Consider the following 72089-nt stretch of genomic DNA (forward strand, 5'->3'; position numbering starts at 1 on the left):
TGGGCCTAAATACATTGAATCAACATTTCAAAACTGCAGTTTGTAATTCTTTGGGTTTTCTCTGTCCATCCATTCATCCATCCAAATTTTTTCTGCTTATCCGGCGTCGGGTCGGGGGGCTGCAGCCTTGGCAGAGAAGCCCAGACCTCCCTATCCCCAGCCACTTTATCTAGCTCAGCCGACAGGATCTTCGCACTTTCACTCGCTATGTGCCCTAGTCACTCGGTTTGCGCGTTCATGTGAAAATGGGGTGTGTCCCGATACTCTCAAGACCGAGGCAGAAGTGCCCTCAAACCATGTCGTAACCACTTCAAGACCGAGGGGGCTCTCGACCTCACTTGGCAGCAAAGTGACTACCCAGAAGGCTTTACGAATTCTCAATATCAACAAACATGCCCGAAAAGGAACCGCACAAATGTAAGTAGTTTTCCACAACCACGCATGTATTTGCAACAAAATGTATTGAGATATCTTAGTTAGACGTAAATGCAATAGAAAATCGTATTTTCGCGTTAAAACACGAACATTGCAAAATCGCTACTTTACGAAGTGCACTAATCTACCAAGGGAGCTGGCAAAAAAAAATCTTCTCGCTACAAACTGTAAAGTAGGATAACTGTTCAGAAAATCACGGTTCAGCCCATCCCTGTTTTTATCTTAAACGAGTCGTCCTTTTACATCTACTGTACATGGCCAGTCGCTAAAGGAGCATAGTCAGAATACCGTTCTGGACATAAGCGCTTGTTTACTGCACACAATTTCGGGTGTCGTGTTTTATTTACAATATGATTCTTTCATGTGAGATCAGAATGCATTAGTTTTCATCATGCATTATGAGTAATGTCTCCGAATTTCACGTGGAAATACAGTTGAAACAAACTACTATCACATAGTCCACTGCCTTCTCTGTAAACACATATTAAGTAAACTAATTACCTTCTCAAAATGTTGTCCAAATGTGGAGACAATTCTAAAGCATATGTGATGCTGGCCAATAGAAGGCTCATACAGCCATAAGAATAACATGTCAATTTTGTGTATCTATTCACTATCAAATAATTATCCAGAACACATCCTATAATTTCCTGTCTCACATCAACTTGCTGAGCATCCTATACTCAGTTGTTTTTGTACAATACATCAGCATTAAGTAATTCTTGTTTTTTCCACCCAACCTAAAGGCCACTGTAGAACGTCCCGTGGAAGAGCTGGTCACCATCACAGCTACCACGCCATCCACACCACCGGGCACGTCGTTGGCACCTTCTAATCCGGCGCCAAACCCCAAATCACCCAGAAAAAAAAGGAAGCACGATACACTCCTTGACTTTTTGAAAGCGCAGTCTGCCGGAGCGAGGAAAAGGCTCGAAGAAACTGTGGCCAAAACTGAGCGGTTCCCGTCCTTTTTGGGAAGCTCGTGGACAAATTTCCAGAACAGTGACATCTCTGCAATGTTTCCCTTTGTTTTATAAAAGGATTTTATTTTTATTTTTATTAAGAACTCAATGAAGTTCCAGTTTGTGTTTCCAACTTTATGGAAGTATTGGTATATTTTTGTTAAAATTTGTGACACATTATTTATTTACTATTATGTATTTTGGCCCAATGTGAGTTTGTTTTTCTGAAAGTAAACTATTATTTAAGCTGGAGTGATTTCTAGTTGTTTTCTGTCCAACAGTCACATAGTTCACACACAGTATCTCACATCATTATGAAATAAACCACCAAGGTGTTACTCAAAATGAAGATGTTTATTGAATAGTAATGCAGAAAAGCACATAATGCAAATGTGGGTCTGACTTCCAGAGCCTAAAATATGGATTTTGGGCAATTTATTCCATATTAACTGTGGACAATTCTTTGTACGGTGGACCTGGGAACCCTGAAGACCCGTGACACCACACGGTAGGACAGAGCGTGGACCAGCCAGTACACGTAGATCAGGACCTCCAGCCATTGCCCTGTTCACTCTTTAGCAGCTCCTGCAGGGCCCACATAACCTTCTTGCTCAACCTTAAGTCCTGAATGAGTTCTGACTCCACATCCAACCATAAGCACAGGATGGGAACATTCCTGTCCAACCTGTCCACGCTTATGGGACAGCCACTCTGGAACACAATAGATAACAAACAATTTAGACATAAATGTGGGCATAGAAAAGAAAAAGACCGCTTTAACTGTGATGTAAGCATCATGAAAAAATGTTGAAATTACCTTTTTATATTCAATGACAACTCTTTTGAATTAAATTCCTTATGAACTAAGGTTTTTGGGTCGTACAGGGAAGTTTGGTGACGATATTATGTCAGCTAAAGGGTCAGGTGGACTGTTCTTGTGTTTGTTTACGTTTCGTCATGTCACAGATTCAAGACCCCTACTATATGTCATAAAATGGCATTAAAATACTAATAAGTAGATTGCCATTTATGTCTACACAAACATAGGGTATTATGTGAACGTGCATTGTATGTTAACTCTTACTGTATTTGACCGAACGGGTCATTTTTTTAATGAGTGTACGTACCTTGTAAAGATGAATCAGCACTACATAGCGCCGAAGCTGTCTTCAGTATAGCACATTTCTCCTCCATTGATTGGAGACACGGAAAAGATGATGAGCTTTCAGGCAATCGGTAATAACACAGCAGTAGCGGGCATTTTTAACGTTGCACGAACTCTCCAACTGACACACTACAGGTTGAGACTCGAGTTGTTAACATGTGACGTAGACCAATACGTCACTGAGGTCTACAGCCAATTAATATTACCGCCATCTCCTGGACAGGGGTGGAACCTTGCAAGTCTTGTCCAAACCATCTCCACTTTGCACTCAACTCGCGGAGGACACTCCTCTATCGAGGGACCTCACTGGAGGGTTCTCAGGGCCGAGTGAGAGAAATGGGATTGGGCCGTAGTCTCTCCAGCGTGTCCTGGGTTGTCCTCGGGGCATTCTGCCGGTGGGACATGCCCGGTGCCCGAGCCAGCACGACTGGCTCCTCTCAAATGCGGAGGGGCAGCAGCTATAAACGGATGACAAGAGCTTCTCACCCCATATCTAAGAAAAAACAGTCGCTTGTACACGGGATATTGTTCTTTCGGTCATGACCAGGGTTGGGTAGGGTGACTTTAACTGGATTACTATCAATTACTGTTGGATTACTCCACTACCAAATATGCTAATAAAAGACAAAAAAAAACTAAATATGAATAAAATTACTAAATTTTGTGCAGGCTTGGGGAGTAACGGAATACATGGAACGGCAAAAATGATGTTGGCAAGCTGTTTGGATTTATTTTCATTTTGTTTCTGTCGCATTTTATGTTAGTTTTGCCGGAGATCAAAGAGATCAAAGCCAGGAGAGAAAGCTTACCACGTGTTGTGAGTCATAATTTTATTCATATTTAGTTCATTTTTCTTTTATGAGCATATTAGGTATTGGAGTAATCCAAAAGTAATTGAAAGTAATCCAGTTGATGTAACCCTACCCAACCCTGGTCATGACCCACACTTCATGACCATAGTTAAGAGTAGTAACATAGATGGCGACGGACCCGCACAGGGTGCGCATGACAGCTGACGCTGCATCGACCCTTCGATCTCACGAGTCACTTTAATATGGAGAGGACCTACTTTGGCTCCAAAAATCTTCAACCAGTAGTGACAAATGCAAATGATTATTGACAGATTGGTTAGCGAAAGAAAATCCCAACATAAATATGTGCATATTAACGCTGTGTATTCAAATAAGAGTCAGAAATAAATGTGCATAATGCAACCCAGTATTGACTTTTACACGCAATGATCACACGCAAGTGATTGGCTTCTGGAAAGAGAAGTCAAACATTTATAGCTCTTTCACAATGTTTAAAAATTGGCCAAAGATAAATACACAGTTTAAGAGGTTTTAGAGCTGTAAACTGGTTGTCTCCAAATATCAACTTTTTAAAACGCCTTAACATAGCTTTAGAAATATGTGTAAAATCAAATTTTTAGTTTTTTAGATTGTGATCATATTAAAGGCTTCTTGCTATTGTCCTAGCTTTTGTCCAGCTAAGATGCTACACTCTTCTGCAGGCATGTGATTGGAAAAAAAATTAAGGCTAGAGTAAAAACTTTCCATTTAGATTACTCAATATAAGTAGCAAGTACAGTGATTGTTATAATCGGGGACAAAACTATCTTGCCTTTTAAAAGAGACCCAAACCGTATATATTTTCCAAATTGTTCAAGAACAGCATTCACTTTACTTTGGGTACGTCCTAGATTGGGATTTTAGCCAAATTTTACTTGATTGTTAAAGGATGAAAGGTAGAATGGTGGATCCTTAGACCAGTTAAGAACCACGGGTTTCCGTAATTCATACAAATTCAAAATAGTCTGCAATGGAAAATATTGTAATTATCATGTTAACTTTGGTATATTTGTGTATTTGTTACATTATTGCTTTCTTGGGTTTGACTCTCTGGAGTTTGTTCTGAATCAGTTGTATTAAAAAATATTTTATATTTGTTTTACAGTTTTAGTTTGCATTGTCGTTATTTAACAACAAATAGACCATTTTAGGCTGTTTTTATCGTAAATATAAAATAACTCAAGAGGGGAGGGGTTCAAATATTCAATGATCATGAGACTTTCATGCAAAAAGTGTCTGTATCGGCATTAAACAATACTACCATGTAATTACTTGGATGCAATCAAACAATAAATCCCAGAATCGCCACCCCCCCTAACGCACTCATAAATGTGAGCACTCGCCGGGTTATGACAGAATGAGGTGATGACTGGCACCTGATTCTGGAGGTACCGCCCCTGCAGCTGGTACATGAAGGCAGCCTGCATGCAAAGAAACGTCATTGCCATTAATAACTTTCAATTGCCGAGCACAAAAGAGTCTTTTCTGGGTGCGCTTACGGGTAAAGCTGGCATGAAGATGTTGACATAGAGCTGAGAGAGCCTGAAAGCAGAAATAAGGATTCAGCGTTGAAAAGTAAATGAAATATGAAATGGGCGTCATACCAGCCATAAATCCCAAAAAATGAGATGTCTCATAAAACTGAACCTGCAAGAACAAAATTTTTGTTGAATGGAAAAAAAAAATCACCAATTCCAATGTAAATAATTTCTGGGGAATTTTACAATGTAGCACTAAAGTACATAGCAGTACACACATAGGATAATCAGCAATCAGGAAAAAATAAATAATACAGTATATACTGGACTGTCTCAGAAAATTAGAATATTGTGATAAAGTTCTTTATTTTCTGTAATGCAATTAAAAAAACAAAAATGTCATACATTCTGGATTCATTACACATCAACTGAACTATTTCAAGCCTTTTATTATTTTAATATTGCTGAATTTGGCTTACAGCTTAAGAAAACTCAAAAATCCTATCTCAAAATATTAGAATATCATGAAAAAGTATACAAGTAGGCTATTCAACTAATCACCTGAATCATCTAATTAACTCGAAACACCTTGCGAGGGTTTCCTGAGCCTTAAAAACACTCAGCTTGGTTCAGTAAACTAAATCACTGCTGATCTGACTGCTGTCCAGAGGACCATCATTGATACCCTCCATCAGGAGGGTAAGACACAAAAATAAATTTCTCAAAGAGCAGGCTGTTCACAGAGTGCAGTTTCAAAGCATATCCACAAAAAGTCTGTTGGAAGGGAAAAATGTGGCCGGAAACGCTGCACAACCAAGAGAGATGACCGCAGCCTTAACAAAATTGTGAAGAAGAGCCGCTTCCAGAATTTGAGGGAGCTTCAAAGACAGTGGGCTGAAGCTGGAGTCCAGGTATCAAAAGCCACAGTTCACAGACGTGTCCGGGAAATGGGCTACAATAGCCGTCTTCCCATGGTCAAGCCACTTCTGAAAAGACAACGGAAGAAGCGTCTGACTTGGGCTATGGAGAAGAAGCACTGGACAGTTGCAGAGTGGTCCAAAGTCCTCTTTTCAGACGAAAGCAAGTTTTGCATTTCATTTGGAAGTCAAGGCGCCAGAGTCTGGAGAAAGGCTGGAGAGGAGCAAAATCCAAATTGCTTGAAATCCAGTGTGAAGTTCCCACAGTCAGCAATGGTTTGGGGAGCCATGTCAGCTGCTGGTGTTGGTCCACTGTGTTTCATCAAGTCCAGAGTAAATGCAACTGTGTACCAAGAGATTTTAGAGCACTACATGCTTCCATCTGCTGAAAAGCTCTATGGAGATGAGTATTTCATTTTCCAGCATGATCTGGCACCTGCCCACAGTGCCAAAACCACCAGTAACTAGTGCACTAACCATGGCATCACTGTCCTTGATTGGCCTGCTGATTCCCCTGACCTGAACCCCATTGAGAATTTGTGGGGTATAGTTAAGAAGAAGATGAAAGACACCAGACCTACAAATGCAAATGAGCTGAAGGCCGCTATCGAAGCATCCTGGGCATCAATAACACCTCAGCAATGCCACAGGCTGATTGCCTCCATGCCACGCCGGATTGATGCAGTAATCCGTGCAAAAGGATTCCCAACCAAGTACTGAGTGCATCAATGGACATTTTCAAATGTTTGATTTAGTTTTGCTGTTAAAAAAATATTTTTTTTACTTGGTCTGAGGAAGTATTCTAATATTTTGAGATAGGATTTTTGAGTTTTTTTCAGCTGCAAGCCAAAATCAGCAATATTCAAATAATAAAAGGCTTGAAATAGTTCAGTTGATGTGTAATGAATCCAGAATGTATGACATTTTTGTTTTTTTAATTGCATTACAGAAAATAAAGAACTTTATCACAATATTCTAATTTTCTGAGACAGTCCAGTATATTTTTTTGTTCTCTGGATTGGTTAAGGAATAAGGAAGTAAGGAGAAGAACTGGTGTAAGAGATCTTGCTGAAAGCGTTGATAAAAATGTTCTGAGAGTGTTAGAACACATGGTAAGAAGGGATGAAGGCCGTTTGACTATAGGAGTATGTACTGCAGAAGTTGTGGGACATAGATTGAGAGAAAGGCCTAAATATTGTTGAATGGATGGGGTGAAACGTGCTCTAGATGTGAGGTCGGTTAATTTAATTTAGGCAAGAGATGGTGCTAGGGATAGATGTGAATGGTAAAGGATAGTTAAGAATGACTGATATTGACACTGCTCAAGGTAGCAAACCTGGGCTCCCGGGTGGCCTGCTTGGGCCAGTAGGGGGCCGAGGTGGGATCAAACCATATGATGTGGAGGGGGTAAACCAGTGTATGCTGTCAGGCCTCTCTGCTGACGAATGGTTGGATGGCACAGGAACTCACCCCTTGTTGTGCTGTGGGCTGAATGTTTTGTGTCAGGTTGGGAAGAGCGGAGTGGAATGAATGTTTGGTGAATGTGAGTGTGTTCCTATTAGGGGGGTATGGCTTTGCTAGATAGATATATGGATATATAAATAGATGTAAATAGACATAAATATACAGACGGACAGAGAGACCGACAGACAGACAGACAGACAGACAGACAGACAGACAGACAGACAGACAGACTGTGTTTCCACCAATATCGAGCGATTGTTGTTTTGTCCCCACCAATACTATGTCTATCTATCTATCTACCTTGGTCATATCCCTCAAGAGGGGTGACCGACAGCAAGACACACACACACAATAAGAAAGAAAATGAAAGGGAAATAAATAGCAAAAAAAACACACAAAAAGTTTTGTACCATGGCCAAACGCCCAAACAAGTTAGGCACCTTGGCACCCAAGTTGGTCATGCTTTTGTCCCTCCAGATGAAATGGGACACCAGAAAGCGGCCATGTCACTCGGGTCAGGGTGACACAACACACTCTTTTGTTCAACAGCAGGGCCCGACAGCTTTCACTGGTTTACCCCTGCCGCGTCATACGGGTGCCCAGCCCACCCTTAAGAACGCATCCACAATCCCACTATCCTTTCACAACACCTCTCCACTCCGTTCTATCACCAACAAGAGCTCTAGCTTCCATTATATTTAGACCTCTTTCCTGCAGTGCACTCATAAAACCATCCATCCACATCAATCGCGGCCTTCCTCTTGGTCTCCTTCCATTGACTTCTGCTCTGTAGATCCTCTTCAACATTCGCTCCTCATCCATCCTCTCCATGTGTCCAAACCAACCGAGTACTCTCTTATCAGCACGCTTGCTCAGTTCCACGACTACTCCAGTTCTGTCTCTCACAATTTCATTTCTCAGTCTATCCAATCTTGTCACACCTAAAATAGTCCTCAAACACTTCATCTCAAAAACATTCAACTTCCTTCTTAAATCTGCGTTTAGGCTCCAAGTCTCTGCACCATACAACACAGTCGGCACAATCTCACTCTCATACAGTCCCCTCTTAACAGCCATACTCATACTCTTGTTGTTCATCACTCTCCTCAGAGCACCCAAAACCTTGCTTCCTTGATTCACTCTGTGCAATACCTCACACTCCATTCCACCAACTGCAGTCACATCACAACCCAAGTACCTAAAGCTTTCAACTTCTTCCAGCACCTGTCCATGCAACCCGATTTCTAACGTCATGCCCACTCCATCACGTGAACACTTCATCACCTTACTCTTCCCAACATTGACACATAACTTACGCCTATCACATACTCTTCCAAACTCCGTTACCAACCTTCTCAATGTTTCCTCAGAATCAGCCACAAGCGCTGGGTCATCTGCAAACAACAACTGACTTATCTGCCACACTGTTACACTGTTGTCCATCATGTCTACACCTCTGACAAATACTCTTGCATTCACCTCTCTCGCCACACCATCCATGTACACATTAAACAGCCATGGTGACATCACACACCCCTGTCTCACACCAGTCAACACAGGGAACCACTCACTTGTCTCACTCCCTACTCTTACACATGCTCTGCTGTTCATATAAAAACTCTTCAATGCTTCCAACAACTTTCCACCCACTCCATACATCACCATCACTTGCCACAACGCCTCTCTATCAACTGTGTCATACGCCTTTTCCAAGTCCATGAAAGCCAAATAAACATCCTTACCTTTTTCAAAATATTTCTCACACACCTGTCGCACTGCAAACACCTGATTCACACATCCTCTTCCTTTCCTGAAACCACTCTGCTCCTCCATCACCACCTCATTCGTTCTTTCTCTCACTTTCTTAATCAAGACTCTTCCATACAGTTTACCCGGCACAGACAACAAACTGATACCTCTCGAATTGCTATAATCATACTTATCACCTTTACCCTTATTCAATGGCACCACACATGCACTACACCAATCAACAGGAACCACACCACTTAAAAAGCATACATTCAACAAGCGTACTAACCAGTCAATCATAGCTGTGCCACCTTTTTTCAGGCATTCAGCAATACAACCATCCAACCCAGGTGCCTTCCCCCCTTTCATTCTTTCACTGCCTCTTGCACCTCCCATGTTTCCAGAGGCTTTACATTTAAATCACCCGACACGGCCATTCTCTCCATACCATTGATCGCCTCGACTCTCACTTCTCTCCCATTCTCCACATTTGGCAACTCCTCAAAATACTCTGCCCATCTCGTCCTTACTGCACTACCGCTAACCAGCAATCTACCATCCTTATCTTTCACTTTCTCTTCCTTTCCAGACTCACTGTTTCTTACTCTTTTCACTTCTTTCCAGAACACTTTTCTCCTTTCCTCAAAGTTCACTCCTATCTTTCGACACCATTCATCATTTGCTTTCCTTTTTGCTGCTTTCACTTCCGCTTTTACCAAACTTTTCTTCACTTTATATCTTTCATACGCTTCGCCACTCTTATCTTGCAGCCACTCCTCAAAGGCACGTCTCTTTTCTGTCACAGCCTCTGATGCCTCATCATCCCACCATTCACTTCCTTTCCTAATACCTCGACCAACTTTTCTCATTCCACACACTTCTTTTGCACTCCTCAACACTGCCTCTTTAAACCACTTCCATTTAAATTCCACACTCTCCATTTCTCTTCTACTAACCCGTTCATACTCTTCCCTTAGCCTCTCTATAAACTCTCTTTCCTTTTCTGCTTTATTCAACTCTGACATTTTCACCTCTTCCCTCAAACTCTTCTTATAACTAGCCCTCCACGATCCATCTATTCTCAGTTTTCCTTCCACCTAAAAATGATCAGACATACCACTCATTTCACCTCTGTAAACATGCACATCCAACAATCTACTTAACATCCCTTTCTCAACCACTACATAATCCATCAGTGCTCTGTCCACCATCTTGCCACTATCCACTCTGACAAAGGTATACTTATTTACGTCCCTCTTTTTAAACAATGTATTTCCAATCACCAACTCATTTTCCACACATAACTCAATCAATTTCTTCCCACTCTCATTTCTTCCTGGTACTCCATATTTACCAATCACTTTTTCAACCGTTTCATCACCCACTCTAGCATTCAGGTCACCTAGTATTACCACTTTCCACCCTTCTTTCGCACTTACCACACATTCGGACAAGTCCTTCCAGAACTCCTCTCTCTCCTCAGCGCTTCTTTCTGAACCAGATCCATATGCACTTATAAACATCCATACTTCTACACCCCACTTCAACCTCATCAATCAACTAAGTAATATAGTGTAATAATCTGTGAAGCCCTTTGAGACTCTTCGTGATTTGGGGCTATACAAATAAAAATGACTTGACTTGACTTGACTAAAAAATGATTGTGAATAACAAGTGGAAAGGCCTGTAGCCATCCATGACTTCAACTTTTTGCCATAAGAATTAACCTGAGTTAACGATTCTTCAATAACAATGAACTACAATCAAAAAACAAGTGCTATGGACAGCTAACATACCATTCATCAATGATATCTTGTTGCAGAAAACTTGAAATAACAGCAGCAAAGCTGAAGCCACGCGCGCACACACGCATACTCGCACACACACGCATACTCGCACACACACGCTTCTTTAAAATATCCGCCATCAATAAATGGTTTTCTGTGCTTTGTTATGCAGTGAGCAATGTGATAGCTTGCTTCAGTGGTGGCCATTTTAGCGGTGACAAAGGTTTTCAGGGTCTGTGTTTATTGGTCATACCTGGACACTGCGCGGTTTAATGCCTCCGCCAGACTCATCCTTGAATTAATGTTCATGTTTCTTCTCGTCACGACGTTTAACCCTAGCTGTGCGAGGTACAATGCTCTCGAGGCATAATGCACAAAATAGACCGGTCATTTTTTGCACAAAGCCTCATTCGTCTGTCCACGCTGGCTGGAAAGAACGAGAGGTTTTCGCTCGAAGAGCCGTCATGAACGTTCATTTATCGCGCGCGTGTTTCGTAGCCTGGGTTAAAACACGGATAACTCCTCTGTGAGGCGCTGCGCAAACACACAAAGACACAAAAAGCAGAGGAGGAGTGGGACTGATGTAAAGCCTCTAAATAACAAATGAAAATGTCCAACTTCCAGGTAAAATTGTGCATTTTAAAAATATAATTATTATTATTTTGCCATGCGCTCGGGTGCCACTGATTAACCCCTTGCGTGCCACTGCTGGCCCGCGTGTCATAGGTTGCCGACCCCTGGTGTAGTGGGAAAATGCCATAGAGCCAGAGGCAAGCAAGGAGCAAGGGACCAAGTCCTGTTCCAACAAGTTACCAAAAAGTACTAATCAAGCCATCCCCCAAACCAGTCAGATTCAGCCAACAACTAAAAAGTGCCCCTTGGGACAAAGAAAGGACCTTGCCAGCTGCCAGCTACGTTGCCCACCAACCAATGATTCCACACTGCAGACCTGCCAAAAGGGTCTCGACCATCACCAAATCAACACACTGAAACCAAAGTTCATCACCATGGTTCCACGTTTAGATTGGTACGGTTAAAGGGCAATTAGATACAATTACAATAAAGCACAGTTGCCTACTAAGTTCTACTTACAGTAAAAACTGAGCCAACTAATATGTTTTTCTCTCATAATGGTGACAGTCAATATCCCAACCCCTCCTTCTTTCTGTTTCTATTATCTTTATTTCTATTTGTGTTCTATTTAAGTTTCTTCCGTAGATGTTAAAAACAAATTACTTGAATCTGAGAGTGGGTGTCCCTTGGTTAAACTATGTTTAACTTTCAAAAACGGTTAAAAGAGTTCACTTTAAACTGTTTTGAAGACAATCATTCAGATTAACTAAAAGCGTTATCATCTGTTTTGCTCTAAAAGAAATGAAACATTTACAACTCGTTTAACCCTTGGATGCATAACTGGTGTAAAAAATGACCCCATAGGTTGTTATTCTTGATAATCTTTTAAAAAATAAAAAATGTTGTAATATTGTCGTCTTCAAGGTATTTCTCATGAAACAGGTCCATGAAATCATGCCATTATTATCTTTATTTTTGATCCCCACTATTTTTTACCCCAATCATGGAAGAATATATGTACTGGTAGGTCATGCTTCTATGGGTTAAAATCTTCTGAGCAGACAGGTCATTGTATGTCTGTGTATTGGGTGAGTGTCTGCGTGCATCCCTGTGATAGACTGGTGTATGCTGTCAGTCAAACAGCCAGGATAAGCAGGGGCACAAGTCAATTTCTCAGAACCAAAACAAATTGGCAAGCTAGGCGACCGCTAGCTTTTAGATGCTCATTACATTGAAAATAAATTCTTCAATTAAATCGGACTCTGAGAAAAGTCCGAGAGCGCAAAGAAATGGTTATCACCAGCAGGTGCTCCATGGATTTTTATTGGGTTTGAGTAGCGACAGCGGTGTCGGCGGATAGGAGGCAATACTGAGGCTGCGGGTTCAGGCTTCTGCTACGATTAGGCTAATAGCTCTCTTAAGGTACACCTGCAGACCCTGTATCTCACCAAAACCAGCTCCATTACCCATGAAACAAATTACCTGGATCTACAACTGGTGGGAAATTGTTACATTTAGGACGATTGTATTTTTGTGGTTTAATATGAGGGCACCCGATCCTAGAGCGGAGCCAGCCAAGGGCTCTCTAAACCCTTTTTTTACTCCGAATGGAGAAGCCCTCTATTTTTATTTTAATATTGTATAATGAAAATAAAGACCATTCATCCAACTCCAATTATTTGTTGTATGTTATTATTCATAGATCTATGGTTGTTATTTTGTCACAGTCGTATACTCTCAGTCAGTAAGGATGTCATCTTGAGGTAAGTTTGAACATGGGGGCTTTTATGAAAGTGTGACGGGTGCTTAGCGTATTTTCAGGTTTTGCTGTGGTTCTGGTCTCCATTAACCGCAATAACCGAAGGGATTTCAGTATAATATTGAGAATGCAAAGGAAGCAAAAGAATCAAAAGAAAGATATAATGAACACAAGCCTTACCTGGCGACTTGGGCAGTCTGTCCAACGGCCAGCAGGAGGGGCTCCGTGTTGAGAAGAACTGCCCAGCAGGGCAAGCAGGCAAGTAGCAGGATAAGGATCCCCCTTTGCAGGGTCACCCCCACCAGCTTCATGTTGCCGCTGCCGTACGTCTGCAGACACCCTCTCAAATGTCAACAAAACTTAATTTACCCGTTTATAGAAATCCCCTGCTGTTTCGCAGTTCACTTTTTAGTAGTTATATGCTTCCGATTGGTGATATTGTCTGCAAATATAATATCAGTTTCCACTGCCATGCAGATCACACTACCTGGATCTGCCACTGTAGGCAATCGCTCCGTTAATTTGAGGAAATTTGTAGGCCTGCCTTACTCAGATACAAAGATGAAGGTCACTTAATTATTTACAGCTTAACCCAGAAAAAAAAACAGATGTTGATTGTGTGTCCAGTTCATTGTTTTGAGTTGTTCTAAAACGCTGCTCTGAACCTTAAAAAATGTAGTCAACCAAAGTGAGTTGGTCTAAAATCTATTTGATCACAATCTGTCTTTACAGTTAAATTTAAAAAAGAATAGCTTTCTTCCACCTGTGTAATATTGCGAAGATTTAAACGATGCTGTCGCAATCAGACGCTGAGATTATCATTCACGCGTTTCTTACTTGTCGGTTTGATTACTGTAATGTATTGCTTTCTAGTCTCCTTATGACTTAACATCGATAGTTTGTTATTTCTTTCCTATTTTTTTATTTCTTTAAAAAATCTGTTTCCCTTCTTTGTCTTTCTTTGTAAAGGGCGGGTAAAAAAATAGATTTTTGCTCAGGTTCAGTCTCCATAGTTTGCAGTCTTCCTCTGACTCATTTTTGGTTGCACTACACATAACAACGACATCTAGTGGACACATATAAAACATTGTCCTTTTAAGAACAGCATATTGTTTTTATTATTGCTGTTTTCATGGAAAACCCCATTTGACCCAACCTCACCTGGATCCGAGCGTAAGTGGTCCCCAACTTAATTGAGTTTGAGACCCCTGCGTAGTTCAACTTTTTTGGAACGTGTACACCGTGATGTGTGTGTGTGCGAATCAAAAAATGACTGAAACTAAATACCTGTGATATAAGCGTATCGCATGCCGATGCTAGGCCGCTGCCGATGGAAATACCTGAGACGTTAATCACCTGTAGAGAAAACGGCGTAAGCTCATCGTCTGCATTAAAACATTAACTCATTCAGTGCCAGACCTTTCTCTCAAAAAGGAAGCAATTTTTTTTACCATTTTTACAGTTATTTTGGGGCCTACAGATAATTTAGATCTGTAGCTATATAGGCATAGGATGCATCAAAAGAAAGCCTGAACCCTCAACATTAGTTAGAAAAAGTATGCCTCTAGATTTTATCATTATGTATTAAACAACAGTGGAATATTAAGTCTTTTTAAATACTCGTTTCTAAGAAAACTTCAGAGAAAAACGGCTTTCTTTGAATGGATGTATTTGAAGCCCAACTTTCATCCATTTATCCATTATCTGCACAACTTATCCTCAGTAGGGCCGGGAGGGTGCTGAAGCCCATCCCAGCTATCTTTGGGCAGGGGGCAGGGGACACCCTGAACTGGTTTCCAGACAGTCGCAGGGCACACAGAAACAGACAACTCATTCGCTCATTCAGACCTGGGAACAATTTGGACCGACCAATTAACCCAGACAGGCCCAGGGAGAACATACAAACTCCAAACAGAAAGGTTTGTTCCTATGACCTCAGAACTGTGCCACACACGTGCTAACCACTGCCCTGCTGTGCTGCTCTGCCCAACTTCAAATTTGATGTCATTTTTAAAAATAACGTTTTATACCTCCATTAACTAAACAATGCTTTCCATAAACACAATGACACTTTTTTTAAAGATAACATTCTATTGCAAGAACGATGCATGACCAAAAAAAATGTTCAGCCCCTGATGTTTCCGGTGACACGATTACATGTTTTGGGTCATTATGATGATCGAGGACGTGCACGAAACATCTTTCCCCTCTTCCTCTTAGATGACAAAAGCACTTTATCTTCTTTTTTTACAAAGAATAAAGCTTTGAATTTTTTAACTCTCTTTACTTATATCTTCATTTTTCCCATTACACTGCGCTTATAAGGTACATGGGCCACCAACGCACTGCCATACGATGGTATACGGTGGACGCAGGAAACAAAACAAGGCAATAAGTGTTTTGACAAAAATCTGATCAAAGCCACCCCTGTCTTCTAGTGGTGATTTATCATAAATAATTAATTCACAGACCTTTGGTACTTAATGATCAGCAGTGCCAACGCCTTCAGAATAGGTGAAAAACAACGTATTTTGGCGTTTTAGCACTCAGGGACAATGCCTCTGAAAACATGTATACGTTATGGCACTGAATGAGTTCTAAAAACAAGGCTCCCTACCGCTAACGCTAAGGCCACACCAGCAAGCTCCGACTTTCCCAGATGACCGCAGAACACCAGGCTAACGAAGCCGATCAAGAAGCTCATTAGCTGAGAAATGAACTGAAAAATACAAAATTATCAAACCAAATAGATTGGTGTAGCTGCAGTGCCGTAAAAAAGTATTTGCCCCCTTCCTGATTTCTGTGTTTTTTTTTTGCATATTTATCACTCTTCTCATCTCACTTTGTCTCTCTTTTTCTCTTTGCTCTTTCTCTTTCTCTCACTGTCTTTCTATCTCTTTTTATATCTGTTGTTTACCCCCTCTCTTTTTCTTTCTCTCTCTATAGATCTCTTTCCTTCTATCTTTCTTTCTAACACTCTATTTTCATCACTCTCCCTGTCCCTCATTTTCTCCCTCTGTTTTTCTTTCTCTTCAATCTACTAGTCACAGTCACAGTGTTTTTTTTGAATCATTGAGTTTGACACCCGTGCTTTTAGTTCTCGGCTTGTTTTAAAAGCGGTACTCAAAAGTCGTGTCTCCTCCACTGGTTTTCCTTTGGTACCACAAATAACGGGTCGACCAAATCTTGTTCAGCGCGACTGATTAAAAAAACTTAAAATGGTGGTACCAGTGGAAAGGTTATTATGGATAGACCTGTACCCTTCCACCAACAGAAAAACTAAATCTAATTGTTTAATATGCCAACACATTTTTGCCCATCTTCTTTAAACTCTTAACGGCTTTTAGGGACTCACCACTGGGCAGGCCAACTTCAACAAAATCAGCGTTTCAATTTTGTAGTCGTCTGCCAGCCGCAGACTAAATCGCGGCATGGCGCTAGCGCCTGTCGACAGCCGCCGATGGGACGGCAAAAGCTGGAAAATGGATGCAACACGTTGGGGTGAGTGATGGCATTCAGTCCATATAACACATTACCATTATGCTAATCATTAACCAAGTAAAAGCCAAGAACAAACTTAGTGACTAATTCTGAGAAGACACACACATTAACCTGATAGAAAATTGCTGGTCTGGACTCACTGACTTAATCATTTTTGCTTGGAAAAATTGGAACTTTGCTTATCCTGCGACTAGAGGCCTTATGACTGTATTGTCCGAGTGGCCTGAATCAAACTCAAAAAGCTCTGTGGGGAAAGTTCATTTCACATGTCCTTGTTTTCCTTCCTCTCCCCCTTAGATATGGCTTTTTGTTTGTTTTTTACTGCCTGTGTTGTGTCTGATACAGTTTTGACCTACTAGCTCCCCGTTAGCATTAGGGCTGCTGAAGGCTTCCTGTTGTGTTTGCTCTCGGTTATCCCCCTTTCGCGACTGGCTAGCTTGCCTTTTCCATTGGTTTATTCTTTGCCGGGTTCGAGCTTTTGCCTTGGCCGTATTTTGTTGTCGGTTCACGAGTAGCCTGGCTGCTCACATCTTGTTTTTGGACGGCCAGCCTTGCGTTTTCCACCACGGCTACGGCCTCTTTTTTATGATCGTAACCGTTAGCACTCGTTAGCAGCACACTGTTGGATGGCATGATGGCTGACCAGTCTGTCGAGTCCGTTGGGTTATTACTGGCGCGTTTATTGCCCTAGCTGATTTTTGTTGTTGGTTCCTGGTTAGCCTGGCTAAACACTGTGTGTTTTGTTTGGCAAACCTTGCTTTTTTCCACCGAGGCTACGGCCACCTTTTGATGGTTTATCTCCTGTCCCCGTTAGCTCTCTCTGTGTTATTTTTGCCAGCTAACTCTTTTGGCTGCTCGTCCTTTAATGAACCATTAGTGCATAAACCTGTGACGCCTTGGCATTCAAATAAAAACTTCGCTTAAAACACTCGTAACCTCTTTGACTAATGCGGTGACGGGCTTGCTAGGGTTCCGGTTTTACTCACATGACAACACAGCTCAGGCAGTCAGACAAGATAGGCTGTCTTCAAAATCTCTGAAAATAATTGGCATATACCGATGAAATATTTATGTTGATTTTGTGCAAAATGTATGTACTATTTTGTCACATTTTTTATGTTTTAGAATTTGAGAACACTTTTAAAGACCGTGCAATTACACGTCACCTCTTGCCCCCTCATCGCACATTCTCTCTTACGTGCACAGTTTTTGTCTCCACTTTGATGCAGTGGGGCAGCCATTTGCAAAGAACAATCAACTAAATCACACAGCAAGCCAGTTCCTGCATTTTGCGTCCTTGTGCAGAACAGGAATGTGTGTCCTCGGAGCGCACAGCAGGTAGGTACAGTAGTAATTGGAGTGATCACCCCCCCATAAAAGTGTGTGGATGTGTTTGGTGAGAGGAGGACGCTGCGGTGAACATAAGTGGCGATGACTCACCACCGGTCTATTGTGCTGCCAGTGCAACAGCGAGAGTGCTTTTCCCGCCGTTCGCCTTCCCATCCTCTCTCTCTCTCTCTCTCTTTTTAAAACAAAATAAATGTTGAGATCAAAGGAGGAATAAGGCGGAGATGGCAAAAGAGGAGGGTAAACTTGAGTAGGGACGGAATAATAGATGGTGAACAAATGTAGCGGATGAGAGGGGGTAGGCAGGTAAGAAAGACGAGTCAAATTGGAGGCCTCCCTTGATTATCGCCAAGAGGTGCCTTAATGAGATGTAATATGTCCAAACAGCCAGGTGCAGCAGAGGGTCTTTGATGTAGTTTTTGAAAATATCCATTCTCTTCTCAGAACCAGTGTTGGGAATAACACTGTACAAAGAAACGCGTTCCTGGTGCGCAATTACTTTTCCCAGCGACAAGTAACAAACTCACGAAGTGTCGGACAGACCCAAATTCAGGACAACAAGGAGACGGTATACAAGGGACATGGTTAAACCTCAACAGGGGGTTGTTTATTTAAAATCAACAAAAAAACTTGAGAAGGATTCTTTGGGTGGTGAAAATCTTTAAAAAGAGGACCTTTAAAAAAAGTGCATGGAGTGGAAGATCCTAAGATGAAGAGGGGACTGCAGGAGGAGGTCTCGAAGAAGACGCTTGAAATCTTCAAAGGGAGATTTGGGTGTACCTTTAAAAATGTGGTTGGAGTGGCAGCTCCTGGAATGGGTGAGCTTGGAATGAGAAGGGAACTGAAGAAGGAAGTCCCCGGAAGAGAAGCTTGAAATCTTGAAAGGGAGATTTGGGAGTACCTTTTAAAAAATGGCTGGAGGGGAAATTCCTGGGAAAAAGAGGGAACAGAAGACGGAGGTCTGCCTTGAGATTTTCTTAATGAAAACAAGAGTGTACATTAGCTATAAAGGTTGATAAATCCGATCTACATAACTTGATTCATTCAGACAAAACAATGCGAACACCCGAGTATAATCATAATACAATAATGTAAAAGTTTGTGTGGTGTTGGTTTGTGATTTTTATTTATTTGTTTGTACGCATAGTCAGATCAGGCGGCTTTCTCCTCCTACTTGTAACCCTGGAAACCTGTGATATCTATTTCATGTGGGGGAGCAAACCCCAACGCAAAAAAAGTCTAGAGAGGGATGGACGCCACCAGGCTGTACTTGCCCAAGACACACTACATGATGGACAGCAACACCGGCTCGGTCGTCGCCCGGGTACAAACGGTCCACGCCTTTTGCTAACTACCAGGTCAGAGGTAATAAATGTGTCACTAGTAGGAAGACACCTATATTGCGTGGTAGGAATACCTTTACCACTGCCAAACGGAATATCCGCATCTTGAACCAGTAACAAAAGTTGAAAGAACTCATCTACGAAATGGAAAGAGCTTCCAGGCTTTCATAGGCAGGAAGTTTGCTCCTTTGCTCGCCAAGGACGGATATGTCAAAACCCTGACCAACAAATTGTCAGATACGATGACTGAAGCAGCAAAAGAAATTGTAAGAAAACGCCGGTGTTACAAATGAAATCCACAAACAGTGCGCCATGAGGCAACAACTAAAGAATAAATAAAAAAGCCCTTGAGGAGCAGTCAAGTATAAAGCAGCCAACAAGAAAATTTGAAAAAGCTGCCGAGAAGCAAAGAAAAAATTGATCGAAGACTAATGCTCGGAGTTAGAAGAGTGTCTCAACAAGAACAATTCAATGAAAGCATTCCAGATTGTAAAATACCTCACACAAACAAAACTGGCAAAAGTCAGCAGTATGCAGGATGACACAGGGAATAAGCTAACTGAAGAAAAAGAGGTCATGAATAGATGGACAGAATACTGGTCCAAACTCTGCAATCACCCTACACAGGGAGACCCCGAGGTCCTTGAGTATTCCGGCCCAGGGGAAAGTGACGACTTTCCTATACCTAGAGAACAGGTAGAGGTAACAATTACTCACTGAAGGAAGGAAAGTCTCCTGGAATCACCAACATCCATCAGAACTCGTACAAAATGGTGGTAAGCAAACTATAGACATCTTGACAAAGATTTGCTGACAGACCTGGCAATTAAACAGGACAGTGGCCATCAGCATGGCATGCACAAAATCACTAGTAATGATGCTACCAAAGAAAGGAATCCTTCAACTATGCTCAAACAGAACCGTCAGTCTCCTCAGCCATGCAAGTAAAGTTATGCTAGAGGCCCTTACTAAACAGACTGAAACCGCAGGCTGAAAACGTCCTAGCGGAAGAACAGGTTTCAGGAAGGGAAGGGAGCACCACAAAACAGATTTTTAATCCACGCATCCTGTGTGAAAAGTTTCAACAACAAATCTTTCGATTTCAGGAAGACCTTAGACAGAGTATGGCAAGACGCTTTATGGGCCACCATGCTAAAGTACAACATGGGCCAGAATCTATGACTGTATTCAAATGCCAACATTGTGGAGATTATCAATGGTACCATTGGAGCGTGGTTTCGAACCACAGTCGGTCTGAGACAAGGCTGCATTTTCTCTCCAACTTTATTCAACATTTTCCTGGAGATGATCATGCCCGGAGCTCTGGAGCAACATGAAGATACAGTCAGTATTGGGGGACACAACATCACTAACCTCCGTTTTGTTGATGATATTATTGGATTGGCAGAAGACGAACAGGAACTTTTAGATCTGGTCAATCACCTTTACAAAGCATCAACCCAGTATGGGGTGGAAATCAGCGCAGAAAAAAACAAAAGTAAGCAACCAAAAATCCCCAAGGTATCACCACTAACATTACCATCAACCACAAAGAGCCTGCACCTGTTACCATATCTAAATATCTCGGAGCTGTCATATCAGAAGAGGGGTCAGAACTGGAATTCATGGCCAGGATAGCTCAAACCACAGGCGCACTTGCCAGACTCAAACCCATCTGAAGGCACACAAACATGGCAGTGAAATCAAAGAGCAGACTCATGCAAGTGCTGGTTACTCCCTTCTTCCTTACCCTTGCAAGACATGGACTCTAACAAACAAACTGGATAAGAAAATTCAGGCCTTGGATATGTGATGCAACAGGAAACGTCTAGGTATCAGCTACTTAGTCCATGTGTCAAACGAAACAATGCACAACACCATCAAAGGGCACCATGGACCCTACGAAGAACTGTTGTCAACTGTGCGCAGATGGAAACTTTAGTGATATGGTCACGTCACAAGATCATCAGGACTGACCAAGATAATTCTCCAGGGCACTGTCAAAGGGGGCAGGAGGAGAGGAAGACCTAAATAGCACTGCGCCAAACACATTAAGGAATGGACTGGTGCCAACTTTGCCACAACAAAAGAACAGGCCAGGTACCATCAACAGTGGAGAAGGCTGTCCAGGGTTGTGTCTTCATTGGTGCCCGACAACCTATGTGGTTAAGGGATCCGTGAACCGTGACCAATAAGTGTTGCTCAACTGTAATGTGTAATGTAATGTGAGTCGTGGACCAATTTTTAGTGGGTTGGGGACCTAAGTTTTGGACAAATAATGCTAAGAAGAAAAAAAGAATACAGAGTCAATTACATTCCTCAACAGTAGACGGCTATAATGCCTTGCTTCCTTTCATCTACCTGTTCAGTCAATTGACGCATATGAGAGAGACCCCATCTCACTTTTTTTGTGATTCTGTTGGTTTTAGTTCCATTTTTGGCCCGTAATAATAGGTCCCAAGAAAGAGAGTGAGAAGGGGAAGGAAAAGTGGTAAACAGTTACAACAACGATTGATTCAAAGAAGAAAATGATTGCATAATACGAAAATGGTGTTTGCCATTGTAGCGCTGCTGCAAGGTGCAGTAAATGGTTTATGAATGTTATATCTTGAAGGTGGGGTGTTTCTTTTTGAGGTGGGTTTAAAAAGTTGAAAGTTAAAATGCTTTTAAGTATGTGTTAACAATGCCTAACTGAGTTCCAAGAGCTCTTATGCTGTATTACTAGTGCTAGTGTGTGAATGGGTAAAGTGTGAAGTACATTGTGAAGCGCTTTAGGGTTCTCCAGTGACTGAATAAAAGTGCAATATAAATGCCGTCCATTTACCATTTTTCATTGCGCATATCTGCTTTTATCTTACTTTTATCAGAGCTTTTTGGGGCAAAACACTTTTGGTTCGAGAAAGAGGGCTAGGGGGGGTTTGGAGAGAGACGTCATGCTCGTTCCTGTGCGTTTTTTCATTTTTAAATTTTGATTTGTCAATGGAGTTCAAACGCTAACCTAAAAATTAAAAAAAGAACAGTCTATTCAAGCGTGTCTAAAAAATTTTATGTACTCGCTGTATTGATTTGCCCATTGCCCTCACCTGTGCCAGCTCGTTTGGCCCCAGCTGCTGCTTCTTTTCTGATTGGTTCCCCTCCTATTTAAGCTCAACACTCTAGTTCACTCCTTGACAGACCGTGAGCAAACCTCCGCACATGCAAGGCAAGATCTTTTTGACTCTGGCCCCCGTCTTTCCTGTCCTGTCCTGTATCCTGCTCGTCTGTCCCTGGCTTCCTGATAATCTCCGTTTGCCCAACTTGTTTCCATCCTCCGACCACGCTCCAATCTTCCGTCCCGGCTGCCTGACATGTTTCCGTCTTCCTACAACGTCTTCCTGTGAAACTTTACGTGTCTGTTCTGGTTCTGACACACAAATCATGTGTTGTTTTCTGCTTCCATCTCGTGGCTTAAAGTCATAATTGCAAATCCTGCACCCCATCTTAAAGCTTTTTACCAGAACAGTAATCTTTATTACAACATAACTAAACAATTATTGATGTTCAGGTAAGCGCCTTATTAATGTTTTGTATTATTGTACTATTTTGACCGGGCGGTTGGTCTGTTGATAAACAAATGTGTGTACGTAGCTACCAGTCACTGAAATATGTCATGCCACAGATAATTAGAAAGCTTAAACTCTTGGAATTAATTTCAAAATGTACTCATCACAGAAACATCATGATCAGTCTGAAACAAGATACCCGAAAACTATAAAGCCAGGATACTTCACCAATAAATCCCCTGGTAGTGAGATGATTAAGATTAATCTCTGCAAACATGGTCTTTTCACATCCACGAGAGTCTAGTTAAACAAACTGTTTAAAATATTTACTCCAAAAACACACAATAATGATTAAAAAAATCCGCCTAAAAGTATTTCTGCATTGGTAAACATCCCCTTGTTACTATCCGTTTGTTTAGCAACATAATTCCTGTTTACGAATAAAAGAAACTCGCAAAATTATTTCCAATATGGCCGGTAACAGCTGAACTTTTGATTTCACCACTCTTGGCTTGTGCTTTTTTTCAGTCCAAAGCTGGCATTAACCTAGTAAGGACATTGCCTCCTTATAGCGAATATTTTTAGCCAATAGTAACCGATTCAAATGATGATTATCACATTGGTTAGCCAATGAAAGGTATTGAAAATACATTTTAAAACCTCAGTGTTGCCTTTCAAAAGAGACCAAAAATGCCCTTATTCTTCAAACAGTTCAAGAACATCAATTAATTTACTTTGAGTACGTCTTTGATTGAGATTTTAGGCAAATTTTACTTGAACATTAAGCGGTTAAAGCTGTTTTAACGGGTTGCTTATATAGGATGTAGGCTTATGTATATGTGAGTTTGTACAGTACTCGCAGTCGTTTTGGTTCTACTGGTTATCTTGCTTTTGGAAAATAAATATGAATATATTGTTATTATCTCTGCTTTGAACCACACAATCATTTTATTTGATACATTTCAGGTGAGGATTTATTTTTTTGATATGGGTCACTCATAGGTAGACATTAGGGTGGAATGGTGGGTCCTGAAGTCAGTCCATATGAGAACCTCTAAGAAAGCTCTAGTCTAGTGGATTATTTTACTCTTGTTTATGTATTATTGGAGTAACTTGTTCCCTCCCGTTTTGCTTCTTCCCCTCTGCTAATCTTCAAATCTTTTGTCATTTCCTCAGCGCTTGTACTGTACGCCGGTGTCAGCTTGTAAAGGTGATAAGATGGCAGAAAGCGAACATTGAGGAGTTAGTTCCCGATTATTGATTTAAAGCCTTGAAGTGCTGAGGATTTTGAATCGTAGAGGTGAATGTTTTAGATAGGAAAAAATACCTTTTGAAAGCTTTCTCCTAAAGGGACACAGTAATATTTGACCGTTAGATGTCGCTGTATTCTGTAGTGCTGTGTTTTTCAACCAATGTGCCCCAAGACTTTGTCTAGTGTGCCGCAAGATGTTGCACATTCTTATATTTGTATAGTAGCGCAGGAGGTAGAGCGCTTGTCTTGGGATCAAGAGATTGCAGTTCGGATCCAGGCTCCTCCGTGTTACATGTGAAAGTAAGACACTGAACCCCTGATGCCCCCAATAAGCAGGTTGGCGCCGTATATGGCTGCACGGCCGCTATTGGTAAATGTAAAGCACATTGTAAAGTGCTTTGGGAAGTCTTCATAGACTTGAAAAGCGCTATATAAATGCAGATCATTTCATTTCATTTTCTTTCAGTGATCAGGTCACTAACATTTAATATGAGTAGGTGGCAACAGATTATTACAGTATTTTTACAGTATAAACTAATTATTTGCTAATGAGGTAGTAAAGTATATATTTCTTTGATTAAGATTGCACTGCAAGAATAAAGAAATATATAAATTCAAGTAATAATCTGCCACCTAATTTTGTTTATTTGAATTATCATTTAGAAAAAAAGATAATTAGGACGGAGTAAAAAAAAATTGGTATCCACTGACAGATAGTTGTGCTCATTTTAAGTGCATGTATGTTTTCTAGAAGAGCAAAAAATGTATATTTGATCAAATTTGACGAACGGGTTGAAAATATAGTAAAATAAAAATTTCGGGCAATATATGCCAACATGTATTACCCATATTACCATCTGAGCAATGTTCCCTCTAAGATGCTTACAAGGTGGGTAGAGTAGCTAAAAAATACTGTAAAAGTACTGTTACTTAGGAATAATATTATTCAAGCAGAAGGAAAAGTAGTAGTCAAGGTGTCCAATGACGTTAACCTTGTAAGGGTGGATGCAAAATGTTGGTAATCGATAAGGAAGTCGTCAGCCTCGCACCAACTGCAAATTAAAAAGTGAATTCAGCTCTGACGGACTCTTACAGCAAATGTAAAGCAGGGTATGTATTCTTAATTGTTTTCCCTTCTAACTGACCTTAATGAGTTTAAGATATGTCACCTTTCTCTCATTTATTGGCGCATCTATCGCTATCAAAGAAGTTTTGTTCAGGCTATCTTTGCAGATGACTATATAAGATCATAACCTATGACAGAACGAACCCATTCTGGACACTTTTAAGCCGTGTCCAGGTTTCTATTTCATGGTGGCCAAATTAACGTGACCTCAAAAAGTTTAAGGTACCATTTTCTCTCACTGACAACAAACTGACCCGACAGCGACGTAAACTTCAATTAAATAAATACACTCATTGTAGAACAAATAACTTTGTTCCGGTTCCCTTCAATCCTCTGCAGATCGTGAGGGTGCCCGCAAGCCTTTGTCCAGAAAAACAATGTTTTACAAAAATACAATGCAATAAATAAAAGCTTAACAGTTTTAGCTCTATTTATTTCTGCTAATAATATGAACTATCATGAAATAGATGAAAAAAATCATGAAATTAAATTTTAATTGTATTAAAAATCACACTATGAAAAATATCAAATCAGCTGAGATCCAAATTACCAGTACGTGTGTGTGTGTGTGTGTGTGTGTGTGTGTGTGTGTGTGTGTGTGTGTGTGTGTGTGTGTGTTTGTGTGTGTGACTTATGGGCTCAGAAACAACTGAACCGATATTTGTGAGAATGTACACCGTTGTACTTAAAGCCTCCATAAGTGTATTTAGCTAGGTTTCGTATTGAGCACCACCAATAAATACAAAAAATGTCGATAATAATCTGCTTTTGTGTTGTCTTTTTTCGTAGGGTCTCTAACGCCCTCTGACAACCAAATTGGATACTACGGATACTGCCCAACCACCACTCCAATCAGCCAAATCCAATCTTCTATCAGCCCAGCGATACCAGGCCATTTTGTTTGTCATTCATAGATGCAATTCTCCCGTTATTGCCTTTGCCAATAATTAAAGGGGTGGTCTAAGTAATCCATCCACCCTTCCATTATCCGCACCACTTATCATCAGTTGAGTCGCGGGGGTGCTGGAGGCCATCCCAGCTGTCCTTGGGCATTGGGCAGAGGACACCCTGAACTGGTTGCCAGCCAGTCACAGGGCACACAGACAGACAACCACACCTAGGGACAATTTAGACCGGCCAATTAACCTGAAGGAAGCCTGGAATGCCGGGAGGAAACCCACCAGGCACGGGGAGAACATGCAAACTAGCGTTAAAGTAAGATTTCCATTATTATTATTATTATGATGATGATTATTATTATTATTATTATTATCGTCATTTATTTTTATTTATTTTTTTAAACTTTGAGTTGTCTTCATTTTAAAGACCATTTTTGCACTTTTAAAACACCTTACATGGAAATGTGACTAAAAACATAATGTCATTATTTCTACTGTTGAGACCAATCACTTTCAAGTTTACTGAAATATACTTGAGGGGATTTTACTGGGCTTTTACCAATTCAGTGGCGGGTCATTTTCACCCTAGTACAACAGGAGTGTTAAAAGTAACCCAGAAATCTAGGTACATCGGAGTTCCTTTGTAATGGCCCGGTCACACAGCCGTTTGCGTCTGTATCGAGGCTGAATCACAGCCAGAAATTTCTGCCTGTGAAGCGGATGCTAGTGAACGCTTTGAGATCGCCATACAGACGAGATACAGCAGTGCTTTACACGCGGTCGGAAATTCACAAGCGGTTGGCAGCGCGAAAAAGTTTTGCGCTGCTCAAAAGTTTAGGGCCCGGTCACACAGCCTTTCACGGGCGTATCGAGGCTGAATCACGGCCAGAAATTTCAGCCCGTGAAGCAGACGCTGTTGGACGCTTTGAGATCGCCATATAGACGAGCTACAGCAGTGCTTTACTCGCAGTCGGAAATTCACACGCGGTTGGCCGCGCGAAAAAGTTATGCGCTGCTCAAAACTTTAGACCACGTGTTGACCGCGGGCGGCACACGTGGTACACACGAGGTAATGACGCGGAAATGACGCGGAACGACGTGCTATGCCTGCAGCCAGGGCGTGGTTACACGTGGGTAGGACGCGAAATTTCAGCAGGTAATCGTGGGTGGAGCACGGTTATAGCATGTTCTGTGCCTGTATCGTGGTGTTATTACGTGAAATTAGCATGTTACGCGTGTGTCGGTCAAACGCCTTTCTCCGCGTATATACAGCGCGATTTGCCGAGCACACATCAGTTGTGCTCGAGACGTCAAGGGGTGAACATGGATCCCCGTCACCGTAGTGACCTCGTCTTAATCCATTTTTATTTCTTGACATTTATTTTCATTTCATAACAAGATAATAAAATAAAAATGAAAAACTATTACAATAATAACATATTGGCTTCTTCGGTGCCATAGCTTGATATCTTGATCTTCACGGTACTGTGTCTTGAGCGGTTATGATTTCTACAGCCCGGTGTTATGCCGAGAAATGCATCCCCTCGCTACTACAACCACTTTTACTTCGTTTTATCTCACTTTTAGGGAATGTAATGGCGAACATATAACCAAATCCACTTCGACTTGCATTTGTTGGGAATGTAATACAACTTAAACCATTCCGTCTTTGTTTTTGTTGTGAACGTAATTGAACGGTAATGCACACCGTGTATAAATCACTTTTGAGAACTGTTATGCTTTCTACCGTAAAGCTTATTATGCAGAAATAAGCTTTATGGTAGAGTGCATAACAGTTTCAATACGAGCGATTTGAATAGAAAAAGGCAAAATAAACAAGTTACCTGCACAAAAGTGATTTGTATACGGCGTGCATTACCGTTCGATTACATTCACAACAAATACAAAGACGGAATGGTTTAAGTTGTATTACATTCCCAACAAATGCAAGACCAACTGGTTTTGGTTATATGTTCGCCATTACATTCCCGAAAATTGATATAAAAGTGAGCTAAAACGAGGTAAAAGTGGTTGTAGTAGCGAAGGGATGCAAATCTCGGCAAGGATGCATTTCTCGGCATAACGCCGGCTCGGCAGCTTTTATACCCGTGGTCCACATGAGAAAATGACGCGGAAATGACGCGATGAGGAAGCGGAACAGTCGCCGGCGTCTGTTTTGCGGGCATACCACCGATGAACAGCGGGTTGGCCAATTTTGCGCATTTTTCATCGCGGGCAACCACAGGCAAAAAAAACCCGCAAAATTTTACCCGCGATACAGACGCAAACGGCTGTGTGACCGGGCCCTAAGAGGGAGAAGAAAGGGGAAGGGGAGAGAGAGAAACACACACACACACACACACAGAGTGGGAGAGAGGGAGAGAGAGAGAGAGAAAGTCACATTTATTGTTGATTGGATGTGCTTTGATGATTGGATTGAATCATAGTTTAAAAAATAGATAAATAACACGTTGCTACAGTCACTCAGTACATGAGTTTTCACTTTTACTCAAGTAATTATTTGGATGAGTACTTTTTACTTCTACTTGAGTTAGATAATTCCAAAGTAACAGTACTTTTATTGGAGTAAATTTTTGGCTACTCTCACCACCTTTCCTGAAATTCAGTATTCACAGTCCTCTGGTTGGCCTATTGACGAGTATACGCTGTGTGTGTCTGTGTGTGTGTGTGTGTGTGTGTGTGTGTGCGTGCGTGTGTGTGTGTGCGCGCGCGCGCGCACGCGTCGTTCGTCGTGCTGCAGAATGTGCAGATGTATGACTCATGCACAAATCACCGTCGTCAATCACCGCCTCCTTCCTTTCCTGCTTACTTCCTTTTTCTTTCTTCCTCCTGCCTGATTTTTGTTCATCTCCAATCCCTCCCATCCCCCTAAAACCAGACATCGAAAGCATAGAATTAAAAAAAATACATTTAACCCCTGTGGCATTCAGGTATATATTATGTTCAGTGTGCCTTGTGTGTGATATAAGGCAGCAGACGTAGCTGAGGACACCATGAGGCTGCTAAAAGGTAAAGTGTGGGCGTCACCTCTAAAGGGTGAAGTGTGGGTGTCGCTGCTAAAGGGTGAACTAGGGGCATCGCCACTAAAGGGTGAAGAGTGGGTGTCGCCGAAAAAAGGTTAAAGTGTGTGTCCCCGAAAAAGGGTAGAGTGTAGGCTTTACCGCTAAAGGGTGAGGTGTGAACATCACCGCCTAAGGGGGAAAGGTGGGCGTCACCGAAAAAAGGGTGAGGTTTGGGAGTCACTGCGAAAGGGTGAAGTGTCCGTTTCACCGCTAAAGAGTGGAGTGTGGGCGTCACGGCTAAAGGGTGACTTTTGGGAGTCACTTAATATTGTGAGTAGTTGGAAGTCAAAAAATGTTTATAAATGGCTGAGTTATCACACTTTCAGGTTCTTGTCAAAATAGGTACACTGACATGCATTGTGTCCCAAAAGAAAACGCATGCCACGAGAGTTAACAAAATAATAGCTTTTATTTAATGTATTTTTTGTGGGGATAATATAGCAAAACTAGTGGTCATCATCATGCTGTTATGTACACATTACACTGGCATTTTTTTGTGTGTGTCTTTTTTTTTTCTTCATTTTTACACTGTACATACAATGCTAAAGGTGACTACAACGACAATTCCTTGTCCAGACAGATGGAGTCACCGGGCTTTCGTCCTCATTTATTTTTCATGATATATTTTTTACGTTCACAGTTTTAATGAAAAAAGAAAAACAGCCATCTTGAATTCTCCACACTTTTATTTTTTTTTTTTCATTATTTTTTTGTTCTTTTTTCAAAGATGCAAGTAGAAAGACGTGCATGTTGATGCGTTGTTTTTTTTTGTGTCGTTTTCTTTTTTTCAGAATAGCACAATCCCTGACACAGACACCCCACCCACCTGGCCTCCAACTTGTCACTGAATTTCTTCAGGAAAACCAAAACTTCCAAGAGAAAATTGCCCTTCCTTCCCACCTGCTCACTTCTGTTGCAGCGGTGGTGGCGACGGACTTCAAGTATTCCTTTATAGACCCTTTCATAGCCTGTGTCACTTGCTGGAGGAGAAAGAATATGTGCGCTGGTTAGAAGAAAGGAAAAGAACGCTGTCGTAGCTGATTGTTCTCGTCATGTTGTGTGTTTGTGTATCAGAATGAGAGAGGTTTTACAAGATCCCAACGGACAATCCTGCAAAAAAAAAAACTAGTGCATTAAAGCGAAAATATGCTACACTCATCAAAAATGCTCGGGTTTGCAGAGTACACTTTATATAAGGTAGGAGAAATTAAACATTTATAAGTGTTGCTATCGAGTCTATATTACTTATTATATTGGCAAAGTTTTGTATTTTTTTAATTTTCTTAGCTTCAGCTAACCGTAGCATGAAGGCTAAATGCAAATGGTAGCCCTGAAAACACTGTGTGGGACAACCTTTGGGCATACAATCCAAATAATTTATTAGATACATTTAATTATTCATGCATTTGTTTTTTATCAATTTCTTTAATTTATGTTTTTTATTGTATGCAATGCATGCTTGTTATTTTCCTCCCACGCAGTGTTTACAGGGCTACCATTGGCATTTAGGTTACACAGCTAGCTGAAGATAAGAAAAGAACGAAATATTTTGCCGATAAAAAAGTAATATGGACTCGCTGGCAACAATCAGAAATTTATCTTAACCCGAGCATTTTTGAGGAGTGCCTCGGTTCAATTTTCGCGTTAATGCAAAACTCTCTTCTTTTCCTTTGATCAGGAGTGTCCGCTGGGATCCGGTAAAACTTGAATTTACGATCATTAACGTTTTTTTCTCTTTTTGTTGCACACAAACGCACAATATGACAACAACTAGCACCTACAACAGCGTTCTTTTCCTCTGTCTTGTCACCAAAGCGAGTATTCTTTCACCTCCAGGCTAACCCCGCCCGGATACATCGCAATGTTTACAATCAAATGAAAGTGTCTATAAAGAAAATGTGATGAAAAGGCCCTCACGTCAGTATTCACACATCACATCAAACCCTAAAAATTATAAAACCTTTTTGCCAAGTTTTGATCGCATTTAATGTCACAGGGAAAATGAAAAATCAAGGGCACCCTTTTGTGAAAGAAATTTTGTTTCGTTTTTTTCCCCCTGTGGCTGAAAACAGGACATTTCTTCTTAAAGGGACAGTGTGTTCTATTTAGCGCCTCTTGGTGGTAAATTATTTAAATACTGAGCAAAATACATGGATTATCATAAAAGCATGCATTTTTAAATGAAATACTCGTAAGTCAAGACATCTATTGTACATAACATGGGCGTCACCCAAAAGGGGCAGACATATTTGTCAGCCATCTTGCCGCTACGGGTAACTAAAAACCTCAAAAATGTTGGGCAAAACAAACGAGAATAAAGTTGGTGCGTTTTGGTCACTTTGAGTCTGTGTACTTTGTACTCTTTCTCATGCTTTTTTTAGAACTTGTTTTCTGTTGCACTAAACCATTCAGCAGGGGTACAGCCGAGAGCCACTTTTTGTTCCTGATTAGAGCGAAGTGCTACCAGTTTGATATGCAATTCTAAAATAACATGTCATCACTATCTTATTACTATGTTTTTAACAGATTGTAAGTATTAGAGGTTTAAATAGGCTCAGTTAAGCTCTAAACATACCAGTTGGAGATCAAACTTCCTGGGATATCACAATAACGTTGATGTGTATTTAGAACCAATCTGCAGGCTACTCAGATGGTCTTAGGGCAGTGGTTCTCAAAAAGTTGGGCGGGATCCCCTGAGGGGCGTGTTTGTCTTCATGGTAGATCTTTTTTTTACTTTCCCAAAATAAAGTGCAGTTGTATGTCCCCTAAACTAGGGCACAGTGACGTGCTAATTGGCAGAGTATTTTATTTACATTTAGCCTCCACACAGTGCATTAATCACAGAGCAGAAGCATTAAGCATGAAGGTTCTCAAGTAACCCCATGAAAAAAATATTTAACGAAAAAAAAAGGGGTAAAGCGACAAAACAAAAGTCTCTTCACGTAGCACTTCACTGCGACCTTGGAGGGAGATGGGCAAAGAGCGGTGTGCTTGCTCTGTTAAAATGTTCGCAGAAGACGGCGTGAAGCCACATAAATTAAGCTGTAACTTAAAGACATTACAACGTAATCACAGTGATAAGACACTTGAGAATTTATGTGGCGAAAAGGTGTCCAAAAGGCGTAGATTTGGCATGGACAGAGGTGACATGATACCATCAAAATCGAGCATTTAAAAAAGATGCATTTTTTGGGGGGGCGCGAGAGAATTTCTTCTTCCGAGGGTGGTTTGAAAGAAAATGATTGAGAAGCACTGTCTTAAAAGGATATCTGTCCGCGGGCACCATGTCGGAGACCCTTGCCATACAGCAACATCTAGTTGTCAAATATTACACTTCAAAATTCCAACATGGATAGAGACTTGTTTGAACTTCCCTTTATTGGTATAAATTTACGAATGCACTATCGCTTCTTAAAAACTAACTAGCCGATGTCCTGTGACGATCCAAGAATAGAATTATGCATACTTGTACAATGCAGCTTGGACATTTGTATTTGATGGTTAAATCAGATTTAAGAGAGCTAATTTGTCAAAATACATTTTCACCGATTACTTATTTTTTCCGGATTATAGGGCGCCCCTAAAAACCCCAGATAGGCTAGAAATTTGAAAGTGCGTCATATAATCCGGCGCGTCTTCTATACTGGAAATTATGGTGGATAAAATCGGAAATTAGCAATACTGCATGTGTTAACTTTTCTACCTTTGAAAAACAATTAGAGTGATCTTTGAGTGCCCTCTTGTGGTTAACCAGCTCATTGTAAATCTTATTTTGTTATTGCTTTGGACAAGAATTGTCCATAAGTATGAAACGTTTTCTGATCACTTGAAATGAAGATTTTTTTTTTATGGTCATGTTTTGTATAAAACTACGTACTCTTGTCTTATAATGTCTTAGTTCAGCTGAATACAGGGCTTTCCAACGTGGTGCCCACGAGCCAGGGTGCTGCCTAGGGACAACTGAAGTGCCTGCAGGCCTGTTTTGAAAATAGCGCCCTAGTGCTGGGTCATTGTGATTTTGTAACAATCTTTTTTTTAGGGGTTGACTGAGTCTTTAACAATCAATCTGGTAATAGCATAGTAACAACGTATATACAACATGATAAGTTAATACAGCGTCAGGTATGGCTGTTATATGTCGAAGTGTCCTTGGGCAAAACACTGAATCCTTAATTCCCCCAATAAGCAGGTAGTTGCCTTGCATGGCTGACGCCGCTATCGGTGTGTGAGTGTGTGTGAATGGGTAAGTGTGCAGCACATTGTAAAGCGCTTAGGGAGGTCTTAACTGACTGCAAAAGCACTATATAAAAAGACCATTTACATTTGTCATATTAGAAGGTCATGGGCTTCATGGACAAAAATAAATAAGTTAAGATTTGATCATTATTTTTCAGCAATCAACTAAGAGAATATAATGAGAATCTATTCATGTATCAAACAAATGTTTTTATTGATATTTTGATACATATGTTTTACAGGAAATACAACAAATTAAATTCCAATTTATTGTTTATATAAAGCGAATGAGCAAAAATAGTGCTGTTTTTTTAGCTATCTATCTGGCTACCTTTTTAGCTTTGTAGGTAGTGCTCTCCCTACCTTTTATATTCAAGCAAGCTATCTAGCTAGCTTTTTACATATTTTGTATGCTATCTTGTTAACGTTTTATTTTTTTGCTGGTTATCAAGCTAAATTTTAGCCTAATTTCCAGCTAGCTGTCTAACTTTTATCTGGCCCTTTAATTTAATTTTTACTCCTTTAGCTAGCTATCTAGCTACCTTTTATTTTTTTTTTACCTGTTTACTGTTCGAGCTAACTCTCAAGCTAAGTTTTTGGCTATGTAGTAAGCCATCTAGCTAAGTGGCTGTTTTAGAAATCCATATCAAACCGGGTGCCCTTTGCGCTAATTAGTAACATAAAGCAGATCTCAGCTTGAAACAAAGTTGAAGACCCTTGGTTTAGAATGTGTCTGTGAAGTTACCAAGCGAACACGTTTTTTTTTTGTACTTTGTTGTTAGTTTTTTGGTGGCCGATTTCAGGGTATGGTTGGGTCCATTGTTTGAATAAACCGAAACTAAAAACAATTCTGCTTATAAGGGCACGTCGTTCACTAGGGATACTTCATGTGAGAACAGCACAGTAACCATTCGCGAATGAATAAATTAATTTTTGTGAAACCCAATATCATATTGTTAGTTTCAATCTTTTAATTTAGATTTTTTTTAACAATAAAAAAAATACCCAACCGTAGGTCTTTAGGTCTATTTCCATGGGCTTTCTTATATCAAAAATATGCCACATTTACTATTTTTTTGGCATGTGTCTTGTAATCTGCTGTGCTAGGGGTAATATCTTAATCCCGAAACAAAGCCCGGCCCGAGAACGACCCTGAATTCAAGGGGGTGGAGTCCGCCAAAGTAACCTAACCTCTACCCGATTCCTCCCGGATAAAATGTGAAAATTCTGGTTCGCTTCGGGCTCAATCCTGCGAATCAAGTGAATTGGTCGAATTCGGGCTCAGTCGGCCTTTAATACCTGCAAGCCTGGGTCAGGCTGGATTTTTTCTAGGCCCGATCTAACCTCTATGGTGTGCTCCATAGAGTGAAACAATACAGTAATATAAACTGACTTCCTAATCACTTTTTTGTACTTCCCAGTACAACATAAATGTCCTCCCAATCATGACTTATTTAGGAAAATACTGTCAGGGGATTGATTGTATTCAGAAACCTTTCATAGTTCATTAGTGGTGAAAAATATAACAATTAATGAAAACATTACATGAGGGTCCCAATAAAACCACAACGTAATGTTAAACGAAAACATGAGAATGATGTTGAAACCTCACCCCACCAGATCTGGAAGTGATTTGTGCTTTGGGGGGGTCAGGGGGCTTCACAATGAGACTTATGCATAAGGCAAAAATTCAGGGGGAAAAACATGTCAGATATGTGTGTTTGTGGCACCTGCTGCACAGCAAAATCTCCAGTGTTAGATTGACACTAGAAACATGTTATTATGGGTTGCATTGAATATTTTGACACCATTTTGGGGCAGGATCAGTTTATCACTCTGAAAATAGTTAAATTAACAGTCAAATCTGTAAACTAGGGGTCACAATCTTGTGGCTGATGGGCCAATTGTAGCCTCAAGGATACTAGTTTGAGGTCGTCCCCTAATCTGAAAGTTAAAGGGACAGTATGTATGATTTGATCACTAGATGTTGCTGTATTCTGTCATGCAATTCAAACGAATGCTACAAAACACAACAGAGTCTCAAAGAGACCATAAGGCGTCGTTTTTCTTTTCATTTTTGGTCAGCCTTTTGCAAAAAAAAGGGAAAAAAGTTAGAAGAAAAAGGAAAAATGCTCAAAGAGAAAAAAACAAACAAGAAAGAAAGAAAAAAGGAGGGAAACAAGTCAGAACAAATAGTAAGGAAAAAAATTAAGAAAAGAATTAAGTAAGGATTGAAGAAAAGAACGAAGGGAATAAACAAAGGAAAAATAACAGAAAATAGAAAGAAAATAAAAGCCAAAAAAGAAAAGAAAGAGAATAAAAGCAGCAGCAAGATGTCAGACAATGATTTCAGCTACCTTTAGGTGAGCTTCATGTCATGTCAAATGAATATGCATTTCTTTAAAAAAATAAGCATGTTTATAGGATAGTTCATGTATTTTTGCTGATTCTTTCAATCAATATTCTTTTCTTTTTTTTCACGGATGACATATTTTTTATCACTCTGAGGCACTAAATATATACACTTTCCCGAAATGCAGCCCTAGCTGATTATTTATTTTTTTATTTCTGATTGATTGATTTATTTTCATACTTATATTTAGTGTATTTATATTCAGATCTTTTTAGTGTAGGGAAGAGAAAAAAACGATATTTGAAAACAGTGAAACGTTTTAACAGAATTTTTTTGTGGAAAACCCAGTTCGACCCAAAAACCAGCTCAGACGACCCCCAAGTCAATTGAGTTTGACACCCCTGTTGTAGACTCATTTCCACACTTCTGAATGTTTAATATAACACTGATGATTTTGCTGGGCATGTTGGGTTTTCTTCTCAACCTCCCTTCTTCTTCCCCCAGATTTTAAAGGCACCTGCACATATCTGTTACAACCAAAGGCTTGTTCATTGTGTGTGTTGTGTAATGCAACATACAAAGACATGTTGTAAACATGGTTCCTGTGACGCTGTAGAAAACCTGAATGGAGGCGGACTAAACGCCGCATTGTGTTCACAATGTAAACATGGCGTTGTGCAGAGCAAATCCACCCTACCCTCAGGCGCTTATCCGCCACCCCCTGCGTGTTTCGTGCCCTCCTCTGAGCCTGCTCCACAACATCAATAAAATAAAAAGAGTGGATTAAAACAAACTGGAATTGCATTCCTGGACTGTCCAATTGACTTTTTTAGCCTCTCGCTAAAGACGCGAAATAACCTCCACCCATGGGTCGCTCACCCCTAAACCCACTAAATCAGTACATTCTACGCTTCATGTAGATCCTCTCGATAAAGTTTTCCAGCTCCTCCTCACTGTCCAGCTGTGGCACCAGGCCGTCTTCCTCATAGTCTTCCTCTCGTAGCGCCGCTGGTGGGAAGTATAATGGGGGCCGCCTGCCACTCCGTGGCGGGACCAGAGGTTTGGGAGGTGGCGGGGGCTGGAAGGTCCGTGGGTGGGGTAGGATATAGTTTGATATGTAAGGAGCATCCGGCATGCGGGGTGCCGTTGTCTGCCTCCACCCCTGCCCCCGGTTTTTGCCCTGCCCCCTATGCCTGCGCCGGGTTCCCTGCGGTTCCAGGTTTTGTGTCTCCTGGTCTCGGGTGGGCGGAGGTTTTCCGTAGTACTGCCGCTTGGGGTAAGGGAAATAGACCGGGTAGTAAGCCCGGTATGGCTTCTGGTAGTACGGGTAGGACGGGAAGGCTAGGAACTGTTTTTGGGGTTTGTACCAGTAGTCAAGGGGGGTTTGAGGCTGGTACCAGAAGTCCTGTTTGCGCAACTTGCCTTTGTCCTTTTGCCACTTCTTCATGGACTTGTAGGAGGTCTTGTAAGGGGCTTTGTAGAGGGCTTTCTTGGGATTCTTTGAGGCGGTATAGTGGTAGAGGGGGGGCGCCGCCAGAGGCGGAGGCACCAAGGGCCTGAAGCGGGGCACGACAGGCAAGGAGGCGGCGGCAGGAAGACGCTGCCGGAGCTCTTTCCTCTTCTTCTTCTTCTCCTCCACGTCGCTTATGATCTCAACGACATCATCAGCCGGAAGGTGCAGCTTGCTGCTGATTTCGATGAGCCGGTCAATCATCTGCTGGTCGAGGTCTTCCTCGTCCTGCTCGGGGAGGAGAACTTCCTCAGAGCGCTTGTCCTCGGCAGCGTTGTCGCTCTTCCGGCGCGGCTTGAGGAAAGCCTGCTGCTTGCGGCCCATGTACTGGAGCAACATGTCAGAGGCCACATCGGCCAGGCGCTGCTCCTCCTCGCGGGCCTGCTCTGCCTCCTCCTGCTGCCGGAGCACTTCCTGCTTTTCCGCTCGGGCTCTGGCCTCCTCTTCTACGTGAGTCAGGCTCTCATCCTCCTCCTCTAATTCCTCCTCCAACTCGCCGCCCTCGTCCTCAAAGTCGTCCATAAAGTTGCCGCCCTCACTGGGGGAGGCTCGGTTCCCCTGCCAGTGGAGCTTTTTCCCAGCTCGTGCCAACTGCGTGTTGTATGCTTTGTAGCCCTTTAAAGGGGGGAGGATTTCATTGTCTTGGAGGCCCAAATCAATGTTCTGGAAGTAACCGCGGATTTTGCGCTGCAGGGAGCTGTCCTCCCCTTGGGGAGCGTCTGTCGCTAAGCTTTCAACCACCGGAAGGTTCTCAGACGACCGCCCGAGATTTCTCTCTTCCCCAGAATCTTGGTGAACCTCATCAGCTCTGTCCTCCCTAACCATCTCTTCCTGACTCACAGCCTCTTCTTGTCTCACATCCCCCTCCAGACTTGTGTCCCCCGTCCTGTCCAAAGCCCTCAGTAAGACTGCCAGCACTTGCACCGGGTCGGCTCTCGGCTCCAGACGCACATCCTGTTCTACTGGTGACGACAAGGTACTGTTGTTATCCCCGCCATCGTCCCAGGATGACGGAATAAGCACGGTCTCCTCCATCTGCGAGGGTACCCCGCCCGCCTCCGTGCCTCCTTTCCCTGGTTGGGCCCTCGCTGGGGCAGCTTCGGTGACCAGCCACAGAGTGACGGGGAGCAGTAGCAATAGGATGAGGCGGGCTGAGGGAGGGGCGCGATGACTGCTCATGACCATTCAAGGCAAGCAGGCAGGAGATGAAAACACCTGCACACAAGACGCAGGCCAAGACAATAACTAAATCAGCGTGGAGGTTTTTTTTTTCACTTAAACTGAAGTGGCCGAATTAATTTAAAAAAAATGATACTCAATATAAAATCCCTCTATTTTTAAAGGGACGGCGTATATTATTTAGTAGTGGTGGTGGTGGTAAGAAAAACCTCATTCATAAAAAAAACAAAAAACTATATTTATTTCATAAAAAATCTGAAATGCATGAACTATCATGTAAGCGTGCATTTTAAAAAAAACTCTTAGGTCAAAAATTGCACATTCATTTTTTTATAACATGGGCCTACCCCAAAGGAAGCTGACATATATGTTCGCAATCTTGCTGCTACGGGTACCCGAAAACCTAAAAACTGCAAGGCTAAATTAAAGCGGTGTATTTCGGTCACTTTAAGTCTCTGTAATTTGTATTATTTCTTGTGATTTTTAACACTTGCACTGCACTCCAACGTGGTGCCGATGGGCATTTAGGGTTGGACCGAGTCAATTTTATACTTACTTCTAATAATTACAAACTGATAATAATGTAATAACAGTATAACAATAACATGATAACTTGTTATTTTAGAAATGCATATCAAATTGGAAGCCCTTCGTGCTAATCAGTAATAAAGTAGTAATAAGCTCTTAGCTTCAAATAGGTTGGTGACCCCTATACGACACCATCAAGCGACATCGATTGGTTGAATAATACACACTGTCCCTTTAAAAGATCATTTTGCATTTCAAAGCAACGAGGCAATTTCAGTATTTTAAATCGCATTATGAGTGAATGAATTGTCCTTATTGTCATTATACAATAAGATGACAATAATGGAGGGTTCCTCCTTTCAGTGCACGTAAGAGAAATTATAAAGATGATAGATAGATAGATAGATAGATAGATAGATAGATAGATAGATAGATAGATAGATAGATAGATAGATAGATAGATAGATAGATAGATAGATAGATAGATAGATAGATAGATAGATAGATAGATAGATAGATAAATAGGATTTACTGTATGTGCATATTCTTAATGGCAGTTGTACAGTACATTGTGCTCATGAACGCTGTTAATGGGAGTACAGGATGACAACTGCTCTTGGGAGGATGCTGTTGTTCCTTCTGTTCGTTCGTGCACAGTCGAAAATATTGTTCTCAATATATATATATATATATATATATATATATATATATATATATATATATATATATATATATATATATATATATATATATATATATATTTCCGTTTATTTCAACTAAAAATGCTTTGGTAACTTGAAAATTCGTTTTTATCGATGAACCTCTCACGCACTATTGTAAACATTTAAAGCATCGTTTCCCGAACGAGGTAAATATTCGTGACGCACAGAATTGGCGCAACGCACTCCTGGCGCGCGCAGAAGCATCATCTTCACGATTAAAAAAATCACATTCAAATGATCCTTACATTTTCATTTTCGCTCGAGAAAAAAAATCCCAATAAAATTAAAATCCATCTCTCACCTCATCCGTTTCCTCCCGTGAGTCGACAAAGCCATGACGGGTTCGCACGCACCAGTCATATTTTTATTTAGACAGAATGGGGCTCGATTTATCACGAAAGCGTTGTAGGAAAAATAAATATGTTAAAAAAAACAATCATGCAGAAACCTACATAGGTCCCGTGAGGCAAAGTGACGGCACCAAGTCATGCATAAAAAGCTGCAGGGCACGCTTCAGTTAGTTAGCATCCCTCTTTTTTTAATCCACCCCCAAGTATACCCATTCCCCCCTTCCCGAGAAAAAAGAAAATTATCAGTCTATTGTAGGGTCTCTACAACCATGCACCCACAGAATTTAGCCTCTCTGATGGAGTGTAGGTTTCATCATGAAGCAAAAAATAAAAAACAAAAATAAAAAATTCAATTAATAAATCACAGCTTCGTAATCATTTTCATGGTGGGCACAATTTGTTCTAATCGTTGTGTCGGAATGCGCATGAGTCTCTTTTTTTAACTGCAGTATGATTTTGGGTTGCCTTGTTTTCTTTTTTAAATCGTAGTATATCTTCTTTAACGAAAAATGACACCCACAGATCCTTATTCCATTCTTGCTCCTTATCCCGTTTTCCTAAGTCATCGAAGTATATTAATAAGATAAAAATGAAATTATTTTTTCTAAATGGTTCGTCATTTGAAATAAACAACGCGGTTGGGGGAACCAAAATAAAAAAAAGAGAAAATATGCTTCGTCAATTTATTTTTAAGCGATTAATTCGTCGCAATGTGGCACGTAACAGAGCGGGTTAAAGGGAAACAATGACACAGATTTCGTTGGTTTAATATTCAAATTACGTTATTAAGAAACATACGATGTAAGATGACGTGGAACTGATGAGTTGTAAAATTATTTTCCTCCTCAGTAAAAAATGTGTAATTAAAGATGTGTTGATGAAAATCTGTGATTACCCTTGTTAATAATGACCCCAAAATAACGAATTTATGAATGAAACTGAAAATAAGGAAAGTTATCACTTACCTGCGGTCCCACAATAGTGTGGGGCTGGTGGGGTGGACAAGCGATGAGCGGGTTGCAAAAAAGAAAACTCAGAATGAAGCCTCAAATTTGAATCTCACGAAGACTTAAGAGAATTCAAGCTCTTCTCAGTTTTTTTCTTCTCAGCTCGTGGATGACATTTAAAATTCCCCTCTTAAAGTGTTGAAATGAAAACCAAAACAATGTTTTTAGAGGGAGGGGGTTTCACTTTAATGCGAGCGGCTAATGTATTGTAGTGAATGTTTTCAGCACGGACAGCGCAACTTTATTGTATATACCCTCCGCGGAACCACGTGACTACATCACCCCCTCTCAACCACCCTCGCCCCCCATACGCCATCCTTAGCTGCAGCCTTTGCTGACGTCACAGTCCATTGATAAGGACGTGGCACCAACGCCCCCGCACGCCCCTCACGAAGACCCCCCCCCCTCCATCCACACCCCTTCCCTCCAGCATGAATGAAGGGAAATCGCATGAATGAAAATTTCCTCAATGAAGAGGGAGAGAGATAGACGGAGCAGCCATTTAGCACTGCTTCGTAGCTTTTTTTTCTGCACCTTGGAAATATTTTGGGGGGCGCGGGGTGATTGTAACGTGGTTAATCAGAGATCAAATAGTGCTGTTTTTTTGTAAATACTCAATCAAACTTACTGTTTTCACAATTTTAACATCTCATTCATTTCGTTCTCAGAAATGAAGCTATTATTTCTAATGGCTGTTTGGTGATTTTGGATTGTTCCTGAAGGTGACACGTGACTTATTGGTACATCAGCTACAGAAAGTGCTCGAACGCCTCGCATGATGGGGAGGTGGATGGAAAAATCAGTGGTGGGAGGAAATGTATCATTTCCAAGTGTCCCTAAAGGCAAAGCATGACTTTAGAGAGTTTTGTAGATAAAATAGTAATGCCAAGAAAAGCTGCAATTTTATTACATGGGATGGACAGAAAATCCTCCATGCCAACAGTACTGCGTTATACATCAGACTATTGCGTTTCTCCTCTTAAAGAAGACTGTCACTTTTTTTCCCCCCAAAATACTGCTTTTTCAAATTTAAAGAACAAAAAATCCTGACTCCAGACAATGATTTATTGTGAAGCTTGTGCTTTTCCACTACACGGTTTCAGCCTGCCGTTTCCCCTGTTTTGGTTGTCCATTATGAAAAAGTACCTGGTTCTTGGTAACTGGCACCACCATTTTTTGTACGACTTGAGTCGCGGTAATAAAACACGCCCCAGGGACTAAAATGTAAAATCAGTCACTGCTGACAACTGATTGGGCAGAGGGAATCTTCCCCCTCTAGCTTTAGCTGAAACCAGCCACCATTGTGTGTCCGGATATTACCTGAACAAAAACAAAAATCTTGAGTTATGGCTACCTATAATTCTGCCCCTTGGTCAGTTGGCGAGGTGCAGTTGGAGCTTGACGGAACAAAATTGAAGTGGTTCGAACAACGAAGAAGGTGAGCTAACGTGGTAGCTGACATTTTACTTAAGTGTTCAGTGGTAAATGCTTAAAAACACAAATAGCTGAGTATTTCTTTGTCTTTGAATGTTTATTTCATTTATATTTTTACAGCATATGTGTTGTGATGCATTTTTAACTATTTTTGTGGCCGTTAATTCTAATTTGATCGGGAGATTACTGGTCTCTTTCACTTCACATGTAGAATAAGTCGATTTGAAATCTGTCCTTTCGTTTAAAAATAAACAGTAGTGTATCTCATCTCATCTCATCTCATTAGCCGTACCGCTTATCCTCATTAGGGTCGCGGGGGGACTGGAGCCCATCCCAGCCATCTCCGGGCAGTGGGCAGGGGACACCCTGAACTGGTTGCCAGCCAATCGCAGGGCACACAGGGACAGACAACTCATTCGCTCATTCACACCTAGGGACAATTTGGACCGGCCAATTCACCTGAAATGCATGTTTTTGGAATGTGGGAGGAAACCGGAGTGCCCGGAGGAAACCCACGCAAGCACGGCGTGAACATACAAACTCCGCACAGGAAGTCTGGAGCTGGATTTGAACCCACGACAGGTTCCCATGACATGAACTGTGCCGCACAAGCGCTAACCACTGCGCCGCCGTGCTACAGTAGTGTATGTGATTGCTTATTATAAGATAACTTTTGCTTATGTACCGTGACAATAAAGCAGGGTTTTTCAACCTTTTTTGATCCAAGGCACACTTCTTTTTGTCAAAAAATCTTGAGGCACACGTCTGTTGAAAATCTTTGAAAATGTATTACCGGCAAGATTCTTTTTTAAGATTGGATTATACAGTCACCAAAAATTACAGTATAAAATTCTTCTTCATTTCCTTTTGGCTCACAATTTTATTGTATTTTTAACCTGTTTTTCATGTTTCACAACAAACAAAATGACAACAAACAATTTAAAATGAGGAAAAAAAAGTCTGCCAGGGTATAAGAGTCTTTTTTTTTGTTTTGTTTTTAAACTATATTCTAACTTTTTCAGATATTTTCTAGTAAATTATTAATAACTTCATCGGCAAAATTATGTACAAGATCTTTGAATTGATCATTTTTGCAGTGGGATCTTACGTTCTTACAGTTGACATTTTTATGTCGTCTTTCTAGAAAAATATTTGTCTATTTTTGAACCAAACTTATTTCAGTGTACCGGGTTGAAAAGGCCTTAACAGCCAATGTGTGTTTTGAATGAAAAGGACTACTTTATTAATATTGCAATTCGGGTAATATGTAAAATACAACACATATTAAAACCTATGTGATTAGTTAATTACGTTCAGCTCCTACTATTGCATAAAAAAATGTGTAGATTACGATTGGGTAAAAAATGGCCTCATCTGTTATTTAAAAACAGAACATGATTTCTTTTATTTAATATTCTGGGGTCATCGAATATGTCTCGCCCGAAAAAATACAGTGCACGATTTCATTTACCGATTTTTAAGGTCAAAAGGTTGTCATGTATGGAAAATATATTGTGACAAAGCACTTATGTTTCTTGGAAGAAACAAACAAAAACATAAAAGAATATCTGATAATCAGAGATGATTGAATTGAATTATTTGTATTTGTCATTTATAAAAACCTATTTAAACATTGTATGCTACGAGATAAGACATAGCACTTCAAGTCAAACACGTAATTATGACTTTAAAGAGACAAATGGGACTGTATACTGTAATTCTGCAGTGCCTTGAAAAATTGAGTATCGTAAAAATGCAATGAAAAGTAGTGCAATACATTTTACAATATCAAAAAAGGCCAGATTAATTTCATAAACTTGCAACTTCGCAAATGTGATTATTTTACACTTCACCTGTCACACACCTTTTTATGAATATTTCTGGGGTGAGTAATTTAGAAATGCATTAAATGGGTTTTCATCCCAAAAAATTCTACATGGGTTTGTAGATTTTGCACACCTTACTGTGACTTTTACTGTGCATATTTTTATCAAATGATTTCTTCTTACCGTGCCTCTGCTGGGGTAAAATGATATGTCAATTTAATTAGTATTGATTCATCCATGAGAGTCATCGGAGTGTACTTGAACAGGTGAGGGGGGGTAAGGGTTGTGTTGTGTTGCTGTGATATGACAGGCAAATAAGTTCTGCTTGTCAGTCATGATGACGCACTTCGCTGCCATTTTATTTGTCTTCTCTTGACCTTAATTTTCCCATGAGTTGAACTTTTCTGTAAATTAAATCAAAAGGGACCTTTTTTCTCCACGTGTCTGCAAATCAGAATCAAAATAACCTTTATCATCCTTGTAATACGACAACATCATTACGGTTGCACTCCAGTTGGCAAAAAATATAGTATAAAGAATAATGAATATTATGTGTGTGTGTGTTTGTATAGGTTTTAATCAGTGTTGGGTGCATTACAGTAATTTGTAACAGTTACTAGTTACTTCATTTTAAATGTAACTCAGTTCCAACCTGGATTACTTACACCAAAAGGTAGTGCATTACCCTGAAAGTAATTATCTAGTTACAAATTACCGTATTCACTCGCAGAGAAGCCAAACATCTAAAATTGTTTGAAAATAGTCATATAATAAAATAGATAAAAGAAAACACTTACAAAAAACCTGTGGAAGCAGTAAACTCTTCAAAATTCTTGGCTTGTACAGAGTTAGCAACCAACACTTTACCGAGACACTCTATATCCATTTTGTCTCTGGGCTTCAAACCACTCGAAGATCTTCTTCTCCATTTCTGGGTACTGTCCAAGATGTTTTCTTTTTTTCTCCTGTAATGTTGTATTGTAAAACAAATTTTGAAAATAAAAACCAAAATACCAACATTCAGCACACTTTTAATATAAATTCTGTCATGGTTGCCATGGCACCCAACTGGCCCCGCCCACTGATACCAGCTGAAACGCGTTGACAGATTGCTGCCGGACTACTTAAACACGGTCTTGCGAGTTGCCTGGTGTCAGAGCGTCTGCTAAACTCCTGTTAAACTCTGTGTGAAATGCCTAGTTCTGTGAATTTGCCTGTGTTTGATCCTGTTTTATTTTCGGCCTGATCTGTTTGATTTTTACCACCCTTTTGTTCGGATTTCAATCCACTTCCGCGACCATCGATCCCCGGATCGAGTGTGCGCGCATTCCTCCTCTCCCTAATAAACTGTGAGTACGTTACGCTATTGGGTTGTCATTCCTGTTTCCTGCCCTGGTTCGTGACAAATTCAATGTTTACATTTGCTTTATTGATTGTGCTGGTTTGTTGCTTCTCTATAAATCATGAACCCCTCCCCACATACATTCTCCGATTTTCTACTGATGACATACACACACATATATTTGGATATAAGCTAACCCCCTAATTTGAGTATTTTTTTATTTAGAGTTGTAAAGGTGGATTGGAGGCGAGTACGGTCGGGGCAAAATTTGCAGGGGGAAAGATTCTGCATCCTTCAACTTTGTGCTCGAAACAGAGCCACCACAACTGTTTTCAATTATACTTGGTAGGTAGACATAAACAGCCATCTATTTTCATTGGCGGGTCAAGGGTCATATGTGGCAACATCAGTAATGCAGAACTATACAGTTGGCGTAGAAGCAATTTACTATCTGCTTTTAACAAGTAACTCTTCATGTAGTCGCCACAGTAGAGTTATCAAATTATTTTCATTCAGTGCCAAAGACAGATTTTATTATTTAAGTTTTCCCCACCTACACTCATTAATTGTTCTTAAATGCCACAATTTTTTTTAGCCCTATTTCAAAGTAGAATTTGAGTAAAACAATTTTAGAATAAAACAAATCACACTTAAAAGAAGTATAGTATTATTTTACTTATCCATAGAAAAGAAAAACGATAATTGAGTAAAAATATCGTATAATTACAAAAAAGCAACCGCCCATGACAAGGTGTTAATATTTTTGTTGTTTTGCAATGCGGAAAAAACATAAATGACTTGTAAATATGTCTATTGCACAGGAATGACTTACTAATACTTTACAGTGCTCGTTCTCGAGAAAAGTAATTTTGTTCCACAAATGCGTTCAACTGTAACGCATTAGTGGCAACAATAGCTAAAAACACAGTGGACAGATACCTGGATTGACATTTCGTTAGTCCAGTTGTGTGATGAACCCTCTGATTTCAAACAGCCCCTAAAGGCATGACATGACAATCTTAGCTTGATTAGCTCGCATTTCAGGGGATTGGCGGGGGTTAGGCAGGGCGGGGGTGTCATTATTAGTGGGTCCAAATGCTTGATGAATGCACCAATGATGAGAATGCGGTGGAGGTGTGCCTTGGGGCTGATGTTGGCTGATAGCAAAATCCTTGGCATTATCAACTGCCCCTCTGCATTAGCTGCCTTCCTGCATAAGCATCATGCCCCCACCCTGCTACCTGCCCCTCCCTAGTGATGGCAATTAATTGCGGCACTTTTTAGAGAACCGGCTCTTTCAGCTCAGCTCACAAATATTTCTTGTTACTTTAATCCAGGAGTTGGGAACGCATGGCCAGGTGTTGCTTTTTTTACAAGAATATCTGGCTCGAAGACAAATTTCAACAAAGTAATCTCACTGTTAGCATGGTTAATTAACCTTAACCTTAATGATCTCAAGTAACTATCACCAACTCGAAGAGAGCCAGCTCTTGATCGGTGGGGAGTCAGTTCCTGTTGTTTACTTCAATGAGCCTTTAAGTTTGCCGTTGAAACATTACTATCTTGAAGGGATCTGGACCTGGGTCTAATATGGTGGTTAGCTGGCTCCTGTTTTTCCCTTAAAGATCCAGCTCAGTGAGCCATTATGTTTACAAAAATAAAAATATAATAATAATAAAAATATATCTATATCTTATATCTTGAAGGGAGCCGTCTCCCGCTGATTACTTCATATAGATCAGGGTTGGCTTACCCGGTCCTGGAGAGCCGCACGTCCTGCATGTTTTGGAGGTTTCTCTGCTCCAATACAGGTTATTCCAATCACCTGGATCGTTATACAAGCTCTCACAAAGCCTGCTAACAAGCTGAAAATTGGCGTCACTTGTGTTGGAGCAGAGAAACCTCCAAAACGTGCAGGACGTGCTGCTCTCCAGCACCGGGTTAGCCACCCCTTATATAGATGGCTCTTAGAGCTATTACGTTTACCAACAATACATCACTATTTTGAAGGGATTGATCGTAGAGAGGGCTTAGAGCTGTAACGTGCGCAAGCAACACATCACCATCTGGAAGGGAGCCAGCTTTACTTCAAAGAGCTGGCTCATGGAGCCGTTACGTTCATCAAGGACACGTCACTATTTCGAAAGAACAGGATTCCTTCGTTCTCTTCAAAGATCTAGCTCTAGTGGCTCAGGAGGTAGAGCGCTCGTCTTGGGATCAAGAGATCTCAGTTCGAATCCCGGCTCCTCCGTGTTACATGTCGAAGTGTCCTTGGGTAAGACCCTGAACCCCAAATGCCCCCAATAAGCAGGTTAGCGCCTTACATGGCTACACGGCTGCTATTGGGAAATGTGAAGCGCTTTGGGAAGTCTTGACTTGAAAAGCGCTGTATGAATGCAGATCGTTTCATTTCATTTCATTAAATTTTGCAAACAACATATCACCACACATTAGTGACTTGACCACGTCATAAATCCCTTCTTTGTCTTTCTCCTTCAAACACAAAAATTTCGAATTGGCTCATGTGCATAGGCAAAGATTTGAGGTGGAAATTGGTCTCAGAAGGTCCCTCAAGGTACCAGATAATGACTTCGTAAAAATGGCCGCCAAAGGCTTGATCATTCCGCCTTCGAGGTGGTGTGTGGCCAGAGTTAATTAAATGGAACAAAAGGCCATTCACACGGCAGTCTGAAGCATCTTTGCATACGTTTAATGGCCCAAAACTTTCACCCTGCGAAAGTTTGGAGCCGTTTACAAGATGTGTCATACACATGCCAGGCCAAGAGTTGGCAGGATTGCCTCTTTTGAAATCCCCTAAAAAAATCTTAGGTGATAGTGTGTTTTGAAGGCCTGGAGATAAAAGCAGAGTGTATTTTAGTTTTTTATAATGAATGCGAGAAAATAAATATTCACTCTTGTAGAAACCAAATCTCCTTAACCCAATCATATTATTAGCATCACCAGTCAGAATCTTGTTTTTTAACAAAGGATTTTTAACATTTTTATTAGTTCGACATGTCCTACCTTCTGATAAGTATATAGTTTAGTGAAGGGATATAGAACTCAGTCTGGGTCCGTATTCAGACTTTCTGTTCTTAAGCGGGCCGGATTGGTAAAGCAATGTGAACGTAAAATGTTTAGCTTATTATAGTTTTTCATTATTACTATTTATCATTCAGCCTACTTAGGTAGCCTTCCCTGTATGTTAAAATCACAAATGACAAGGGATATATTTCTAATCACAACACATTTAGTCAAAAACAATAGAAAAAAGATCTTCATGTTTGGCATTGAATGCGTTAACTGGTTTATTTTAACAGTTGAGTGAATGCAGTTTTACACCTGAACGAATTCACCACGCAATACAAATTCAAGTGAAGAAAAATAATTTTCGCTTTCATTGTTGTACTGGTTTTAAATTAGTTCAAAAAAACAAGTTTTAGAAGTGCTTGAGCAGCAATATTAGACTATATCACATCAAACTAGTTGGCTGGGGCAACTGAAGCTGACAATATATCCTTTATTGGATTTTAGCAACATTTGAACTGCATTTATTTTAAAAATCATAACTTTTGATAAAAATTACCTAAATAATCTTTTCTTTCCAACATATTCAGAAATATATGGCAGAACAAATCAAACGGGTCTGGTATGGCCCGTGGGCCATATAGACAATATGGCTGGTTTATTAGCCACTCAAAATACAGAGATAAGACCTATAGAAATTTTAAATTTGCAAGAACATGATATGACCACACAATAATCCTCAAGATAAAAAATTCCAATGCAGTTCCATCAAAAAGTTTTTTTTCTATCGCCGTTGAAGCTAATGCTGAGAGTGGAGCCTGTCCTTTCATATTTCAAGCATATGTTTGTATTCGATTGAGGGCTGAAAATGTCAGTTTGAAAGAAGCAGTGGACATAGACATTTATTATTCATGTTTTTGTTGTGATACTTTTCTTACTGCCCCCTAGAAAATCATAGTTTGTGTGTTTGTGAAACCGCTGTCTCCCCAACTCGGAATTTGATTGGCTAAACCAACAGCTTTAGCGAACACTAATGTTATGTCGTCTCATGGTCTTCAGAAGTCTTTGTGAAGGCCACGGGACAGATTACTGACCCCTGGCAAAAAGTAATGTCTGAAATGTGATTGGTTAAATGTTTAGATAGATAGATAGATAGATAGATACTTTATTCATCCCCGCAGGGAAATTCACATTTCCAGCAGCATCCCTTCGCTGAGAACAATACAATAATAAAGCAAAAGGAATACAATATACAAATACCCAATGTGACGTGCTAATACCCACTGTAGCGTGTTGTATAGAGTATTTAAATAGTGCTACATAAAATACACACTGCAATAAAAGTACGGTAATATGCAATGTAGGGGGTGTGGTTTAATGTGGGCCTTTACTCCGCCCGGTGGAGTTAAAGAGCCTCATGGCATGAGGAAGAAAATATCTCTTCAGTCTGTCCGTGGTACAAGAGAGTGACAGCAGTCTGTCACTGAAGCTGCTCTTCTGTCTGGCTATAGATACTAAAGCACACATCTGGAAGTAGTGCAACCAGAGAAAAACAATGAAAACAAGCTTACAGAGAATCTGAAATAGTTTAGTAAGTATTCATGAACAAAATATACTCAAATGATGCAGGTGTTTTTTAGGAGAAAGCCTTGTGGGCCCTGACGGCCCACCACTGATCAATACTCATGTCGTGACAAGCATGCACATCACATTTATTTAACCTCAAGTTCTGCGGGAAAAAAGTAACATCATGCAATAGTTTTCACTAAAAACTATATTACTGAAATAATTGCAGTAGCCCAACAGACTATCAATGAGTGGCCTTTTTATTTCCTTTAATTACCTTCCTCTCTAAGGCGCTCAGATTGGAGATGATTTGAGAATGATGAACCGGCATGCTGTTAGCTGCTGCCTTTTCTTCCTTTTTTTTCTTTTTTCGTCTGCTCTAATGCTACTGCCCAGGCGCACAACACCTCAAAGTGATAAAGTGGAGCTGAGCGATTAGCATACGCTATTCTCACCCACGCCGTCGCGCTCCGCCAAGGCTGGAAATGGACAAGTAATTGCGTCGTAAGGTTCGCATAATACAATGGACCCCTGTGTTTTGGACCTATGTGCCCACACTGTAATCTTGCACCACGCTGCACCTTTTAATCATATGAATATCCATAATAGCTCAGCTGGTGTTCTTTTATCCACAGTCCTATTGAAGTAGACTGTGGAGTTTATCAGATTTTTATTTTATAACTACCAACCTACCTAACAACCTACCTACAAATTGGCCTGCCTGCCTGAAAAGGACACCCGCCCACCCGTCCTTCTGTCCGTCCGTCCTTTGGTCCGTCCATCCTTCTGTCCGTCCTTCCATCCGTCCATCTGTCTGTCTGTCTACCAGCTAGCAGTAGTTATCTACAGCACTGGTTCTCAACTGGTCTGACTTTAGAACCCACTGGTTGAGGTTGGGTCAAATTGGGTGTTCCACAAAAAAAAAAAACATTCCACTCTTCTCCATTAACTTTCTGACATTTTTCTCCACATAATAAGATCTAAAAAAAAAAATCAGTCACTAAGAAAAAAAATCCATATTTTGCGTGTGGGGCACCTTGAAAGGGACTCAAAGTGACGAAAATGCAACATTTTTCTTATCATTGTTTTGCCTGGCCTTTTGCAAAGGAAGAATATAAAAAAGGGAGGCGGGCAGGGGAAAAATGAAAAAGGAAAAAAGGATAAATGAAAAGAAAGAAGCAATCAATGGAAGGAGAAGAAAAAAAAGAAAAACATAAAAAAAGAAAAGGAGAGCAGAACAAAACAAAGAAAAAAATGAAAAGGAAACAGAGAAAAACACAGGAAAAAATATAAAGCGGAAAATAAAGACAAATTTTAAAAATTTTAAAGAAAAGAAAAAACGGAAAATGCAGGAAAAAAAGTAGAAAATAAAGAGGTAAGCAGCAAGGTGGCTCCCTCTATAAATTACTCAACGAACGAGTAATTTAAAAAAGTGCACGTTTATATCATAGTTCATGTGTTCTAGCTTACTTTTTCAATTTTTTAATCAATGTTTTACCACCAAAGGCCACTAAACAATACACATTGTAGCTTTAAAGATTAAGGGGTTTCTCAGAATCAGAATCACCTTATTTAGTCATTGAATTGGGTGGTAAAATACCTCCTTTGCACATCTGTTCTCCTTGGCACTATCGTACTACAGTGTTATTGTTACTGTACAGTGACTTGTTTACCTGACTGCCCATTTTGCACATCTGGTTAGCTGCTACTCTTGCACTCTTTGCACTACTGTATAATACTATACATAGCCATAATTATTTAGTATATTATTAGTACTTCAATATTCCAACTCAATACAACATTTTATCTATATCTGTACATTCAAGGAAACTGTGTGGGTCAGATGTATCGACATTTTGTTCTGTATACACGTGTACTAGAATGACAATAAAGTATATCTGAATCTGAATCTGAATCTGAGTTGTTCAACATAACCACCATACAGACGCTCCCCTACTTACAAACATTCGAGTTACGAACAAAGGTGCATACGAAAGCATTTTTCTACATGTCGCATTGCTGTAAGTTAAGATATTGTAATGTGCCCCTTTTTCTGAGTACAGGACAGGTCTGTAGTGTTTCTTTCCGTGGCTTCCGGCGTGTGGTGCTGTGAGAGCTCACCCAGCATCTACTCCGAAGAAGAAATCCGGCTTCCTCTTCCTGTCACAGTCCCAGTTCGTGTGTAAACAAACTGCACTGTGTCTCCAGCGCGCTAAGTACTTTGACATTTTAATTGTTTAATATCTCTTGCATCCATTCAATATGGTTGGTGTAAAGTGTAAAGAAGAGGCAGGCGTTTCATTCGAAATTAAAGTGGAATACGAAAGCTTGATGCGGTTGAGAAAATGTTTGGATCACTTTTTTTTGGGCCACTTTCTACCACGGAGGAGGAAGTCGCCTCACTCTTGAAGCCCATCTTCCAAAAGTAAGTTAAACTTCACTTTATCTATCTTTATAGAGCATATGGCGCAGTGGTTAGCGCATGTGCGGCACAGTTCATGTCATGGGAACCTCCTGCGTGGGTTCAAATACAGCTCCAGACTTCCTGTGCGGAGTTTGTATGTTCTCCCCGTGCTTGCGTGGGTTTCCTCCGGGCACTCCGGTTTCCTCCCACATTCCAAAAACATGCATTTCAGGTGAATTGGCCGGTCCAAATTGTCCCTAGGTGTGAATGAGCGAATGAGTTGTCTGTCCCTGTGTGCCCTGCGATTGGCTGGCAACCAGTCCAGGGTGTCCCCTGCCCACTGCCCGATGATTGCTGGGATGGGCTCCAGCATCCCCGTGACCCTACTGAGGATAAGCAGTGCAGCTGATGAGATGAGATGAGATTATTTTATTGAATGTTTATATTTCAGTACAAAACAAAACAGGCTACTTATACAATCCTTAAACATACTTTTACAAACCTAAAACATATTTATATAAACCTTAAACATACATTCCATACAAAATATAGCACTGAAGCAACTTACGAACAAATTCAACATTCTAACGATCGTATGGAAAGTAACTCGTTCGTAAGTAGGAGAGTATCTGTATAACACACGTTCACTGTAATACAATGGAGTCAAATGGATTGAACCATTTCAAGGCAGTTGAGTATTTCCAACGCTGCGTTATTCAAATCTTTGTTTTGTTTTACTTTTTCAAAAATGTACAGTATATCTAGCATTTTTCATCAAATTTAAGCCTATTCTGTCCTTTATCAAAGATAAGAAAGTTCAAAATTGTAAAAAACTACAATTTTAGGAGTGCTTGTGTTAAATTTGGGCTGGTTACGCCCTTGCCTCAAACTATCATAAAATTAGCCCCAGGCCATGAGTTTGAGACCCCGACATAAAGAGTAGCATGTAAACAAAACAAAATTGTTGACTGAATGGTCCAGTTGAAAGGTGCGCAGCGAGCAAAGAGCTTAAGCAATGTGCTGCTTTATAGACTGTGAGCAAGGCCTAATGAAAAATCCATAGTGCGTCAAACATGATGAATACCGATCCGAAAGGCCGTCCGAACCGTCCCAGAATGAGCTGTGAACAGTCATCCGTCGCCACCCAACAAAATCATTCTCCCCCACCCGAGCTCTTTTGCGCGCCCTGCCATAAAAAATAAGTGAGAGGTGGGGGGACCCAAAGGGGGGCCAGGCGTAACTGATGGCGATGGTCCCGAGGCAGTTGGCGAATTTGAGCTTGATGAGGCGTCTCATAGGGGAGCGAAAAAACATCAGCGCCCACCATCAATCTCCACGCTTTGCATCAGTAAACGCCACGAAAACGGCCCTAAATAGACCCCGGCTGAGGCCCCATGCCAGCCTATTGTTTAACTTTGTATTCAAACAACTGTTTGGGTCACCTTTTTGCGCAGATATGCTAGTTTTTATACACAACTTCCTGTGCTGTTTAGACAATATTTTCTGCACCAGATTATTAATATATATATTTTTTTCATTTATCCATTCATTACCTACCCCTTATGCGAGGGGGGGTCGCAAGGAAAGCAGCCTCAGTATGGAAGCCCAAACCTTGCTATACCCAGCCTCTTCGTCTAGCTTGTCCGACAGGATCCCTAGGCATTCCTGGCCTACAGATATAGTCTCTACAGCGTGTCCCCAGGGCTTCCTGCCGGTGAAACATGCCAGGAACACCTCCCGAGGGCGGCGTCCAGGAGGCCTCTTCATCAGATCCCCGAGCTACCTCAGCTGGCTCCTTTAAACGCGGAGGACCAGCGGCTCTACATTGAGTTCCTCCTGGATGATCTGGCTTTTTACCCCATCTCAAAGGCAGAGCCGAGCCAACAAACCCTTTTCAGCCGTTTGTACTCGGCATCTTGTTCTTTCGGTCAAAACCCATACTTCATGACCATATGTGATGGTAGTATTGTAGATCAACCGGAATATTCGATAGTTTTGCCTTTCGGCTCAGTTTGTTTTTTACCACGAAGGACCGGTACAGGGTTTGCATGTCGATCTCCCATTCCATCCTAAACTCGCATGTGAAAAACACCTGAGATACTTGAACTCTTACACTTGGGGCAGGACCTAACACCCAGACCCAGAAAGAGCTGGCCATCCTTTTCTGGGTAAGAACCATGGTTTTGGACTTGGAGGCATTAACCTTCATCCCAGTCACTTCACACTAAGCTACAAACCGCTCCAGTGACAGCTAAAGACTAGGCTTGTAGTCACTGAGGTGGTTAAAAATCTTCTTGGTGGCAAGGCCCCAGGGGTGTAATGAAATCTGCCCAAGATTTTTCAAGGGTTTGGATTTTGTGGTCGTTTTATGGTTGAAACACCTCTGCTACATTGTGTTGACAGTACCTCTGGACTGGCAGACTGGGGTGGTGGCTCCCCTTTTCAAAAAGTGGGACTGTAGAGTGTATTTAAAGTACAGGACAATCACACTTGTGAGCCTCTCTGGTACAATATATTCGGAGGTACTGGATAAGAGAGTTCGCAGGGAAGTAAAATCTCAGATTCAGGAAGAGCTGTGGGTTTTTTGTCCAGGTCGTGGAACAGGGACACGCTCTACACAGTCTGTAGCGCCCCGAAGGCGCATGGGAGTTTGCCCATCCAGCCTACATTTGTTTTCTGGACTTGGAGAAGGCATTCAACCGTGTTCCTTGTGGACCCCTGTGGGGTGTGCTTCTGAAGTATAGGATACCGGACAGTCTTATCTGGGGTGTACGGTCCCTGTATGACCTGTGACAGAGTTTGTCTGCATTGCCGGCAAGTCGCATTTATTTCTGGTGGTAGTTGGCTGCCCAAGGCTGCCTTTTGTCACCAATTTCGTTCAGAACTTTTATAAACCGAATTTTTAAGTGCAGCCAGTTAGAGGGCCTCAGCATTGCATTTGTTTTTTTAGATGATGTGGTGCTATTGGCTTCCTCTATTTTAAATTTGAATAAAAACAAGTGATTCTGGGCAACCACTAGCATGTATGTGTCATGTCTTTTATAATTGTTAAACTGTTTTCACTTTAAGGCTTTGCTAAGCTATGCTACTTTTAGCTGCTGAGAAATGACAATAATTTGGATGCATTTATTACTGGTTGAACAAGCTGTAATAATGAATACATAACACAAGTCATTACTTTTAGTCCAAGCATTGCAATGCTTTTTCTTTACCCCTTGGAATACGAATAATAAAGGAATTAAATGAAAGTTTGAGGGGAAAAAAGATGTCTTTTCTTTTCTTTTTTTATTTAAAAAGCATTTAATGGCAATGAATTTGTCAGCCTGTGCTTGTTATTCTCAGCCTGAGGTCGACAAGCAGCTTTTAACAATCTGCACCAATGCGAAGAGGACAGAAATAGCGTTTGCTCAGCATCTGACATTAAATGGATAAGTTGCCACTCATAAGGTCGCTGTGACATTTAAAAAAATAGACGCTTTTGCAAATTTCATATTAAAAAGTAGCAATTTTCTCTTCATTTGTGTTATGGTTAAATGAATGCATTGATATAAAATACAATCAAAAATCACATTTTTGTTTACATTTTTTTTTGATTTACAAAAGTAGAAGAAATATATTTTAAAACATAGAGCCAGCTTGACATGCATATTACATTCATTGACTACAAAAACAATACCAGACATAAATAACAAAAAATTTAATAAAATAATGTCCCCAAATATTGATAATCATTTATACCAATATCATTAACTGATAGCAGTTGTGTATAAAATTCCCTTACTTCTGCAAAACGTGACTAATATTTTTAAAGTAAAACTGTATTTTGAAATCCCAACATGATTTTTTTCCTTGAAGGGACAATGCGTATAATTTGACCACAACAGTACTGTAATCCCTCGCTAATTCACGCTTCGGTTATCGCTGGTTTACTTCCTCACAAATTCTTCACTGTATTCTCTTTCATGTTATTGATCTCGTTGTATCGGACATTGCGGGGTGTCACACCAACAGACCTGTGCCGGCGTTACATCGATAAGGAATTTTCAACATCTTACCTAATGTTTACTATTATGTGTACAGTAATGCTAATTGTAATTCACCCTGGTCAATCCTGGAAGGGGGATTACCACATGTGAGGTCCTTTCTCAAGGTTTCTCTTTTCTCCTCACACTGAGGTTTTTGAGTTGTTCCTTGCCCGCATGCTGGTTTAAGATCAGGTAATTGTGTAATTTTGTAATTGTAATCCTGTGCAGTCCTTTGAGACATTTTTGTGATTAAGGGCTATATAAATAAATGTGACTTGACTTGACTTGACTTTGTATGGAAGCTCATTAAACAATTTAGGTTCACTGTTGAGGCACTTAAAAACCCACAGATAAACTGTGATCACCTGAAACGCCAGCAAAGCACACAGAACAATTTGATCGGGTGAGTGGTAAGAATGGAAGGAGATATGCACACAGCACACTTCTGTCCTGCCAGCGCCGACTGCACCGAAGGTAAATACGTCGGTATGCTCGTTTGCAGTATTTTGTGTCATATTTACAAAAGAACTGTCCTTGCACCTTATTTTGAAACCACTATTTATGAAAAAAAAAAAACGAGCTCCAACGATCTTAAGTAATTGTGGGTGGGAGACAAGTTCAAAGTGGCATATTTGTTGATATGGGACAGCGGCTCTTGCATTATTCCTATTTCATAAATCTTATCAAATCATGTGAGGTCACACAGTGAAATAAATGCGCTGAAAATATCGATTTTGCCTTGAGTTTTATGGTCTTGCTGAAATTTGTCATAAAATATATGGTATGGCTCTCTCTTTCTCTCTCTTTAAAAATAAATTTTGTGATTATGGCTCTTTGAGTCAAAAAGGTTTTTTAATCCTGGATCTAACCGGTCAATGACGATGGGACTTCATCTGTTTGAAAGGAAAAAGCTCTGTTGAAGAGTTAACAGCCAGAATTTGCCACTCTCCTCACATTGCTTCACTACACCTACTTGCCATTTGGGCCGCCTACACACATTCATTCGCTGGATATAGGGAGTGGCTTCCATGATGTATGGACAAAGATCTGGTCAAAGCCAATCCTGCTATTTAATGATGATCTATCATACTCAAACCGTTGCCAGAGGCTTAATACTTACAGATGAGCAGTGCCAAGCCCTTTGTAATAGTTTTTTTCTTGTAAAAAAATATGTTTTTACGTTTTGGCACGAAGTGACAATACTTTGCAAATGTATTCATACGTTATGGCATATCATGAGTTAATATATCTACAGTAGTCGTATTGAGATAATTTTATTGTGAGAAGGATAAGTCCTCAGCCTCATGGTTTTAAAAAGTGTTATCAATAATCTGTGACACAGCCCGACTGCCAGGAAAGTCATTTGGAACACCCTAATGTGGCACGATGACTCATTGCCAATCTCTACAGAGTTAAAGAACTTCTGATCCTGTGCGTGTCTCAATGGAAGCATAGGATTTTTGGATTAGTTGAAGGATGATCCAATTGAGTTGCCCAGTCATCTATGGAGGGTTTTCAGAATCCCAAGACGGATATTCTCGTTTTGTCGACACCAAAGGCAACCAAGAGCATTTTCTGATGCGAAGGTTAGCGTTTTAGGAGACCTTAAACAGTAGAAAGCGTGTTCCAAAAAAAAGCTTTTTGCTCCTGTCAAAGAGATAGCAAACCTTAAGAGTTTTTCCCATTTCCTTTATCTGTAACTGGCTGCGCGCGGTTAGCCACCGGTGCGTTTGCTGGATGTTAGTGCACGTTCTAAACACACCTCTTGTCTGCGCAATTGCCCTCCCCCACACACCAGTTCCTCTATTATTATAGTGCCGTCCGCTCGTTCTAATTTGCCTCCCTATCGGCCGTCATGTATTCCATTTATTCCGTTTCCGGCAGCCGGTTTGCTTATCGCGAAGGTCTGTTGCTGGCGGCGCTCGGCACCAGCAGTAGCATCTCAAATAATTTGACCCTTTCACATTTCACTATAACTGAGAAGGGGGAAAGGGAATAGGAAAAGAAAAAAGGCAAAAAGACAGGAATCGATCTACAAAGGGAAAAAGACTACAATAATCCTTCGTTACTTCACGCTTCGGTTATCTCTCGTTCACTGCTTTGCTTTAACCGCGATAACCAAGGTAATACTGTATTTTGGTCATGTGTCATCAGTCGTAAATAAAAGACAGTGCTTGGGGCTCATACAGGAACAACAAAATCAATTGGGCAAACGTGAGCACAGAATTTTGTTCTTTTTATCTTTAAAATTATTTTAAAACAGCACCCAGAAATGAAAAAGGAGAAATCTGAGTGGTTTGAATTCCAGAAACAAAATGCATATGGAGTGTATCGGTTAAATTTTTGTTTGCAAGCTCTCAAGATTACACAAGTCAAGAAATATGATGGCTTCACTGTTTCTACAGGTTGGTGTAGTTGTTTTCTTTATTTGTTTCATTATGTGCCTTTTTTTAAGCAGTTATAAGGGGTTGGTTCCTTTTCGACTACATTCAGTAAATTTACCCTAAATACTTTCGAAGGAGCGTGCTAGTTTTGGGTGTCAGTAATCTTGGGTCTTTACGCAATTACTTTTCAAATGAAGTAACTAGAAACTGTAAAAACACCCTGTTTTTATGTAACATGTCCAAAACTGATAGTGACTGATGTTCAACTTTTGCAATCAAAATTCATACGCATGTAGGAAAACAGCTTTGGAGTAGCTCTTCCCTCCTGTGGCTAAGGCACGACTATCGCCATTGAGAAGAACGCACAAAGGCAAAAGCTTTTTCAATATCAGTGCACAGAAGTGACTGATGCTGCTGCACAATCCAATAAAAAAAGTCTGTAATGGCCCTTGACGGCAGCGAAGGGTGGATGAAAAAAAACGCTTGGCAGAGAGAGGCGGGGAAGGTAAAATTTGAATAAAAATCAATACATTCCTCATTGAAGGCGTTACCTTGGCAACAGGAGGAAGAAAACTGAAAAAAAAGAACCTTAATAGCCTCTTGCACACCTGAATGTTTGTGACAGAGCCAAATTCATATAATGATGTTCCGGCACAAAAGGCTAATGGTTAGCGTAAAAGCACCGGAGGAAAAGGGGAGGGGGGATTTACTGAGTCAAAAGATGATGGTTGATAGGACATCTGTGGGGGGGATTGTTATAATGCTCGATTTGCTAATTGTGCACCACAGGCACAACACAAACATCTTTGGATTCTGTTGTTTAATGCAGTGAAAGTAGAATATATTCACCCCCCCCCCCCCCAAAAAAAAAGACAACAAAAATGTGTCATGATTACTGATTGCCCTCCCCTGTGCCTGCTTGTTTGGCGACAGCAGTTGCTCGTTGCCTGCTTAGTTCCCCTCCTATTTAAACTCAACGCTTCCATTCACTCCTTGTCAGTCCGTCAGCGAACCTCTGCATACCCAAGGCAAGCACTATTTGACTCTGGCTCCCATCAGTCCCGTCCCCACCTGTATCCTGCTCGTCTGTCCCTGACTTCCAGATCGTCTCCGGCTACTTGACCCGTTCTGTCCATCGACCACGCTCCGATCTCCTGCTCCGGCTACTTGACCCGTTTTTGCCCACCGACCATGCTCCGATCTCCGCTCTGGATCCTTGACCCATTTTTGCCCACCAACCACGCTCCTATCTCCTGCTCCGGCTACTTGACCCGTTTTTGCACATCGACCACGCTCCGATCGCTCGTCCCGGCAACTCCACTCGTTTCAGCATTCCGACCACGCTCCGATCCCGTGAGCTCCTTGCCCCCCCTGCCCAGCCAGCACCGGACCGCTGTTGTTTGTTTCCCCGCACCTGACTTCCTCGATTTCCAATGAAGCGTTGTGTGAAACGTTACGCGTTTGGGTCTACCATCTGTTCTGGTTCTGACAAAATAACAGCAAGGACCGTATATATTTGCATATAAGCCTACATCACATATAAGTGACCCCCTAAAACAGCTTTGAATTTGCCACACAGTAAAATAAATGTAAAATATTTGCAAACTGTGTACCTAATATTAGCAAACTGTCTACCTAAACATCAATAACTATTTAATTATGTGGTTAAATATTGATATACTGGTAAAAGGCTTTAAATAAAACATTCTAACTGCACCTTCGAGCAGCACTCCAAAGGCAGGCACTTGTACACATTTTTGTATTTTATATTTCCTTCTCAGACTTGACCGCTGCTGTCACTGTTTACCATATTTCCTCCCCTTATCACTCACTCTCTTAGGACCCATTATTTTTGTCAAAAAAAGGAAACAATATCAACAAAATCACAATAAAATTAGAGGTGATTCCTTTCAAACGGCACAATTGCCATCTAACAGTAGTGTAAAGTGACCCTCTGTTTTTTCTTCTTCTTAGCATTACTTTGAAGGCAAAGACCAGCGACCCACTAAGAACAGCTCAACGACCCGAGTTAGTGTCCTGCCCCACCAGTTGAGAAACGGGCATTAAGTCATCTTTTTTACCGGGGTCCTTCAAAATGTGTCTGAACTGCTAAATTCAGAGAGGTTTTGAGATGATACCGACTGCTTTTTTGTTTGTATTTTTATTCTTGCCAGTCCATCTCACGTGTCAACCACAAAGCCGATTCCTCGAGCGTCCTTTTTTGGCGGCGCCTCCGATTGTGTTGCCGTCGAGCCAAGACAATGCATTTTGTGGCTATCGGCTTGGATTATACACAACTCTACTCTGCTGCACCGACATACGTGTGTCTATGTGTGTTTGGGTGCGTTTGTGCGATTGTGTGTGTGTGTTGCCTACAGGTGACTCATCGTACTGCAGATGACCACAATGTGCTGCTGCTGTTTGAGAATTCTGAGCTCACATTTCTCCATCTACCGCAGGGATGTCAAACTCTTTTTTTAGGTCAGGGGCCACATGGTAGAAAAAAAAACCCAGGGAGGCGGAACTTGTGGATTAAAGGGAAAAACAGAAAGATAGAGAGGTTGAGAAAGAAAGAAAAAGGCAAGGAGAGGGAGAGAGAAAGAGGGAGGCGGAAAGAAAGAGAGAGAAAGAGGGACTTAGAAACAAATGGAGACAGAAAAAGAAAGAAAGAAAGGGAGAAAGAAAAAGAATGAGAGACAAAGGGAGAAAGAAAATCTGGGACACAGAAAGAAAGAAAGAAAGAAGGAAAGAAAGAATAAATTAAAGAAAGAAAGAAAGAAAGAAAGAAGGGAAAGGAGGAAGGAAGGAAGGAAATAATGAAGGAAAAAAGGACAGAAGTAGAGCAGTTCAGTTGATGACTTTTGTTACAACATAATACAAATGGTCTTCCTCAGAAAAGGCGTCAGAAATGGCAGACCACAATTTTTATAGGAAAGGGGTGCGGAAAGACAATATGCAAGTTTTCTACCCAGTTCGATCCCGTTGCCACCATAATGATGCTATAGTGGTCAACGATAAAATGTATCGACTGATCAATAATTGCGCAAATATGGTAAGGGACTTCCAATTTTGTTTGCATATAAGGCGCACTTGTCATGAGCTCTCTCTCTACCAGTAACCAGCACCACTCATCTCCCTGCTCTGTCATTGCACCCTGATCAGTTCCACCTGTCTGTTCTTGTTTACCACCAGCTGTTATGAATTATCTGCCAATCAAGCACTGTAACTAAAGCCTTGCCTTACAGCCTACTTGCATCAGATCCTCTGCAAAGCCTACACCTGGAATCTGTTTGTCTGTGCTTATGACTCTAAACCTGGACCTGGTTGACCCTTCTGCCTTCTCTTCTGCCCTGGTCTTCCAGACTCATGTTTTACCTACTCCATGACCTGCCACACCAACCTTGTTGCTCGGTTTCTTCTTCGTTCCGTCTTTCAAGCCATCTTCCTTAACGGTAGTCCCAAATCTCCACTTCAAGATTTCTCTTTACTCCAAGACCTACCACATTAACTTTGTTGCTCGGTTTCCTCTTTGTTCCATCTTTCAAGCCATCTTTCTTAAAGGTAGTCCCAAATTTCTACTTCAAGATTTCTCTTCACTCCAAGACCCTTTCTCCGTTTCCCCCGTTCCTAAATAAAGTTTCGTAACGTGCCGCAATTGTGGGCCTGTCTGTCTGATCGGTGACAGTACAATCTGACCACCATGGACCCTGCACACGTCTCTCCCAGTATAGACCTTGACCCCTCTGAAACACTCACCGCCATGCAGCGCCTTGAACACACTGTAGGATAGGTCCAACGGGGACATCGCGTCTTTGTTTCTGCAGCAGCAACAATGAATTGATGAGATCACATAGCTACTACCTAGCCTGACCCCAACCAGTGTGGCCACCAGTCCAGCCCCAGTCCCTGCCGCAGCTGATGCCCCGGAAACTAAGATTAGTAAACCAGAGCAATTCAATGGTGAGCCTACCCAGGTCCGGGCGTTCCTGACCAGTTTCCGACTACAGTTCAACCTGCAGCCTAGGACTTTCTCCACTGAAGGGCCGAAGGTTGGTTATGCTATCACTCACTTGACAGGCCGAGCTCGACCTTGGAGAATCGCAGAATTTGAACAGAAGACCCCTGCATGTGAAGATTTTGAACGGTTCGCTAAGGAGATGGGGAAGGTTTTTGACCTGGGTTCGTCAACCACAGAGGCATCCCGGGAACTGCTGACCAACCGGCAAGGCAGAAGGACCACAGCTGACAACTCCATTGACCCTGCCACCAAAAAAAATGTATGCCAGAAATACAACAGGATACGCTCGACTTTAGCATTGGCTTCGAAGATGATAAAAAAAACTTCTTGAAGGAACTGAAATGCACGGATAATCTGTATGACAGAGTAATTGAAATCTTATTGAGTAAAGGAAGGAGGATGGATTTTGTATAGAAACAAAAAGGATTTTGGTGGATAAAATGTGACTATACTTTTAAACCAATGTGCTACCCGCGGGCGCCAGGGTTCCCCCTAGGACAGCTAAGGTGCCTGCGGACCTGTTCTGAAAATATCTTAACAGTGCTGGATTTGAAAATTTCACAATCCGAGTATGAGAGCGACTTGCTTCCCGTGTCCAGCGAACACCGGATCGTGGGCGCAGCCCTTCCTCTTTCCTTCAATAAAACTTCTGGTAAACGCTACGCAATTGGGTCCTGTTTCCGTTCCGGTCCTGACAGTGGCACTTAATGAAAAGAGAACCTAATGTAACTTTCACATGCTTTCAAAAGGGCCGTGTTCCAACAATGACGGTGAGGATAGACGTAGGATCAAACCATGTCAAAAAGAACTAGCAAAACCTTTTTAAAGAAGATTTACTCATTGTTTTATTTTTAGTTTTATGTTCCTATTCATAAATTTTTGAGTGTGCTGAGCGGAAAATAAATGCATGGAAAAGGATTGACTATTTTTATTTAGATATTTATTTTTACACGCAAATTAAGGAAATAATCCTGCGGGTAAATAATCCTTTTAGGTGACGCTTTTAACTGTCATCCTTGGAAAAATGAGCAAGAATAGATCAAGCTAATCTCAGCCGTGCACACACAATTCCATGGTGATTACCCTCGAGCCTCTCCCAAGGGTCCCCGGGGGCCCGCAGGTGACTGTGGTCTGAAAAGAGTCCCAGTTGTCCCATTGAGGAGATCATTAGGTTGGTTAGAGTAATCTACAACAAGCCCCCTGCGTGCAAATACAATTGTGTCTGTGCATGCGTTAAGCGGTAACTCAGGGGCCTCTGAGGGCCCGCCGGAGGGTGTGCGGACATTAGCTTTATTGCCCCGATCTGAGGGTCTTGTTTAGCCACAGCTGGGATTTGGAACCCCCTCGGGAGTCCGCCTGATGGTTCATGATACCGCACTTGAATGAGATAGGAAATAGGCATTCAATTGCCAAACCTATAAAAAAAAGTCCATGCATTAATTGAAAAAGACGGTAGAAAAACACTTTTAGATAGATAGATAGATAGATAGATAGATAGATAGATAGATAGATAGATAGATAGATAGATAGATAGATAGATAGATAGATATATAGATAGATAGATAGATAGATAGATAGATAGATAGATAGATAGATAGATAGATAGATAGATAGATAGATAGATAGATAGATAGATGGATGGATACACATTTGCAGCAGCATCCCTTCGCTGAGAACAATACAATAATAAAGCAAAAGGAACACAATATACAAATACCCAATGTGACGTGCTAATACCCACTGTAGCGTGTTGTATAGAGTATTTAAATAGTGCTACATAAAATACACACTGCAATAAAAGTACGGTAATATGCAATGTTGGGGGTGTGGTTTAATGTGGGCCTTTACTTCGCCAGGTGGAGTTAAAGAGCCTCATGGCATGAGGAAGAAAAGATCTCTTCAGTCTGTTCGTGGTACAAGACAGTGACAGCAGTCAAGTTTAGAAAATTGTTTAATCCAATATAGTTTTTATCCTAGTGTAGGGGTGTCAAACTCATATTCACAGAGGTCCACATCAGCATAATGACTGTCATAAAAGGGCCTGGTCTGACTTATAAATGTAACCGTATGTAATAGTCATGTCAAATAAATGTGACTACTCAATCATGTAAACTTATTCTGATTTGTTTGATTATTTAAGTGATAAACACAACAATTGCATTAAAAATGTGAACACACAAGTACAGTATAATGTGTTATAAATCAAATACAATGATACCTCTACATAAAAGCCACTTGAGGTATGTGAATTTAAAGTATGAGACGTCTTTCGAGCAAAAAGTTGGCCTGATATGTGAGAAAAAAATGCAAGAATTTCCAGACATTACCACCAGAGACCGCCGCTTTAAAATAATTTAATTATTATCTTTGGTATATTATTACCGTATTTTATGTTAAATTACTATGTGAATGTGATTTTAGTGATCAGGAAGATGTGTTTATAGCTATTTAGAGTTCATCTGGATTTTGTGTTCCAAGAACGTCTCGTGTTAATCAAAACTCGCAAATTAGTGAACTTTATTTATTTTTATTTTATTTATTAAATACCCCATTATACATTGAAAGCAGATATCCAACACAATTTACAGGCTCAATTAGTTGTTTAACAAAGTTATTTTACTTTATAAATGGGTTTTTAACATGTAACTTCTGTACATTCAAATTATCCATCCATTATCTGCACCGCTTATCCTCAGTAGGGTCGCGGGGTGCTGGAGCCCATCCCCAGCTATCTTCCGGCAGAGGTCAGGGGACACCCTAAACTGGTTGCCAGGCAGTCACAGGGCACACAGAGGCAGACAACTCCCTCGCCTGGGGACAATTTGGACCGGCATTTTAACTTGACATGCATGATTTTGGACTGTGGGGGGAAACCAGAGGGCCCAGAGGAAACCCACGCAGGCACGGGGAGAACATGCAAACTCCACATGTAGATGTTGCGGTAGCTGGACTTGTGCACCGTGGGGCTGCACACTAACTACCGAGTCGCCTTGCAGCCCTGTCAAATTATATTTTATAAAATAATCTTGCTGCCATGTTGCAGTACTGTATTGATTCAGGACACGATACACTTTACTTTAGATGATATTTTGTCACCATCCTGCGAATGTTATTGGAAAACAAAAATGTGGCGTGAAAAGAATATTCTAAACAACAGATAAATGTATTGCACATTATAAACAATTTATTTTTTACAAATAACTTCAAGTTATGATTTAAAAAATATGATTACTACTATATTGCACTATTGATTGGTTATCTGAAATATGATTGGTTGACTGACATGGGCACTTGTGCGCATAAAGCAGCTTTCTATAAGAAATTGATTTAGACAAAAATCTCACGTCCAAGCAAATAAGGGGTTTTTGTTCCCGTGTTATTAGTGTGGCTGTCACAGACCAGAAACGGAGACAGGACCCACTTGCGTTCGTTTTCTCAGCTTTATTTAGAAGGAGGAAAAGGCTAGCACCCACGATCCAGTGATCGTTGGTCACGGGTAGCAGATCGCTCGGAACGTGGAAGTGGCACTTCCGTGGCGAGCGGAGGCAGTGTCGAGAGCGGGGGACGAACAGGTCCATGGCCGGGACGGAGGAGCAGAAACGTAATGAAGTTCAGAAAAGGGGTTGGACCCGGGAGTCAAACAGGAATCAGGACAGGATAGAGTCAGGGTCGAAAGGGCTTGCCTTGCGTGGGCTGAGGTTCGCAGACGGACTGACAACAGGTGACATGAAGACAGGGGTTTGAAAAAATATAAGCCGCCAATCAGCGTCCGAGGCAGTTGGCGCCAAAGGAGCCGACTCAGGTGCCTCGCATCAGTAATCATGACAGTGGCAATATATTATCATTATATTTTTGCCATTTTTGTATGCCTGGTCGTATTCAAAATTGATAAAATATTCATTCTCAATGTTTCGAAACTTTACACTTTACTTCAGGTCATATTTTCACGCATGTCGAAAAATCCAAGTTTATTGGCGATTGAAATCGTCTTCCTCTGCCTTTTGGTGCTTTTGTGGGTCCTGAACGTTTTGTTCACATGACGGTTTTCAGAGAAACTAGAAATTGAAAAAGACTGGCGCGTAAGTTTGTCAAGCTGTTTTACATATGTGTGCCAATTAGACCACAAGGCTATTGACAGACAGGCAGACACAGGCAGAAAAGTGGCGGGGCGACTCTTAAACCAATCAGATAAAAGTCTGTAAAGTAGCTGAAACTGCTGTACAGCAAGAGATTACTATAAATACTTTTGGGGCAAGAGGGGTTTCAAAATAAAACAGATATTCCTTGTTTCTTGCGTGCTTGTAAAACACGCATATGTGTTTTCAATGGTGGGCCATGCATTTCACACCATATTCCTCACCTAATTATGACAGTTTTTTCCCGTTACACTTTAAATCAAACTATTTAAGTCACTGGTAAGTGTGTTTTGTGCAAAATTAACGGCATGACCTCGGCAATCAGCGTCTTGGGTCTTTTAAACGCTCCGCCACTTTCCTGCCAAAGTGAAAAGAAACCCCTAAAATGCTCATTTTTCTCTTATATTTTCCATCCGGCGGAGTTAAGAGGGGAGTGAGCAGGAAGAGGAGGGCGACTGATTGCTGCTTTTGTCTAAATGTGAAGCTCGCCACTCTTGAGGGATAATTGAAGGAGGCTAAACGCAGCAAACAAAAGCGGCGAGAAAAAAAAAAGCCTATTTGCTCGGAATGTCTACCTTACGAGTTTGTAACCAAGCGCAGGACACTTGATTTGTTGTTTTTCTTTTTTTTCTGTTTGTTGATTATACATATGAAAGAAAGAAAGAAAGAAAGAAAGAAAGAAAGAAAGAAAGAAAGAAAGAACAAGAAAGAAAGAGAATGATTGAATATTTGAACCCCTGACCCCCTTGAAACGGTTTATATTACACAGGGTTCGTACTGGTGCTTGAAATCCTTGAAAATCCATTAATTATTATTTGGCTCTATCTATCTTCACATTAACTTTAACGATCTTCCCAGTCCCTGCTGAAAAAAAGCAACCCCGGAGCATGATGCTGCCAACACCGTGTTTGACATTGGGGATGGTGTTTTCAGGGTGAATATGCAGTCTTACGCCAAACATAACATTTTGAATTCAGTCGAAAGAATTGATCTCTTCTGACGAGAGCACCTTGTTTCATTTGTTATTTGTGTCTCCCGTGTGGCTTCTTGCAAACGCCAAACCTGTGATTTTATGGTATTCTTTCAGAAATTACTTTCTACTTGTCATTCTTCCATAATGGCTATATTTATGCAGAGTAAGACTAATATTTGCCTTATGTACAGATTGTTCCAACTCAGATGTGTATGCCTGCAGATCACTAAAGTGATCATGGGCTGCTTGGTTGCTTCTGTGATTAGTTTACACGTTGTTTCCGGCAGCCAGGTTTTGGTAGGTGTGCAGTGGTTTGATGCTCTCTCCATTTTGATATTATTGCTCACACGGTGCTCTAAGATATGTGTTAATGTTGCAAAATCCGGGACCTGCCTGGCGTGTTCTTGGGCCTTCATAATGCTGTCTGTTGACATTGACAATGTCATCGGGGAATTTCTGGAGTCAATTAAACAACAGGAGGCCAATATTTTTCCAACACCAACGTTTTACTTTTTAGCTTTACGTTAGAAGCCTGAGATGGGGTAATATGACAACTATGGGGTGCCAAAACTTTCGCTAGGTACCGAATGTGCAGTAACTGATGACAAAACTGTAAACAAGGCGGCGCACACAATCAAATGTGCCATGCACAAGCAGCGTCCTGTACAAACATAGATGACCTTTCCCCCCCCCCATGCGAACGCACGTCATGGCAAATGAGAACATTGTGACTGGCTTGTCCTTAACGTTTGTGTGTGTTGTGTGTTTGTGTGTGTTTATTTGCGTTTGCGTGCGTCTGCTTCATATTCCAGTCACAAAGCAGCTTGGCTCGCACGTCTCCAAAGCTACTGTTTTCAAAGTGGTGTTAATTTGTTTTCAATGTGCCTGTCAGGAGCTTTTCATATGTTTGAGGTCCGAGAAGATGTCCCATAGCTCAGTTGACTGGAAATGAATAAATAAAGAAAATCTGAGTTGACCAGTGAATCAGCGAAGACAGCCATGTCGAACGTATGGCCCACATGCTGGATCGGGCCCGTTGAATGTTTTAATACAATTGTCAAAGATTTCTGAGTATGATAATAAAGTGAGTATCTAGGTATTTTTTTTAGAATTAGATTTGTCTTTATTGTCATTGATATCAACGTTGTAAAACATTGTATGCGACGAGATAAGACAGGGCACACCTGGGTAAAACATGTAATTTAAAGACTTTGAAGAGAAAGTAGATAAAAGACTTTCCGGACGAATAGGAAAAAATATAATTACAAAACACTGGCCTAAGTTATTGTAAAAATAATAATGCAATGAAAATAGTGCATTGTAACAGTAGTGCAACAAAAAAAGTTCGATAGCATTTAGCAGCATTTCTATCAAAGTCTATGATATTTGAAATAAATGCAAACCAAATTTTATCCCCGGCCACTAGAGGGAATAAAAGGTGTGAAAGAGCTTACATCCAAGGTGTTTTCATGTTAAAGACAATATTGTGCAGTATTTTCTCAGCTTAAGTGGCTCCAGCCTTGTAGTTTGATCAGATGTTATTGAACGTTCACAGCTAAAACACTTGTTTTGTATTCCTTTTTTAAATTTTTCAAAGCAATATGACAATTTAGGTATTTTTTATTCATAGCTCCCACTTGAATTTGTTTATGTTTGTGATGTTTGTGGTGAGTTGGTTGAGGTGTAAGGCTGCATTTCCTCAACTGCTAAAATAAACAAATTGTTAACACATTCAATGCCAAACAGGAAAATATTTTTTCCCCATCGTTTGAGAATAAATGTGCTCTGCTTAGAGAAGATCCCATATCATCCGTGATCGTAATTTGTAGGGTAGGCTACACATGGAGGCTGAATGATAAAGTATATTTGGCTTTGACATTATTTATAATGATCTGCCCGATGTGAGAATTTTCAACATTTTTGAACACCATCTTCTCGGGCAGCATTGAGCATGACCCTCTCTGCAGGATGGAACTGAGGGTGGGGCCTCACAATTATGAGTCATCCACTCGGCCCTTCCCGCTCGTGCCGAGACGTTTTTTTTTTCCGTGATGCAGGGGCGATTGGGGTTCAGAGCTTTCGGAATGCTGTGCACCAAGAGTGCCTGGCTTGTTAAAAAAATCTTAAAGAGATTTAGGATCATTCAACACCATTCAGGAATGTCACTTTTCATTTGTGGGCATCACAGATACACTTTGTGGTTTGCAGAAACACTTTTACTGTCATGCTCAGTTTGCACTTGGTCAAGCACATCTCTGTCAATTGCCATAACAGCCATGTGTTAGAGCTTATTTTTCATTCGATTCAATGCAGCTAAAATTAGGGCTAATATCTCTTGATGATAACAAAATCATGATATTGGGTGGTAAAATAGTTGTTCAACATAACCACCGTATAACATACTTCCAACCGTAATACACCGGAGCCTCCACAGACTTCGCCGCTATGCTGCAAGTGACACTAGCAGAGCAAAAGAGCGTGGAGGGGGGCAAGAGCACTGCCACATATTAAATGGACTGAACCATTTAAAGGCAGTGGAGTATTTTGGACACTGTGTTGTTCATAATTGCTTTTTAAATTTTTTATTATATCGATTCATTGTCTGCACCGCTTATCCTCAGTAGGGTCACGGGTGTACTGGAGCACAACCCGGCTATTTTCGGGCAGCGGGCAGGGGACACCCTGAACTGGTTGCCATACACTCGCATAATAATAATAATAATAATAATAATAATAATAACAATAATAATAACAATAGCACGGCGGCGCAGTGGTTAGCGCGTGTGCGGCACAGTTCTGAGATCGTGGGAACCTCCTGAGTGGGTTCAAATCCAGCTCCCGGACTTACTGTGCGGAGCTTGTATGTTCTCCCCGTGCTTGCGTGGGTTTCCTCCGGGCACTCCGGTTTCCTCCCACGTTCCAAAAACATACATTTCAGGTGAATTGGCCAGTCCAAATTGTCCCTAGGTGTGACTGAGCGAGTGAGTTGTCTGTCCCCGTGTGCCCTGCAATTGGCTGGCAACCAGTCCAGGGTGTCCCCTGCCCACTGCCCGATGATTGCTGGGATGGGCTCCAGCATCCCCGCGACCCTACTGAGGATAAGCGGTGCAGCTGATGAGATGAGATGAGATAATAACAATAATAATAACAATAATAATAGTAATAATAATAATAATATAGGGCAGCACGGCGGGGCAGTGGTTAGCGCGTGTGCGGCACAGTTCTGAGGTCATGAGATCGAACCTCCTGTGTGGAGTTTGCATGTTCTCCCCGTGCTTGCGTGGGTTTCCTCCGGGCAGTCCGGTCTCCTCCCACATTCCAAAAACATGCATGTCAGGTAAATTGGCCGGTCCAAATTGTCCCTAGGTGTGAATGAGCGAGCGAATTGTCTGTCCATTCAAATTGCTGGAGCCCATCCCCAGCTATCTTCCGGCAGAGGTCAGGGGACACCCTAAACTGGTTGCCAGGCAGTCACAGGGCACACAGAGGCAGACAACTCCCTCGCCTGGGGACAATTTGGACCGGCATTTTAACTTGACATCTTAAATGCTTCTAAACTAAACTAAATATAACATCATTACTGCTCAAACTCGATGTTTCGGTTACCCAAACTTGGACCGGTACATGAAGGTGTAGGGTCAAATAAATTTTGAAAGCATTTTTATCAATTGTTTTTAAGCGTTTTTAATCATATTAAAATTATCCTACCCGTTATTAAGGAATAGAGAGTTTTAGAAATGCTATAATATTTGGGGGCGCTTGGGTTTTTATCTGAGGCTTTGCTTGAACACCCCGAAAATGGACTGGTTACGCCCCATGCTGTGATGACTCCTCTT

The 72089-nt window shown here is 41.0% G+C and overlaps 2 protein-coding genes and 1 long non-coding RNA gene across 4 annotated transcripts in view; 1 reads left to right on the plus strand and 2 right to left on the minus strand.

Moving 5' to 3' along the window:
• LOC148349764 (multidrug and toxin extrusion protein 1-like) overlaps positions 1–16604 on the minus strand; it is a 40706-nt gene extending 24102 nt beyond the window's left edge. The window contains exons 1-6 of the mRNA XM_088321751.1: positions 16496–16604; positions 15758–15859; positions 14428–14496; positions 13321–13469; positions 4913–4955; positions 4790–4834 (exon numbers count right to left, since the gene is read on the minus strand). Coding sequence (XP_088177877.1) covers positions 4790–4834; positions 4913–4955; positions 13321–13469; positions 14428–14496; positions 15758–15859; positions 16496–16573 — 486 coding nt within the window. The 5' untranslated portion in view covers positions 16574–16604. The remainder of the gene's footprint in view (positions 1–4789; positions 4835–4912; positions 4956–13320; positions 13470–14427; positions 14497–15757; positions 15860–16495) is intronic.
• Positions 212–1649, plus strand: LOC148349765 (uncharacterized). The gene is made up of 2 exons (XR_015847331.1): positions 212–417; positions 1182–1649. It is a non-coding gene; the product is annotated as an uncharacterized LOC148349765 (long non-coding RNA).
• Positions 16605–29901: 13297 nt separating the features above from the next.
• Positions 29902–41347, minus strand: LOC148349766 (uncharacterized). Of its 2 annotated transcripts, none has more exons than XM_088321750.1 (2): positions 41077–41347; positions 29902–38547 (listed from the first exon to the last, which is right to left on the minus strand). In XM_088321750.1, exon 2 carries the CDS (start codon positions 38515–38517, stop codon positions 36718–36720), a length of 1800 nt encoding a protein of 599 aa, XP_088177876.1. In that variant the 5' UTR covers positions 38518–38547; positions 41077–41347; the 3' UTR covers positions 29902–36717. The 2 variants fall into 2 exon arrangements, with proteins under 2 accessions (XP_088177876.1, XP_088177875.1); XM_088321749.1 differs by lacking the exon at positions 41077–41347 and adding an exon at positions 40063–40778.
• Between the last annotated feature and the right edge of the window lie 30742 nt (positions 41348–72089).

The sequence above is a fragment of the Urocampus carinirostris genome, chromosome 17, assembly GCF_059441175.1.
Source record: "Urocampus carinirostris isolate Australia breed hairy pipefish chromosome 17, RoL_Ucar_1.0, whole genome shotgun sequence".
In the NCBI taxonomy this organism is placed as follows: Eukaryota; Metazoa; Chordata; class Actinopteri; order Syngnathiformes; family Syngnathidae; genus Urocampus; species Urocampus carinirostris.

What these genes read in the sequence shown, in the direction of transcription:
- LOC148349766 (XM_088321750.1), bottom strand. Translation starts at nt 38,517, where the DNA reads ATGGTCATGAGCAGTCATCGCGCCCCTCCCTCAGCCCGCCTCATCCTA.